Source organism: Geospiza fortis, unplaced genomic scaffold (genome assembly GCF_000277835.1).
Source record: "Geospiza fortis unplaced genomic scaffold, GeoFor_1.0 scaffold106, whole genome shotgun sequence".
NCBI lineage: Eukaryota > Metazoa > Chordata > Aves > Passeriformes > Thraupidae > Geospiza > Geospiza fortis.
In genome coordinates, this window is record NW_005054377.1 from 2,990,121 (window position 1) to 3,062,209 (window position 72,089).

The following is a 72,089-nucleotide window of genomic DNA, read 5'->3' on the forward strand; positions in this document are numbered from 1 at the left end:
GGGAAATACCAGGCTGGCCCATGGCTGTATTTGAGTGCAGCTCAGATTGGGGGTGATCCAATTGAAGCCTTCCTGTACCTGAGAGGAGTCCACAGGAAAGATGGAGGGGGAATTTTTACAAATGCATGGAGTGACAGGGCAAGGAAGAATGGCTTCAAACTGCCAGAGGGCAGCGAGACATGGGATAATGGGAAGGAATTCTTCCCTCTGAGGGTGGTGAGGCCCTGGCAAAGTGTGCCCGGAGAAGCTGTGGCTGCCCCTGAATCCCTGGAAGTGTCCAAGGCCAGACTGGATGGGGCTTGGATCAACCTGGGATAGTGGAAGGTGTCCCTGCCCATGGCAGGGGGTTGGAAAGAGATGTGTTTTAAGATCCCTTCCAACCCAAACCATTCCATGATTCTGAGGCTCTACAAGATGAGAAATGAGTGCTGGAAGGCACAAGGAGCTGGCAAGGATGGAGCCCTTTAAAGGCCGGGGGCGTGGAGGTTGCATCATTAATCAAGTCCCTAATGCTCTTAGTGCTAATCCATTAATGCCTCAGCATATAAAGCAGTTACTTCTCTCTTAGACCAATTTTGGGCCCAAGGGGATTAGGACAGAAGGTCTTTCATCTCCTGTGTTTGTGTTGTGCAGCGCACCCTTGCATCTGCTGCACCTTGGAGGGTGAAAAAATGCAGCCCTGAAACTGCATTGCCCACTGCAGGTGCAACTGTGGCAAGGCCAGAGATTTATCTTCAGATGGCTCCCAAGAGCAAGGTGAGACCCTGATCTCAGAGCCCACCACACTGAGAGCATGGTCAGGGCAGGGATGTCACCCTGTGCATCTGCTGTTCGTGTCCCAGCACCCAGAGATGGAGCCCTGAGGAGATGGCAGATGCTGCTCTCCAGGTGAGAGGAGTGCAGCCAAGGCTGGCAAAGCCCCAGATCTCCTTCAGGCTCACCCAGAAGAGCTGTTGCTGATGGAGGGTTCTGCTCAGACCACCATGGGGAGTCTAGGGTTGGTTTTAAAGAGGGGCCCAGGCAGGAGGTGACGTCTGGAAGATGCTCAAGCGTCCCACAGTTGTCTCTTACATCTGTGATGGACCAGAGCAAGGTAATGTCACTGTCCTGCCAGTCAAACCTCCACACAATCAGTGTTTTGAGACCAGTGTTTTTGGTCTCTTACTCCTGACCCATCCCAGCAACCCCACCCTGTGCCCCAGAGCATTGTCCAAACCCTCCTGGAGCTCTGGCGGCCTTGGGGCCATGGCCATTCCCTGGGGAGCCTGGCCAGTGCCCAGCCACCTTTTTTTCATAGCTTAATGCATTCATACAGCTGCATTTCAGGACAAAACACAGTTTTCAGGCTTGTTTGGTTTTCAGGTGTTTCTATTTTTGTAAAATTCCAGAGCAAATGAAGAGCTTTCTCAAGTGACCCTGCAAGGCTTAAGCAGGATCTGTGTTCGGTGAGGAAAGAAGAGAGATTTGGCAAAGAAATAACTTCAGTCTCAATGGCAAAGAGGAGTCTGCCTGCAGCTGCATTTCTCAAGTTTCTTGACTCTCCTCATGCAGTCATACAGAATAGAACCATGGGATGGTTTGGGTTGGAAGGGACCTTTAAAGTTCATCAAGTACAACCCCCTGCAACAAACAGGCACATTTTCAGCTAGATCAGGACACTCTTGGTAACACCCAGGCTTTTAGACCTCCTAGAAGTTGGTCATGCACCATTGGGATCATCTGAGCAAAGCAGTCCTTAAGTGCAGTCTGCCTAAAATTGTACAATTCTGATGCGTCACCATGCACACAGTGAGAATTTAATTTTCTCTGGCAATTATTTTGGTAGAGAGCAGAAACTGATAACTGGCAGAGAGAGGTCTAGGCTCATTCTCTTTTCCTGGGCAGCACAGTCACCTCTTGATGAACACCTCTGGGAGGCTGAGGTCCTTTCACTGCATGGAAAATAACTCCATAGGGAGAAAGTGAGGCCCTTTCAGAACAGGAAAACACTGGAGGAGGTTAAATATTGCCTGGAAATTAGGTGCTGGCTCATATTCCTATGGGAACAGGGACTAAATGATTTCCCCAAAATAATCCCAGTTGCACCACACTCTGTTTTTCTGAGTGGGACCCAACAGCCTCGGTAATTTCACTGTTAAGTGTAAAACCTTTCAATAGTGGATTAGAAACAGGTGCTAATCGTATCCAAACATAAGGAGGGGTTTATGGGAGTCAAAGGGATTAGGTTCTCCCTGTATGTCAGTCAGCAAATTTCTCCTGTCTTCTGCTAAATTGTTCCTCGAGGGGCAGGAGGTGTTTAGTAGGGGAGGAGGGGATTAGAAAAGGGGACCACGGGGTTTGTTGCTGCTGTGTCATGTTCATTGGGTGATTGAGCTCAAAATCTTACAGAACTCTTTATCTGCGGAGGAAATAGGGTCAGAACAGCCACTGTGGTGAGGAGCTGGGACCTACAGCTTTAATTTATTAAAAAGGCTGGAATCTGGGTTAGCAGTTATCCACTCTGGTGCTTTCTCTCCCCTGTAGACTTTCCCGGGGTTCAGCCTTGAATTTGAGCAGTGGTCCCAGCAGGAGTTTTTTCAAGCCTAACATATTTTCCAAAATGCCTTTTCCCCCCTGCATTCTCCCTTAACACTTAATAAAAGCTCCGCAGCCACCTTCGTGGGTGAGTCTATTCTCATTAATGCCTTGAAGTTACACCAAGATTTACAGGTAAAACAGTCCAGGGAGGCTGCCAAAACGTAATTAATTATAATAAACAATTAATTATTGAGACAGTCTCTGGGGAGAAAAGTGCTGGAAATCCCACTCTGAGCAACTCTGTGTAATCTCCTTTTGGAAAAAACCCCAGTCAACCACAGCAGTGTGAGGTCAAGCTGATCATGTGCAGCTTTAGGTGATGAAGACATTGCACGGGGTAAAGCTGGAGAGATTCCCCCTCTTCTGATGATAAACAGCCACCAATCCCTGGGCAGATTTAACATGACAGCCGCCTGCAGTTACAGCCTGCAATGTGTAGAACCCTCACACATGGCTGAAATCAGCTCCATTTTTTTGAGTCTCAGAAGGGATGGGGTGAGGAAGGAGGTGGGAGTGCAACGCACCAAGGGAGAATCTTTTTACACCACAGTTCTTGTGGCCTTGTCTTCTGGGGTGTTATTTTGGGCCAATCATGCAGAATTTTAGATTTTTCTGTGATTGAATTTAGATTTTTACAACCATTGAATAATTGTAAGCAGCCTCTTGTCTGTCATTAGTGGGGCAAGAGTCACTTGCAGGGGTAATTCAGAGCTGGCTGAGCTTGCCCTGTTTCCCCCTAGTAGATACAGGAGCCTCTGAATGTAGGTAAGAACTTCTGGGACTTTTCATTTACAGCCACACCTCATTTAGGATTATAGGATTCATTGAATAAACTCATACATTGAACTGTTTATGCTTCTACTGCATGTTTTTTGCATACAATGATATTCCTCCTGGAGGAGATGTGGTCAACAGGGCCTGGAAAATGGTTCAGCTCCTTCTAAAGCAGGGATTCCATGGGTGTCTGTCTTGCCCTGGAAGGAGTAGTACCACTTATTCCATGGCTTGGAGCAACCTGGGATAGTGGAAGGTTTCCCTGACCATAGCAGGAGGCGGAATGAGATAAATTTTAAGGTCTTTCCCCATCCAAACTGTTCTAGGATTCTGTGATAGTTGATCTGTGCAACAGTCAGTTTTCATTCTAGGATGCAGAAAGATTTTGGAAAGTGCTTATCCTCCTAAATGACTGGGCACGATGAGAGGATGCACCCATCCCATGTAATTCCAGCTGTCCATTCCAGAGGTCAGTATCTGAGCTAAAATCTCAAATTTCACTTATTCCCTGAAGTGATGAAGTCATTCTTGATGGCAAATCATGGAATCACAGAATATCCCGAGTTGGACAGGACCCACAAGGATCATAGATCCAACCCCTGGCCCTGCACAGACACTCCAACCATCCCACCCTGTGCATCCCTGAGAGTGTTGTCCAAACACTCCTGGAGCTCTGGCAGCCTTGGGAATGTCACCATTCCCTGGGGAGCCTGGTCAGTGCCCAAGTGGGAATGAAGCCTAAGAAAACACAAGAATTTTGGCATAGAGGCATCATCTGGGGTGAGGGTGTTGAGCTTGGCATTAGGATGTTGGGGTCTGCACTTGGCTTTACTGTGGGGAAAAATACCAGAATGTGAAGATTCGTTTTCTCCACTGAAAGGATGAAACCAACGAAGGAAGAAAAACACTCACCTTCGCTTCTCTGGGGTTGTTTTTGTCATTCCTTATAGCTTATAATACAATTTAAGAGTCCCTTATTAAACATTTGAAACTTTGTCCTGGATACTGATTTTTTTCTTTTTGCCACCCATGAGAGTTTTTCAGGTCGGGAGAGGCTTTTGCATTCACTTAATCTGATTTAATTATTGCATATCAGAGGCTGGAGACTTAAAACATGGGCTTGGTGATCAGAGAAGGCAAGAAAGCCTTTGCCACCCACCAGGAGCCAGCTTTTCCCTGTGCTCCAGCTCCTGGCTGGAATACACATGGACAGAGGAGGAGGAGGCACTGGGTCAGGCTGCTGCTGACAGTGATGCAAAATTCTCCGTCACCAAACCTGCATGGGGAACAAGAGGGAAAAAAACCCCACAACTTTAAAACCTCATTAGCTAATCATCATCACCACAGATGGTGCCCAGCTCTAAGCTCCTTTCTGCTCATCCTAATCCCATTCCAAGCAGCTCCCCTTGGCAGAGGAGCCTGCTGGCTTTGCTGTCTGCAGAAGTGGCCGAGCATGGGAGCACCTGGCAGTGGGGAGAGCTGCAGGAAGGGGAGAGATGTAAAGATTTAGGAAGGGAGGTGGGGGCCCATCTCCCTGTGCAGGCAGGGACTGAGCAGAAGCATCCCACCCTTCACTTGCAGAGGAGCAGGAGCCAGAGGAATTCTCTGCTTGGCTTTTGATCTCCAGTGCTCGAGGAAGGCCAGGCCTGGGATGGATTATTGACCTGAGCAAAGCTATGTACCTGGATTACCTTCACTGTGGTGAGTGGAACCTGCCTCTCTCTGTGCCTCTGCGAGCTTTTAAACCAACACTGGGGAAAGGAGTGACAAGGGAGGTACTGGAGGAGTGATGTTAGTACTGATTGTCTTTTTTTCAGCAGCTCTGTCATCCTTCTTGATTTGTTTCTTGCTAGGAAATTGAGGTGTTGTTGGTTACGTGGGAGACATAGGTGCCTGTGATCAACAGGAATTCTGCTTACAGGGAAAGGTTCTGATGGGAACAAGCCATAGCTGGTGGCTGTACTTTGCTCTGTTGAGCAATGCAGATGTTATCCCTGGAAGGCCTCCAAGGGCTGTGTTTGTGTTTTCCTGGGAGGCTTTGCAGGACTCGGGGTCCATCCTTTTTGAGGCATTTCCCAGGCAAACAGGTCTCCTTTCTGACCAGAGCTGGATTCTGGTTTTCCTGATGGAACTTGCTGTGGCCACTTAAAGCCTCTGCTGCTATTTAGGGACAGCAGGAGATTGAGTGGATCAATCCCATAAGAAGATCCATGCTCCTGTGCACAAAGAGGGAACTCCTGTCCATTTTAAGCAGTGCTGCCGAGGCAGGGAGCCAGGTTTGCCCCAGGCCCTGATGGGAGAGATGTCACTGTTACCACAACCCCAGCTGGAGTCTAAACCAGAATTTTTGCTCTGATTTTCTCTGTAAGAACTGAATAACCACAAGGCCTTTTTTCCCCTCTTCTCTTTTTCTTTTCTTGGCAGCCCCTCAGTCTCTCTAAGCACAAACTAAAAGGGGGGGCTTGTGTTTTTCTGGCTAATGTGAGTCTCAGGTCATTAACCCTTGACAGTTCTTTAATGAATTACTACTAAAAAATTAATTGATTTCTTGGGCTGAAGAGAGATTCATACTGTTGGTGACATAAGTGTAATTTAGATCATCAAATGTGACTATTTGTATAGAAAATGGCATTGAATTTCATCCTGTAGCTCCTGTGCTTTCTGATCTTTTTACACTGTGTTGAGAAACTCATGGCAGGACCACATAAACTGAATTAATACAGAAGGGGAGGTGAGAACTGATATAAATTCACCAGGAGGCCACAGGTCAGCATCCCACTGAGCCTTTGAAGAGAAGAACCTGGCAATCCAAGGTTGCCTCTGCTGAAAACCCAGCTGGTTCCACCTGCCTGTTATGGGAGGATGTTTTCTCTGGTGGCCATACCCCTCATCTGGGAATTTCTGCACCTCTGTGGCTCTTCTAGGGTTTGGATCAAGATTTGCTTTTGAAAATCTGAAAACTTGAGTAGGTTCTTGGCCTGGCAGCAAACACTATGAACTATTGGTTGTACTGGTGATTGATTTCTCTTTATCTTCCACATTATCTACTCCCCCAGATTGCTCCTTACAGCAACTGAGGGCACAAGATAGCATTTCCATCTCTTGCTGCTCGTTTGATTTTGGGTTTTTTCGCCCCTGCTTCATTGGATCTCCCTTGGCTCTCCTTTGGAACTTCAATCGGTCTTTTTCTCCTCTCTTTTAATTTATTTCTCTGTAATGATGGCTTTCTTCTTATTTTGCTTTGAAGAAACACAAACCTTTGGCCAAGAGGTGAGTTTTTATTGCTATCAGTTGTTATTGTAACTCTAATTTGTGCCAATTAATTTAGAAGAGGGACAAACTGCACATTTAAGTATAAAATGACATTTATAAGTCTTAGGTGGTTTAAATATATTTAAAATAATTTTAAAAGATAAACAAGGCGTCTTTTAATCTCTTCCCTTCACAGTGTGATTCTTTCCCCCCTGCCAGAAAACAAAACAATCTCTTTTTTCCCCACTCAGTCTAGTTTTAAATAACCTGTGGGAAGGGGCTTCCGCTCCTTCATTTGAAGATTATTCCAATCTGAATGACCTCATTTGCCCTTTTCTCAGTTTTATCTCATCACATCTATTTTTACCCTCTTGCTCTACATTAAGCTGTTCATCTGCACGCCTGGGAAGAGGAAGAATTAGGGCCTTAACATTTTTGACCACTTAGAGAATAAAAAAAATACAGGAGAAAATCAAGACCCAGGTGCCTGGCTGCTGCCAGAAATGTTCCAGAAAAGACTTGATTTCATCTCTCTGTGCAGTGCCTCCATTCCTCAGCTTCCCCTCAGCCTAACTTATCTCCTGGCTCCCAGTCATTCCTCATTGTTCACTTCCAGGGGCTGTGAGCTCTCAACAATGGAGATCCTACTTCTTCCTTGGCTCTTGGCTCCCTCCTGCCTGCCAGCTCTAGAATTTTCCCTTGGGCATTAGCTGGCCAGGCAGTGTATATTTAGTTCTTTCAACATTTTGTTTTCTCCCTCCTACATCTCACCAACTCCTCAATCGCTCTGCTGGTTTTCTCCAAAACCTCCCAAAATTGGCAGCATCCTGCAGGCTTGTGGTTGTCCAGTGCTGCCCTCAGTCTTCCTCCTCCTGCAGGGCATAGAAATTGAGGTTTTTGCCTGGCTTTTTTCAGTGTTTCCACTGATGTTGGTGCCCTGGATGGTGTGAGAAGGATCCTGTGTGTGCTCAGAGGGGCAGGTGGGCTATGGAGAAGGAAGAGTAAATCTTCCCTTGCACAGACTCCCACGGCTGTTTCCAAGCAGCTCACCTGGAGACAGTGGAATTGTGTCAGATATTGTGTTTGTGTCTCTCTCTTGGCTTTAATGCAGAAATGTAAATCAGAATATCGGGGCCAAGGGGACAAAGGTCATGCCCCTATTGCTGTCCCAATGGCCAAGCAAGTGGTACCAGACACCTTACTTGATTCACCAGAACCTCAATTTTCCCTTCAACCTGTCTGTGTCTTCTGCCTCATGCTCTGAGAAATTGTGGATACCCAATCCTGGAAGTGTCCAAGGCCTGGTTTGACAGGCTTGGCTCAAAATGGGATAGTGGAGGGAGTGGGACTGGATGATCTTTAAGGTCCCTTCCCATCCAAACCATTCCAGGATTTTATGACTATTTCTTTGGTTTCTGTCTCCACAGCTCTGAGATGGGGAGACCCTAAACCCTTCAGGCTCCCCAAGTTTTCTGTAGTATGTGCAGGATTTCAGCTGGGTCTCAGCATCCACCATGTGCTTGGAGGGATCCATGCATGGATACTGGGAGAATGGGAACTTGGAGAAGAGAGAGCTCCAGGGAGATCTTAGAGCCTCTTCCAGTACCTAAAGGGGCTCCAGGAGAGCTGGAGAGGGCCTTGGGACAAGGGCCTGGAAGGACAGCTGAAGGAAATTAGATTTAGACTAGATGTTAGGAGGAAAATTTTGGCTGTGCTGATCAAGAACTGGCTCAGGTTTCTCAGAGAAGCTGTGGCTGCCCCTGGATCCCTGGAAGTGTCCAAGGCCAGGCTGGATGGGGCTTGGAACAACCTGGGACAGTGGGAGGTGTCCCTGCCCATGGCAGGTGTGGAACTGGATGAGCTTTAAGGTCCCTTCCAACCCAAACCATTCTGATTCTACAATCTGAAGAGGAGGTTCAGAGGGCCCCTCATTACTTCCTCCAACTCCCTGACAGGAGGTTGCAGTGAGGTGGGGTCAGTTTCTCCTACCATGACTGCACTGAGAGGACCATAGGAAATGGCCTAAAGCTGAGACAGGGGAGATTCAGATTAGATATCAGAGAAAACAATATTTTCACTGTTTGTCTGGTCAGGTGTTGAAAGGGGCTGTCCAGAGTCACCATCACTGGAGGTGTTTAAGAGGCATCTGAACCTGGCACTGATGGGGTTTGGTGGTTTTGGTGTTACAGTGGCAGTGCTGGGCTCATAGTTGGACTCGACCTTGAAGGTCATGTCCAACCTGGCCTGGAACATGTCCAGGGATCCAGGGGCAGCCACAGCTTCTCTGAGAAACCTGAGCCAGTTCTTGATCAGCACAGCCAAAAGTTTCTTCCTAACACCTAGTCTAAATCTACTTTCCTTCAGCTGTCCTTCCAGGCCCTTGTCCCAAGTCCTTCCCCAGCTCTCCTGGAGCCCCTTTAGGTACTGGAAGGGGCTCTAAGATCTCCCTGGAGATCTTCTCTTCTCCAAGTTCTCCATTCTCCCTGTCTCCATGCATGGATCCCTCCAAGCATGACCTGGATGTTAGCCAGCAGAGGGAGGCTGGCTCACGTCATGGCACCTGGGGAGCAGAGGTGACTCTCTGTGTGCTCAGGCCTGATCGCAGCAAGTCTGCTCCTGCCAGCAGGCCTGGGCCTGTGCTGCCTGGCTGTGTCCATGTCCCAGTGTGTGCATTCCCCATCCAGCCTTGGAGCACTGCTGCAACCCAACCGACCAATAAATCTGTAGAAATTCTACCTGCTTGCTCAACAGACATGATGCTCATCCCAGAGCCACGTTGTGCCAGTTTTTCTCTTTAAACAAACATGGGGTTTTTTGATTTTTTTTTTTTACCCAGGTGCAGCCAGTAAAGCTGTCAGAATTAGAAAAGGACTCTTTGCTGCCTGATGGAATCGTGTGTACAGATGCCAGTTAACCTCCAGTTTCTGTGCTGGGTTGAACTGGGTGGTTGAATTTGCAGGTCACTCTGACATGGAAAGAGATGAGAATTTTGACTTCATGTTTCAGAAGGCTGATTTATTATTTTATTATATATATTATATTAAAAGATAATTATATACTAAAATGATGTTAAAGAATAGAAGAAAGGACTTCATTAGAAAGCTAGAAAGGAATAGAATGTAATGATAATAAAATCTTGTGACTGACCAGAGAGTCTGAGACAGCTAGACTGTGATTGGTTATTAATTAAAAACAACTACATGAGACCAATCAAAGATGCACTTGTTGCATTCCACAGCAGCAGATAATTATTGTTTGCATTTTGTTCCTGGGGTCTCTCAGCTTCTCAGGAGAAAAGATCTTAGCAAAAGGATTTTTCATAAAATATGTCCGTGACACTGGGTGATTCTGGGAGTGACAGCAGAGGAGACCCTGCCTCAGAGCCCAGAGAGCAGTGGGGCTCTGGCAGGTAACAAAAATAACCTGCAAAGTTGTAAACTGGGGAAGGGGCTGCAGCCCCAGGAGTGGCTGAGGGAGCTGGGAAAGGCTAAATCTGGAGAAAAGGAGGTTTAAGGGGGACCCTGTGGCTCTCCACAACTCCCTGAAAACAGATTGTAGCCAGGTGGAAGTCAGGCTCTGTTCCTGGATGAGAGGGATCGGCCTCAAGCTGTGCCAGGAGATCAGAGAATAGGAGCAATTAGATCAGGGAATAGGAAGCAGTTCTTCTCCCCACAGTGTTGTCCAGCCCTGGCACAGCTGCCCAGGGCAGTGCTGGAGTCCCCATCCCTGCAGGGACTTAAAGCTGTGTGGTTGTGGCACTTGGGGACATGGGTCAATGGTGGCCTTGGCAGTGCTGGAGGAAAGGTTGGACTGGATGGTATTTGAGGGCTTTTTCCAACCTAAACGATTCTGTGACCTAAATGTAGAATATTTGATCAAGAGTTACTTGGAAGAAACACATTTGCAGCAACTTTTGGTGCTAAAACTGCACCTAAGAATAATGAGGCCACCACAGCTGCTTCAATAAGTTACAACAGTCTGGTGGAACTTTTTGTCCTACTTCTGGGAACATTCCCAGCTGCATCAAAATTTGTTTAAAGTTGTCCCATACCAACTGCTCCCAGGTTTCTCTTGCATTTCACATTCTTTCTGCATTAGAGGACCAGACTTATTCACCAGGTGTCATCCTGGATTCTTGACTGCACAAGCCAATCTCGTGTCACTGAGATGTGGCCACGAGGCCTGGCAGGGAGGGAGTTCTGACTTGCCCTCCATGAACACCTCAGCGAGCCCACGAGCACATTTGGCAGGTGCCCTTGCCATTTAAAGTTCAGGCAAAGTGAACACTGAAGTCAGAAAAACGTGGCCCTTGGCCAAGCCATGGAAAAAAAAATCAGCACAGATAATCCCAGGTATTTTTTTGCTGTACTTTTCCAGATCTGTTCCCATACTGCTCACAATCCACTCACTCATTTCAACACACTATCACTTTCAAGCTTCCTCAAAGGCGTGAAAAGCCTCTTAATAAAGAGTCTTGCTCTTCCTTATCACATCTGCTTTTGAGTGAGAGGCAGGACAAACGGAACAGCATTCCCATCTGAATCCAGGTCAGGATCAGATATAAGCTGGGAAATGGTGGAGTTGAGGAGCTGAGTGATCACTGCAGTGTTATATAAGCTTTGCTGTAACTCCAACATGTTTTAGAAGATTGTGGTTTTGGGATGAGTTTGGGACCAGGGAAAGGAGGTGAATGGCAGCAAGGACTGTATGTGTCCCTAAACCTTCACTTGCTGCCCGTTCCCATAGTATGAAAACAATTCCTGCTCCGTGGATTGAGAGGTTTGAGCTGGATTAGCCAAACCTTGCAGTCGTCAGGACAGGCAGGAGGAAGAAAAATCTTCAGATCAGCTGCGTGTGGCAAGGGCAAAGGTGAAAACATGGAAAAAAGCAGGAAGTTAAGCACTGGAAGGGGCTGCCCAGGGGGGTGGTGAAGTCCCCAACCCTGATAATGTTCAATGAACCACTGGATGTGACGCTCAGTGCTGTGGTCTCCTTGATGAGATGGTGTTTGGTGACAGGTTGGACTTAATGATCTTGGAGAGGTCTTTTCCAACCTAAATGACTCTGGGATTCTGTGACTGCAGAAGTGAAGAATTTTATAGGCAGGATTTTGAATGGATCTTCTATAACATTGTGAAAACTGATAAGAAGTTTATGTAGGCTGAGATAACATCAGTCAGAAGCAGGTGTTTTACAAGAAGAGATGGCAGGAGGTTTGGGAGCAATTTCAGCCAGGAATCTGTAAGATTTGGCAACATTCCAGATGGAAGTGTTTGGTGTGAAGGAGGTGAAGGTGTTGAGCATGACACGGAGGTCGTGAGCTTGGGTGTTGTGTGAGTGAGGGTTATTCCAGCAGGGAGAGAGGGGCTGTGCTGGGAGATAAGGAGGAGTTCTTTTAGCTGTGATAAAAGGATGCCCAGGGATTTCATGGAGTCTCCCTCTCTGGAGGCATTCCAAACCCACCTGGATGTGTTCCTGTGTCACCTGCTCCAGGTGACCCTGCACTGGTGGTGTGGTTGGACTGGAGCATCTCCAGAGGTCCCTTCCAACCCAGACTATTCCATGATTCTGTGAGAAGTGTTGACAGAGCCACCTCTGGGGAAGCTCAGGAAGGAAAGGAGAGACCCAGCAGTGGAGAGTTGCTCCTCACACCATGAATATCAAGGCTGTGGTCACCAGATGACATCACAGGGATCACAGTGTCAGCAGAGAGGGAATGAGGATGAGGAAGAAGCACCAGGACATTCAGATCCTACCCTGGGCTGAAGGCAGCAAAGCAGAACTGTGGTGGTGTTCACGGGGGTCCCAGGATGAGGGAAGAGATGAGAATGTTGACTCCATGCATCTGAAGGCTGATTTATTATTTTATGATATATAATATATTAAAACTACAATAAAAGAATAGAATAAACTATTTCATCGGAAGTCTAGCAAGGAAAGGAATGGAAAAGAATGGAATGAAATGATAATAAAATCTTGTGACTGACCAGCAGTTCAAGACAGCTGGACTGTGATTGGCCATTAATTAGAAACAACCACATGAGACCAATCACAGATGCACCTGCTGCAATCCACAGCAGCAGATAATCATTGTTTACATTTTGTTCCTGAGGCCTCTCAGCTTCTCAGGAGAAAAAACCTGGCAAAGGGAATTTTCAGAAAATATCATGGCTACACAGAACAAGTGTCAAAAACATGGTGTCCATTGCTATGGAGGAGAACCTGATCTCAGCTGCATGGAGGAGGAGCAGGTGACTTTTTTAGCTGTTGTGTTTTTAAATCACAAGCTCAAATGTGGAATCTTTTAAAGACCCCAAACCATGTCTCAATATGACATTTCTATTCTTTTTCAAACGTTCTTTCAAGTGCCTTGAAAGAGCAATTAAAGTGAAGCAAAACTTCTATTTTGATGCAATGTAATTTTTTTTTACTTTCTCATCTCTCAAGAATATCAAAGGAATGCTATTTGAAGGGTCAGCTCAGGAGGAAATGCAGTGCTTTTGGGGGGCTTTTCACCCCTTCCTTCTCAGTACTTCAGGTGTTCATTCTCAGTAGTCCTTTTCAATTCAATTAAAAAAATATTTTAACCATGGCCTTTGAAGGGTTAGCAGGCAGCCATTCAAGCACTCATTTCTCATAATTTAGATCCAGGACACAAGGAACGAGACAAAAAGGATGAAACAACCTTATTGTAACTTTCTGTGTTCATCACCTTGAGCTTCTTCTCCAGACAGTGGAGAGAAACAACAGTCCCAAGATAGAGTTAATTTGAAACTTCCAGTGAAGGATTAAGGATGTGGAGCTGCTGGAATGAGTCCAGAGGAGCCCATGGAGATGCTCCAGGTGGTGGAGCCAGGCTGGGAGAGCTGGGAGTGCTCACCTGGAGAAGAGAAGGATCCAGGGAGAGCTCAGAGCCCCTTCCAGTGCCTAAAGGGGCTCCAGGAGAGCTGGAGAGGGACTGGGGACAAGGGATGGAGGGACAGGACACAGGGAATGGCTTCCCACTGCCAGAGGGCAGGGATGGATGAGATATTGGGAAGGAATTCCTGGCTGTGAGGGTGGTGAGGCCCTGGCACAGGGTGCCCAGAGAAGCTGTGGCTGCCCCTGGATCCCTGGAAGTGTTCCAGGCCAGGTTGGACAGGGCTTGGAGCAGCCTGGGATAGTGGAAAGTATCCCTTCCCACGGCAGGGGGTGGAACTGGATGGGCTTCAAGATCCCTTCCAAACCATTCCATGGGTTGAACACAGCCTGAAGGACATCCTATCTTTCTGGTGGCTCTGAAGGAGAGCTGGAGTGACATTCTCAGTCACATCCACATCCAGCCTCGAGTACCCTGCCCAGCAGGATTTATTTGCCTCACATTATCCATGCACAGGCTGATCTTTGTCCCGGTTCCCTGGCTGCATAGGATCTCCCTGACCCTGTTTAGGGTTTGCGCAGTTGTGGGGCTGTGACGGTGTTCACAGGGGTTTTTAGATGAGGGAAGAGATGAGGATCTGGCTCCATGTTTGAGAAGGCTTGATTTATTATTTTATGATATATATTATATTAAAACTATACTAAAAGAATAGAATACACTATTTCATCAGAAGGCTGGCTAAGAATACCAAAAGAAAGAATGCTAAGAAAGGTCTGGGGCTTGGCCAGAGAGTCCGAGCCAGCTGGCTGTGAATGGCCCTTAAATAGAAACAGCCACATCAGACCAATCACAGATCCGCCTGTTGCATTCCACAGCAGCAGGTAACCATTGTTTACATTTTGTTCCTGAGGCCTCTCAGCTTCTCAGGAGAAAAAATCCTAAGGAAAGGATTTTTCATAAAAGATGTCTGTGACATGGGACCACCTGACTGTACGACCCCACCAGGACACTTTGTTCTCCCAGAAGAGGACAATCCCACCAGGACACTTTGTTCTCTCCTAAAACATCTGGGAAGGAGTGTTTGTGTCAGAAATACCCCCCATTGTCCCACAGCTGGCAGGGGAGGGGAAGCACTGTCCCTTCTGCTCCCGCACAGTGCCCGAGCAGAGCAGGTGTTCAATCCCAAGGGATCCCGTGAGCTCTTGCTGGCTCATCTGATCAGAGTCTGGCACTGGGATGCAATGGATGGGGGAAATTAAGAACAGTTTAATTGTGCTGAAAGTGTAGGCAAGCAAAAATCGCAGAAAACACCAAATTTAGACTTTGGCCAGGGTGACAGTATTAGCAATGTTACTCTGCATGAGAGGTCAGAGTTTTGCTGACATGAACTAAAATGGAGAATAAGTAAGAACTGGAAGGATATAAATCTTGGGGGTAGAGGAAAAGTAGCAGAAAAAGCAGGACTAATAATAAGTTAATAAGGAGGACAATAATTCAAAACTGGCTCAGTTATTGAACACCTTAAAAAAAATCTCCTGAAGAAGAAGACTATAAGAGAGTGATTTGGACAGGATTTGAAGTGAGGAAGGAAGTCACTATAAAAAAATGCAATTGGTAATGAACAAATGGAGGAATCCTTGAAAAAAAATTGAGAGAACACAGATCAGCTTTGCTGATCTTGACAAGTTGGATGTGAGAGAATGAACTGAGAAACCAACTCTCACTTCCCAAAGGCAGTTGATGTGAACCGGGATGAATAAAGGAGAAAAAACTGGGATAATATCCCTGATAATTTCTTTCTTCCTATTGCTCAAAACCAAAAGGAGTCACTCCAGGTGAGAAATTGTGTCTTCTAATACAATGGAGCAAATGTTGAGGCCCAAATAAGAATACAGCTGTATGGCAGAAGAATTCCAGGCAAAAGGCCAGATAAACACATTATTCTAGAGAAATTTGACTCTTTCTACTGTTTATCAGATTTTACACAGTGCTGGATTTGGCTTGGAAAATTATTTAAAAGCATTTTTAGAAAGAGATATTGTTGGATGAATAAATGCTGTCCATGGATTCAATAATACACATTGAAAAAGTGAGAGAGAAAGGATATATATGTTGGATTGTGGAGGGAGATGATATGATTTAATATATTTTAAAATAACTTTTTTTTAAGAATGTAAAAGACACATTAATAAAAATCAAAATTGATAATCATTTGGAAGGACCTGAGGGTATAAGAAAGGAAAGAGAAATCATATAAAGGGGACTGGAAATGTTAACAATGGTCAGAAAAATTAGATCTGTACTGAGGAAAAAAAAGCCAATGTTTCATTCAAAGGTTTAATAATCTCAGGTAAACGTCTTATTGGAAATTGAAAATAGGGAAATGATGGTGGTGTAGAGGAAATTGACTTGTGCCTTATGGAGATGGAAACTCTGGGATGCAAATGGTTGTTGTACGTATGGAGAACCACATGCTGAACTCCAGAGGTCTGGGCAATAAAATTCCTGTGTATTTCAAAAATTGCCTGCTGTCCTGAGGAAGGACTGGAGTGGTTTTTTGTGGAAACTGGGGGAAAAAACCTTCCAACCCCTGCAGTTTCTGGAACCTGTGGTGAGATCCTTCTCCTGATGTACAGCCTTGAGCTGCCAGGCCAGATCCAGCTGCAGATTGGAACCTTCGAAAGCTCATGGGGACTCTCTCAGAAATCAGCTTCTGGGTGGCAGTTTTTAGGCAGGGCTTGCCTCAGATCCTGGGTTTTGTGCATATTCCTGGTTCTTTAGCTTCTCACTCCAATCACCTGGTTTGCTTCCCTGGATGCTGAACTTTCTCAGCCTCTTCCAGAATTCCCTATTACAGAGAGGAATTCCCTGTTACAGAGGAGCTCACCAGCTTAGGAGATCTCAGCTCTATAAACTCCTTGTGTGCCTGAGCTTCCTCGTCTGAGCTGGAAACAGCCCTGGGATGAGAGCTGGGAGGTACAGGAGCCACCTTATGTGGCTGTAATTAAGGGATATCCCTACCAGACAGTCTCCATGGAGAGGAAAAAGATCTGCTAACATCTGCTCAGCCCATTCCTGATCTTTGTGATCCATATGTGGTTTTGGGATCATGTTTCTTTCATGTAATTAATTGTACAATTTCAGGTTTGAGTTGGGCAAACTGCTCCAGTTTTGCCATGCTCTCTCCTCTGTCTGATGTGATGAATAGAATCATGGAGTCAGAGAATCTCCTGAGATGGAAGGGACCCACAAAAGTCATTGATCCAACTCCTGGCCCTGCCCAGGACACCTCAACAATGCCATCCTGTGCCTGAGTGTTGTCCAAATGCTCCTGGAGCTCTGGCAGCCTTGGGGCTGTTCCAGTGCCCAACACTCTCTTGGGGAAGAATCTTTTCCTGATATCCAACCTAAACCTCCTCCTGACACAGCTCCAACCTTTCCCCCAGGTCTTATCCCTCGTTATTAGAGAGGAGAGAAATAGCACCTCTGTTTATCAATTTCCTGCTACAAACACGCAGAGCAAGTTGGACATCAAACTTCACCTCAGAAGGAAATGCAAAGTTATTTTCCCCAATATTGCCAGAAATGTGAATAAAGGGCAGTGCTGATCACCTATAACAAATTTACTCGGAAATGCCTGGATCAGCACTAGAAACACCCTCTGAAACAAAAGCTTTGTTCCCAATCCTAGAGGTATTTCTGCCCTGTTGCTGGAGCTAAATAATGAAGACTCTGAACCATCCAGATGTGGCTGTTGCTGTCAGATCCTGTCACTGGGGCTGTGACCAGCCAAATGGGCTGCCCAGGGAGGTGTTGGAGTCCCAGTTCCTGGACGTGTCCAAGGAATGACTGGATGTGGCACTCAGTGCTCTGGGCTGGGTGACAAGGTGGGGATCAGTCACAGGTTGGACTTGATGGTCTTGGAGGTGTTTTCCAGTTCAACCATTCTATGATTGAGGGTTGTTGTTTCAATAGACCACAGGTGGGTGTTGAACAGCAAGTAGCAGAACTGGCCTCTCTGCCTCTAGTTTATTGAACTCTCATTTTCATTTTAGGAAAGACAAACCCTACATTTCTTCAGGAAAAGAAAACAGTCGTCTTTGAGTTAGGTCTCGTTTGGTGGGAAGGTGTTTTAATCTCACAGTGGACTGTGCCTATCAGCATCCTGGGGGAGATGTCACAGCATGATTGAATAGAGGGACTCTGAGATGGGGACAACAGGACATGTAGGAAAGGGGTGACAAACAGGAATCACAGTGTCCTTGCTGCTGCTCACCAAAAATCACAGAGTTTATGAGGTTGGAAAAGCCCTATAAAGACCACTGAGTCCAACCCTTAACCCAGCAGTGTCACTAACCCATGGCCCCACACATCTTTGTGTCTCCTGAACATTTTGAGGGATGGTTACTCCATTATTCCCACAGGCAACCTAAGCAGAAAGCAAAACTCACCGCTGAGGAGTTTGAACCAAGTCTTGGTTTAGAGCCAGTCTAGGTAAGGTCTGTCCTGTCTGAGGTCCTGATCCCGGAACCAGACCTTTAGGGCTCGGTCCCTACTCTCTGAACTGATACCAGGAGTTTGGTCCTCAGCGTCCTGAATACACCTTTTATTTGCAATAGTGAAGGCTCCTCTTGCCAAAGGAATAACCACAGAATGCTTGGGGTTGGAAGGGAAACACCAGCTAGTTCCAAAACCCAACCCCCAAAGTTTCTTCACTCTTTTATTGCATGTTGAAGGCACTCAGTTTCATGATTTAAACCCATGGACAATTATGTATCAACTGTAGAGACTTTGTAACAGAATAAATGCTTTAAAAATAAGGAACATTGGGAAAAAATACCCTGATTTTTCAGCAATTTCAGTAGATTTTCTTTCTTTGCACCTGTGGCTGATGGCTGGAAAATGAACTAGATAATACACCTAGAACAGCAGGGAGATTTTCTGTAGATGAATCTGATCCCTGAGACTAATTCTTATCCTCCAGAAGCCTGGGCTTCTTTATTACCTGGGTTAAGTGCACTGTAATCCTTTGCATTGGAGGTTGCACTTGGAAATGCAACTTGGATTGCTGTATTTTGAGATTTGACTTGTTTCAAAATGATATGGACTCAAGTGAAGAAAAATAAGTACATTCTTTTAAAAAAAACCCAAACTAATAAAAGCCCCTACCTACCCTGTTAAAAAATTCTGCCAATTCACCCCCCGCCCCCCACCAAAACTCAGAACAACAAAAAAGTCACATGGGTAAATGAATATTTGAATTTCTAGAAGGAAATCCAGTGATCACAAAAGGGAAGAGCAAATAAGAGCTAAAGAAATTTGAGGTGGGATATTCCGTCAGATCACAGAGCAGTTCAGGTGGCAGTAGAGGATGGATCACACTAAACTGGCATTTCAACGGACCCCAGCTGCCACAGGAACCTGACCCAGTGCAGGCAACCTTTGTAGAACTGCCTTGCCTTTGCTAAATCACAGAATAAATTAGGCTGGAAGATATTTCGGAAGTTCTACACTCCCAGTCTCAGTAGATCAGATGAGCTTTGAGTGTCCTCAGACTTGGCTCTACCTCTGAGGCCCCAGTCTCTGATCATCATCACAAATTATTTCTTTCTCCTACCAAAATCACCTTTTTCCTGCTGCCACTTGTGTCTGCCGTGTCTTAATGCTTTGCTCTTCTGGGAAGAGTCTATCCCAAACTTACACCATGCCCTAAGCAGTTATAGATAAGGATGTGGATGTTTCCAAGTCCTTCTCCAGGTTCAACAATTTCAGTGTCCTCATCATTTCTATCCACATCATGCACTCCTAGAATCATGGATGGGACCTTAAAGACCACTTAATTCCACCCCTCTGCCATGGGCAGGGAACCTTCCACGAGACCAGGTTGCTCAGGCCTGGAGCTCCATCCAACCTGTCCATGAATGTTTCCAGAGATGGAGCCTTTACCCATCCACCCTGCAAATTCCTAACAAAATCCCAGAAGAGAAGGAAAAGAAATTCATGATTTTAGATGCAGTGAATCCAAACCCTCCTAGGAAATAGTTGATGAAAATGTTCTAAGCTGTAGGCGCTGTGAAATCAAGAAGATTATTTGGCACAGAAGGCAGAGTTTGCATCTCCAGCTTCCTTTCTGATCCAGCAGTGAGGAATGGTGTCAATCCCTGGAATCTCCAACACTGTTCCTAACTGGAGGTGATTTTCCATGAGTTTAAGACCAGCTTTGACAAGGACCTGGGTGAGGAAAAGTGAGGAATGGTTTAGGCTCATCCATCCATGGAATAGAATGACACATTTGATATCAGAAATCTCCTTCCCAAACAATTAAAAACTTAAGGCCCTTTTGATAACTCTTTCCAAGTAATTTAAGTAACAAATTGTTTGAAGAGAAAACATACATTCTATCCATTTTGGTCTTCTTTTTTTTCAGATAATTATTAAATATTCATAGGGAAATGGGTAATCTGCTTTCCAATTCAACACTTTTATCTTTTTATGAATCAAATTTCTCAAAGTTTGTAATTTTCCTTACATTATTTTGTCTTGGTCAGACCATAAATATTCCTTGTTAATTAAGATCACTTTGATATATAAAAAATATTTTTCTTCATCAAAAAGAGTATGGAGCAAATTGAAATGAGCTTTTTTTAGAAAAAACATGGTTAAATCTTCAAACTGATTCATCTTCCTAGCTAGAAACACTCACCTACTCTGGGAAAAATTCCACATGAAATAATTATGTTTATTATTTCCCTGGAAGACAAACCTGGAGTTTTCAACAACTTCATTCCAAATGTTTTGGTGGTCTGTAAATTTTTCTTCTGTCTGAAAGAAATGACTTTGCAGAAGTAGAAGCTGCAATTACTTGTATGGGAAGAGAAATTTCCAGCAAAATTCTGCACCCTGATAAATCGAAAAAAGTCATAAAAAATTGACACTGGGACTGTTCAGGTGAGAGGAAAGACACAGATTTTAGTATTAAGTGAGATTAATGAGCTGTCAGTGCTGGATGGAGTGGATTCTTGATTATTTAAAGTAATTAAGTCAAGTCTGGAAGCTCCTCATAAAGTGATGCTCAATTCCCTGGATGGAGTCACATTCCCTGACAGCTCTCCTGCCTTGGCTCAGGCACCTTCTGGGTGACTCCTGGATTCCTCTACTTTTTCTACATCCCCAGCAGAGAGAAGGAGGAAAAAAACTTTCCAAAATAAAAGCAGTGCAAGGGACAGAAGGTGAAGGCTGATGTGAGCAGATGTTAATGCTGCAAGTGAAGGGGCTCTCCAGGAGAGTGGAGAGGGACTTTGGACAAGGAACAGGAGGGACAGGACACGGGGAATGGCTTCCCACTGCCAGGGCAGGATTAGATGGGATACTGGACAGGAATTTTTGACTGTGAGGGTGGGGAGTCCCTGGCACAGGGTGCCCAGAGAAGCTGTGGCCGCCCCTGGATCCCTGGAAATGTCCAAGGCCAGGCTGGAGCAACCTGGGATAGTGGAAGGTGTCTCTGTCCATTGCAGAGGGTGGAATGAGAAGATCTTTAATGCCCCTTCCAACCCAAACCATTCCATTAGGTTTTAGCTAAGAGGTCACACAGCTTCCTCTGCATGAATTCCAACAACAGAGGTTTGAAAGGTTGAGAAGTCCAGGACTTCCCTGTCTGTAATACTTTAATCTTCTCAAGATTTCATTTCAAACTGTGATGTTAAATTGAGAAACAGGGACCAGCCTCCCTGGCACAGCCCTGAGTGTGTAGAAAGGCCTCCATGAGGGGTTCAGTCCTTCCCATGGATGGACTCCTATAAATATTCCTGTAGAGCTGTGACCTGTTATACCCAATGTAAGCCTAAAAGGAGATGACCTTCGTCCTCTGGCTGAAGGATCCCACAGGAATGGCCTCTGGACCCTCACAGATGTGTCCACAGCTGGGAAAGCAGAGCTGTACAAAGAGGACTGCAGCAGCTCCTACACTGACATTGCATTTAGAAGATTCCTGTTAAGGATCTGAGATGTAAACCTTGCTGGATTTATTCTTGCAGGATCCCCAAATCCCTGCCCTTGTAATAGAAGCCCTTTATGACCCTGATCTCTCTGCATGGAATTTGTTCCTACAAAAGAATGTGCTCAGTGCTGGGAGTGAGAGAGGTGCACAGGCTGTGTAAGTAGTGGAATCACAGAATCACAGTCACAAAGGTTGGAAAAGACCTCCAAGATCATCAGGTCCAATCTTCAAGAATTCCAATCCATGCAGGAGTGAGATTTTTCACTGATTTTGCACATAAGTCCGACTGATTTTTTGTTGTTGTTTTCATATGTGTCTTTTTTTTGCAAGTAGGAACTGAGAGACAAAACAGGAAGGTTCTTACAGGTGAATTATTACAAGAGAAGTAATTTCCAATTATTTGTCATTCACGTGCTTGTCTGACTGTATTTCATGCTCAAATCTCAGTGATCCAGCTGCTGAGCATCATTCTGAAACTGTGACTTTACATCTGCCATGAACTTGAAAATTTTGGGTTTGGGGCTCTCCAGACTTTCTTGTTAATATTCCCCTGAAAAAGTTTTTATGGATCTCACCCATCTCTGTCCTGAGTAAGGGGCTATGAGCCAGGTGAGAAGTGACAGATCCACGCAAATCCTTCAGAACCATCATCCTTACTCCAGTCCCACTGATTTCCCTGGAGTCCAAAAGAGAAATAAGATTCCAAAGCATTTTAATGAGTGGGTAGGATCAGGAAAGTTTTCCAGGTCTCTGCAGGCCTTTATTTAAGAGAGGAATTGCATTTCCAGTTGTACTGGTGTGATTTCACAACAGAGGCAGATTTATGCTGGAGTTACACAGCCACAAGGAAAAGAGGGATTGGACAAATTGTGGCTAAAGCCCCAGTGGATTTGAGAGCCTTCTCCAGCAGCTTAGGTAGCTTTTCTTTCTATCCTTAGCAACACAGCCCTGCTTAACCCTCCAAGCTGTGGTCAGTCATTTTGAGGCCAGTTTGATTGACAGCAGGTAACCTGTTAACATTTTTCCCTGCCTTTTCCAGTGTGTTTGATCCTGCAGGTGGCTGGTTGGATGTGTTGTTTTTCTAAATTATTATTCGGTTGGTTTTATTTTTAATCCCTTGGATATTCCGTAAGAAAAAGTCATCTTGAGCCAGAGGGATGAAGTATTTCAATGTAAGTACAAGAATATGGATTGAGAGTTTTATTTTTTCTCCAAAAAGATGTATTTGGGTGAGATGAGCATTTTCCTTTGCAGATTAACAGTAGCATTCCCTTCCAACTCTGACCCTTCAAATGGATAATATTAAACTCCTCTGAATGGGAACTGTTCATATTTTCTTTTTTTTTGGTGGATATATGGATTTGTAAGAGCAGATCTGACAGACCCTCTAGGCTGGGGTGGGTAAACAGTTCTATCACCCAAAACTCAAGGAATAATATTCCTTTAAATTAGTCATCCCATAACAATCCTATGAAATTATTCCCTAAGAAAAATAGTATTAGGAAAGCATGTTATGGTTTGTCCTGTATTTCATTTTTTTCTGTACTCCCTACAATATGATTTAAAAACTTGAAAAATGTACGATAAATCCTTGGGAAGCAGTTTAGATTTCTGGGAATGCAGTCAGCATATTGTGGATCACCATTTGTCCAGTCACTACAATTTGGGTAATGGCTTTGTTTGGAAATGATGCTGTCACTGTTTGAAAGCTCCAGTGTGGGGCTTGTGGAGAAAATTTGAACCACCTTTCTGGAAGCTGTTGGAAAATAGAGAACTGAGATATTTTTTCCCCTGGAAATGATGAGTTGGAGTAATGGATTGACCTTTAACTGGGAAATAAATAAGTGAATAATTGCTTGGTGAAATGTGTACATGGAAAGAATAAATAATACTGAAATCTTTGGGGTGTGCCTGGATGTAAAAAAAAAGCAGGGATTTGTCACTATAATGGTTTTTCAAATGATGTCTAATGTCTTTTCTCACCTTGCTGAGCTCAAACTTCCATTTATTTCATCATTTACCATAGTACAACGTGCACAAATATTTTACTTGAGGGCATTGTGGTAAGAATAAAATGGTTTTGTTCTGAAATGTAGAGAAATTCAGCATTTACAGCTTTTTGAGCGCTTCAACAGTGACAAAATTCCCATTAATGGCAGTGGGCACCAAAATGATTCTCCAAAGGATAAATTGTGATTATCACAATTATTCAAACTAGACCTTCATTCAGCTGCTGCAAGAGAGGTATCCAGGAGCAAACTGAATGAACCATTCAATTATAAATACATTTACTGTTTTCTAATTAATTTGTGAGCACTAAAAATATTTCCTTTCCTATTTTTTGAAAGTTACTATAGAAAACTGACACCAACTAAGAACAGAATTTGGAAAATAAATTTAATGTAGGTGTTTGTGACCAGAATCCCCTTTTGCAAGTTTCAATTCTACTGATTCCTTACTAACAGTTCAAATTATTTCCTATCTGTGAGCAGATAAATGACCTGAAGATGACACATCTAAGTGCCATTTTTAGAGTCTCCATTGAAGTCTGAGTAATTAACTCAGAATAAACTGGAGAATCACTGCTTGTATTCATGAAATAAATGTATTGTGCTCTTTGCAGCCAATATTTTAGCAGTTGTAAAAATAGTGTTAATTCTTTTATTTTTTTTCATGTCAAAATCAAGTTGTCTTCTTTTTTGGACATAATAATTTCCACCCATGTGAGGTATGAATTTTTTAGCAACTGGCTTCCATGGCAATGGATTTGATAAGGGCAAGTAGTAAGGAGTCTTGTCTTCATCAGGACAGTGACATTAAAACCACTTGTGTTCAAAATGTGGTATGCAACTACCAGACTGAAACACCAAAATCAGTTTAACTTTTAAAAACTGGGCAGATGATCCCAACCAATCTCCAATTTTCCCACCCTTTAGCAGAACCAAGTTTTGTAGTTCTATTTGATGCCTTGTGCTATTTGTTATTTGTTTGCATAGACTGCCAGAAATTTTTCATCCAGAACTCAGCACATTATGGCATGGCCTGTTCTAAAACCTGACTGCTCTGCCCCTCAGTGAGCTCAGGACTGATTGTGTGCTACAAAATATAATCACAACATGAAGAAATTCAGCTTTGTTTTGGTTTTTGTTATGCTCCAATCCACAGGGTTAAAGGGTTACATGAGAATCTCAGTGCTGTGCTTATAAAAATAAATTCTGAGTAATCACTGGCTCTGATAATTTCAGAGAAAACCTCAAAAATATAAGCAAGGAAGACACAAAACTCCAAAGGACAACAATGCACTTTTTGTGGGTTTTGCTTGGGGTCTGACTCATGCTTTTTGTGCCTCAGGGGTGTCTGGATTCCCACTGGAATCTGCAGGACCAGGAGGGTTGGACTGTGAGGAGCAGGGTTATGGATGCTCTTCCTGCTATGCTTCCCTGTACCTGCCTGATCCATGAATTCCTAAGAGCCCTTGGTACAATCTGCTCATGATGGAGCTGTTGTGAGGAGCCCAAACTTTGCTCCCACAGCAGTCAGGCCCTGATCCTTCCTAACTCAAACAAACCCCACTCTGTTTTTTCCTTCTCTTTGTAGTTACCTTTAAGCAAGAGGGATGACTCAGGTGCCTGCTGACTACCTGTCAACCACCAGCTCCTACAACTATGAGCCACCCCTCCCCTCCGTGGCTCGGGCCAGCACCCTCACCAAGGTCCCTGCAGCCAAAAAAATAACCTTCTTCAAGAGTGGAGACCCTCAGTTTGCAGGAGTCAAGATGGCCATCAACCAGCGGAGCTTCAAGAGCTTTAACGCGCTCATGGACGACCTCTCCCATCGGGTCCCGCTGCCCTTCGGGGTCCGGACCATCACCACCCCACGAGGAATACACTGCATCAGTGAGCTGGACCAGCTGGAGGATGGAGGGTGCTACCTGTGCTCCGACAAGAAATATGTGAAGCCCATCAGCATCACCTCCGGGGGACACAGGCCGGCCCCGCCACGGAACAGTCGCCCCTCCAGCACTATGAGGAAGGCAGCTCAGGAGGGCAAGCTGGAAGATTATTCCGCACCTTTCACTCATCATGGTCCCAGAATACCCAAGAAAATCACTCTGGTTAAGAATGGGGAAAGTGGATTTCGACGCTCCATCATCCTGAACCGCAGAAATGCCCGGAGTTTCAAAACACTCCTGGATGAGATCACGGAGATCCTGCAGTTCCCGGTGAAGAAGCTCTACACTATTGATGGGAAGAAGGTAAATATCTCTGGTGCTGGTCAATTGCTCAAACAGGAGCCGTCACGTTCCTTGTGATGTAAATCCTTTAGCTCATGGGTCCAAAAGTTTATCCACCTTACCTTAATCCATCATGCTTTGTCACATTCATCACTTGCCCATTAATTACACAATACTTTGATGTAGAAGAATCTTGTTCAGCCACTCAAGAACTTCATGACAAATATTGTTTGGGGTAAATAGGAGGTTTAATGTTTTGCAGTCAGACATAAAACCCCTTCTAGTTATACTGTTTCTCACCTTTTTTTGTGAGGCATATCCCAGCCCAGGTTCAACTTTTCCACGCCTGACCACTGGGAATTCAACAGAATAAGGTGGCCCTTAGGTAGCACCCTGCGGTTGCACAGCTCCCCACAGAACAGGATCCTGCTCATGACATGGGATCCTCAACAGAGACAGGATAAGATAACCAATGATGATAAGATAAAGTAAGATAAGATGATGCAGCGGTTTCAGTTCAAAACCGGGCAGAACATAACCATGACAGATGATAAGATAACCAAATAATGCATAAAAAGTTAAGTTTTATGGTTTGAGTGGGATCAAGAGACACTTTCCTATTGATGAATTGGTGAATCTGCTGTGGGGGCAATTCCTATAATAAATTCAAGGTGTGGCAATCCCTTCATTCTTCTGTTCCCAAAGGAATTTCTGGACAAATCTGAGATTCTCTTGACTTCTTCTCCATCTCTTTTTAGCTAACTAACCTTTATCTCCATTTTTTTGAAGGGATCTCACAAGTTATCCTGACTTGTCCTTGTCCCTGCAGTGAATGGAGATTCCCAGCTCCTTTGCCACTTTTCCCAACTTTACAGGGCTGAGTGCCAGCTCCTCAGTGATAAAAACACAACCACCTGTGGTGTCACTTTCTGAGCCAGGTGACTGTAATGACCTGGGTTCAAATTGCCCATTATCTAAGAGGGGGAAAATGCAGGCATATTTTGCAATAAACTAATTTTTACCTGGCACAGGGAGAGGAATGTGCAGTAGGAAGGAGAGAGGGAGGGATAATTTAAGTCATGCTTCCTGGTGGAAGCCCTGTGTATTATCACAGAGCTTTCTGTTATTCTCACCAGTCTGGAAAGAGCGTCCAACCAAACCAAATCCTCCTGCCCAGATATTTTATAATCTATGGAAAACTAACTTATTTTGCCACTGATTTCTCCAGTTTTCAAGACTTGGACTCCAGCTCAGTCCAGATGAACATAATAATATTTTGAATGGATAGCAACATCCACTTCTTCACTTTTTGAAAATTTTCACTGATTTCCCTAAAGAAATGTTTTGCTTTCTATTTCTTAGTACAGTCTTAATGTTCCCCTTGTAATTCCTAAATTAATTCCCCCACAATTTTCCTTCTAGTCATTATAAACACCACTATTTTTGGTGGGATATGTGTTAAATATGCATTCTCTAAACACAATATCTTCAACTCAATAATCTTGGAGGTCTGTTCCATCCTTCCCATGTTTTTCATCATCAGAAATGTGGGTGTGGGTCAAACACAATCACTTAATCTCTCCACAGTCCCTTCAGATTGTATTTTTTTAATATGAAAATTTTCATTACTGTTTTGTCAATAAGAAGTTGATTTTTATACCTTAATAATTCTATTTTCACACCTTTAATTCCTGTGCAGAATATCAAAGTGATAGGTGACAAGGGGTCCAACCTCAGCAACATCATCATCTTCCACATAATTAGGAGATAAGTGATTATTAATACCTTTCCTGGGAATCTTTTCCAGTGAGTTTTTTGGCCATTATTAATTTTAGTAATTTACCTCCAGCTTTCAAACTGTTCACTACCGTTCATTTAACAACCATTTCTGTTAGGGCTTCCTGTTACTCTGGGCTTGGGTGCAAAGAATTTAAATCACAAAATATTCACTCTGTCTTGGATTTGCCGATCTTTTTACTTTCACATGGATTCTCTGTTCTTCTTCTAAGTTTTTTTTGTCATAGCTCAGCTTCAGGACCTCTGTTTCTGATACACAGTTGGTTATGTCTGAGTTTTCACCATATATAACTGTTTCATTGAGGAGTGAAAATTGGGAATTCAACTCACAATTTTGAGCTTTCCTGAAATAACCTCCTTCCACTGGTGCCGGAGTTTAATTTTTTCTTTATGCTTAAATTTGCATTTTCTGTTAAAGACAATGGAAAGAAGCTTCCATTCTTCCATGATCATTCAAAGGTATCTGGATGTTTCATATTTCTTGGCTATTTCGTTTTTTCTTGCATTTTTCTCTTTGAAGAATAAATCAAATTCTCTTTAAATAATTTTGTAAATTTCCTTCATCCCAATTATCTAGGTAATTTTCCCCCCATGACTTAGCACAGAGATCTTTCTGGGAAGAGGACTGGGATTGAATGGAACAGCAATTTTTGATATTTATTCCCATATTTTGACAGATTAGCAGAATAAGCCCTAAGCAATGCATCTGGACTACTGATGGATTGACTTCGTATTTGACTGGCTCAGAATAACAAAAGAGACACCATTTAATAGCAGGTTCACAATGTCTCTTTTCCAGCCAGTTTTTCCTTGAATTCTTGAAAACAAAACACACAAATAAAAGGAAACATCTCCTGTCCTACATGTTAATCAATCTTCCATCAGTGGAAGAGATGTTCATAGACCTCAGAGTGTTTGCTCTTCAATCTCCTTTTATTTCTTCTACTACTGTAATTCGAGATCTGAACTTACATCCTAAAATGATTTAAATCACCTCTGTCCCAGTGGCTCTGTTTTGATCTGCTCCATTTTAATATTCTTACCATTTTGTAGAGTAAATTCAGCTTTGAAATTACAAATATTTATGTGGGTATAAACTTAGACACTCATGGAACAGGCTTGTTTTGTGTTCCTTTCATGGAGTATTGATTTGAGAAAGCAGAGAAAAGAGATTTCTTCCTTTTGTAGTCCACAAATTTTTCCAGTACACCTCTAAGTTTCATTCAATCATAACTCAAAGTTAAATCATAGAATCTGAGAATTTCAAAGCCCTGATTCCCATGGAAGTAAATCCAGTTTGGTTCTATTGGTATTTGCACATTTGTATTTTCATTCTAACTCCTGAAGGCTTGAGTGAGGGGAAACCAGTATTTTGAATTCCTGAACATCAAGCAGATTTCCTATTAGGAAATCTCAGTCCCACTGAAGAAAGTAGGTGTGAAGTGTTTGAACACTCAATATATCAGGGCAAATAGCTCATTTTCCCAAATTAACCAAGATGTTTCTTGCCTAGAAATTTGATGACTATGGGATTGGAGAAAAAATTAATTCAGTTTTAGGTAATAAAAATCAGTTAAATTTTCAGCAAGAAAAGAAGTGTAAATAATAAAGTTTTTTTTCAGGTCAAGCCACTCTTTGGTATTTTTCAGGTGATTAACTGGAAATAATTGGATTAACTGCCCAAATACAGAAATTTGTTATTTAGGTTAACATTGACACGCAATCAACTGTCCAGTGAAACTCTGTGCACATTTTCCCACTAAAATATAGACAATCCTGGATGTAATTCATTAATTCATCTAAATCTGATTGTCTTATGAGGCATTTGGGATGGGGGGGACATTTTGCCTTTTGGACCCTCTGTATTAATTATAGAACAGAAAAAGCCTGACTGAGACTAGTAAATTAAGCTTGTCCTAAGTTTTCATGCACTAGCTGCAAAGTACTACAGATATTTAGATATTGGCAAACACAAGTATGGGACTTTACATCCATTACTTGATGAGATGGTTGGAAATCACATATTTTATACTAGTTTATACTGAGAACATCAATTCTACACTAAAAAAACAACCAGGTGTGCAGATATCTCACTAAAAATAATAATTGTAGGTTATCTTCTCCATCAAATGACCTTTTGACTCCATTCTGGGAAGTTTTTGTACCGCATAGTGGGTTTTCTTCCTCGTGGTCTAAACCACAGGAATGCACCTCTCTTCAGATCCCCACCACCCTCCTCTGGAGAGGGAAGGATGTCTCTGGGGGCAAAGAGACAGAGATCACAGAAAGGGCAGAAATCCTCCCAGGCTGTAAGAAATGACGTGTAGGATAATGAGGCAGCGACAGAGGATTTCCCTTACAAATGGCAATTATCCAGGGCCCACCAGCTGAACAGTCATTAGGACTTTGTTAAGTCACGGGAACCCAGCACCATGACTGTGTCCAGGCACAGATGTCCTGATTCCTGAATCACTAGGCCTTCCTTTTACTGGCTGTCCTGAATTAAAACAAAAACCAAGCCAAACTCTTCGATAAAAGCCAACGTTCCTCCTCACATGGCGTTTGAAACCACACTGTGAGATGGCAAATACTCTACATAGTTCATGGCTGCTGGTGGCAATTACCAAGAGCAGCTCAAATGGGATTTATCAGCCCTCAGAAGAGTTTTCCAGGGGATGTGGCCAGTTTTATGTTTGTTGGAGTGAAGCCAAGGCTGAGATGTTTTTTTTGCTTGGGCGCACTCAAGGCTGACCGTAAGTTGTTACATTAAATGAGTGAATCTGATCCTGTTTTCTTGTGTGGAAATGTTGAGTTGAAGACCAGAAAGACTCAATTTTGCCTCAGATTCTGCAAGTGAGAACATTGCAGAAGGAGCACTGTGTGCCACTGAATTTCCTTGAGGGATCAGAGAATTGCCGTGCGGGTTAATCAGGGGGCAATCACGAGTTAAGGAATATTTCCTCAGGCACCACAACCTGGGACTGTAAAGAATTAGTTATTAGAAACTCCTTGGGGTAAGAACCCTCAGTTTTCTCTTGTGTTTTTGTGAAATTTGGCATGGGCTGCACTCAGGCAAGACCAACCATTCTGGGGCAAATCAAGACATCTTTAACCACATCCCAGTCTTGGAGAAAGACAGAATGGCCCAAATGAAGTGACTCCTTCCCTGGTGCATCTTTCCAGTCTCCAGTAACCTCTAGGATAAGATCTTCAGCCCAAAGCAGCAAGATGAGCCCTCACAGCTATTCCAGTAGCCAGGAGAATACCCGAGCACAGACTCTGGCACCAAATGGCACCACCTGTGGATAATCACACTTTGTAGCACACAAAATAGGGTCTAATTCCCACAGGGGTGGCCACATTCAAGCCACTTCTTAGAAAAGCTCCCTGGCGTATGTTAACTCCCAGATCTGCCCAGGAATTGCTTGGGAGAGTGCCAGTTGATCCAGGCTTAAAATGCTCTAGAAACCACTCCAAAAAGAGTGGCAGAGGCAACTCTGTTCCAGTGCCCGGGATCCAGAACTGATTTAATTTAGCAGTAAAGACAGAACTTTTATTTTTAGATGTTACTAGCCAAGCTGGTGGCCTAACTATTATTGCTGAGTAGTTCTTGATAATGACTGTATTTACAGCGACCTAGGGGTGCAAGGCCAGGAAACAGGCTTGTCTGACATATTTCCTGACTCAGATTTACACATCCATAGAGCCATTCCTGGGACATCTGTAGGCTGCCCGCAGGCATCCTCTCGGCCACTCATGTGGCTTTCTACCAAGGTCATCTGTCTTAATGACAGGTGTCATCAAGATGCTGATGGAAGTGCAGGAGGAAAACGGGATACACGGAGGCAGATAAGCTGGTTTAAAATGTGGTGTGTATATAAACAGTGGGAGAAGAGAGGTGATAATTTGCCCCCGTGGGATCGTTAATTTTCTGGTTGCATGTTGACATATTCGCTGCGACACTCGGTTTCTGTGCTCAGGTATGAAGGATTGCAATGAATTCCAGCCCCTGATCTGGAGCAAACTGTTGTTATCGAGTGAGCTGTGCCGCTTTTCCACCCACCACGTGTGTGACTCATGGTCTAAAAACAAACCACAGGTTTCAGGTTCGATATTCTCTGATTCCATGCCAAAACCACAATGACTCCAACGAGATTTACACAAGCGATCTGTAAACCTCAGCAAAACTTTCCATGAACCTCATCCACAAGAAGATTCATATCCAGGTGTGTTCTGTGAACCTTTGAGATGCCCTGAGATCATCTGGCCAGGTGCCTTACAAGGTGGAGTTAAAGGGACCCCATGTTTAGCGACTTTCTTATCTAACATGCAGCAAATCTGATCCTTTCTTATCTACCATACACCAAATGCAGATGATTCCTTTAGCCTGAGGAGGTTTTGTTCTTTCAGTAATAATGGAGTAAAGTGTAATTGCTTTCTAATCCTTTTGAATTTAATCCAGGGCAAATACATTTCAAATAATGTTATTGAGTATATGCAATACTCATGGAATCATGGAACATCCTGAGCTGGAAGGGACTCCCAAGGATCATGCAGTCCAACTCCTGGCCCTGCACAGGACATCCCAAAAATCCCACAGTGAGCCTAAGAGTGTTGTCCAAACCCTTCTGGAGCCCTGGCATCCTTGGTAGTATGACCACTAATATTTCCTAGTTTTTCCTAATAGCAATATAGGAAATTCTACCACTCATTTAACTTCTCATTGTGGACTTCAATTATACAGCCAAAAGTTTCTGCCATGCTACGGGTACCTCCTACAACTATTTTTGGCATTTCTGGGTTTTCCCCAGAACAAATGATTTTGTTTTTAAATGCAAGTGGTTTTGGAAAAAAAAAAAGGAATTGAATTTTTTGTAGGTACAATTTTTTCACATTTAGGTTTTTTCCATCTTAAACAAATTTTATAAAGTACTTAGAGGAAAATTACTTCTATGCTTACCAACATATAGAAGCTTAGAACTCTGGAAAGATTACAGACATTTAATGAAGAAACATAGCAACCCAGACTTAAAAAATGCAGATTTGTCAATGCAACAAAGGGCACAAAAGTGCATAACAGTAATTTAAACTTGATATAAAATCCTGTATAGGGGTTTTATTTATGAAAAAAATTTATTGAACCAATAAAAACAGGTCTATGTCAGTAACAGGTAAATTGCTGGAAAAAATCAGGGTTCATTAGAAAAAGTTGTGTTACAAAATATTTTATGAGAAATGTGAAGCTTTTCCTGTTGATGGCTCTCTTTATAGTCCAGAAAAGGAGCACTAAATAAAAGTGGACTTCAAGGAAGTTAAGATTTGTCAGCATGATCTCTCTATTTGTTCATTTGCTGAGAGTACAAAAAATAGCAGAATTCCACCCTCTCCTGGAAAAACTGTGAATTTTCTGTAAGTACTTGCAGTAGAAATCACTGTTTCTTTAAAGAATTTTCACAGGAAAGACTGTGGGTTTTTTTCTTAGGGAAATTACATTTTACAAATTCAGACTTGGGAGCCTTTAGCCAGTAAAAGGAGAGGAAAAGATAGGATTTTTACATTTGCATCGATTTTCTTCTTTCTTTTGGGCCTTGAACATGGAATTCAAAGGATTCTGCTGCAACTCTTTGCAAAGTCTGGAAGTAGAAGTAAAAACCTTCCCACTTTTCCCATTTGTACCATGGACTTAGCCAAATGAGAGTGAAACCTGGACTCAATAACAAAAAAAATACTCACAAAACCCAAAATTTTCAGCTGAATGTGTCTCTCTTTGTGCCCAGAGCTTCTGGAGCCCACAGATTTTACCCACAGTGTTTTTGCTAAGAGACATCCAAGATGGCAAGAACATGGATCAATTTCCTATGGATCTGTGAGGCTGATCCAGGAGGGTTTATATCCTCAATCTCAACTCCTAGAGACAATTGGAGCACAACTGTGTTGTCCTTCCCTCCTTGTCCCACAATTTCCAACTGGAATACCTGCTCATCCACAATGTAAATATTCGCCATATGCAAGGAGTGAGTTTTGACGACTTCTGGTCATGGGGAAAAGCTTGAACTCCCAAACTGGAACCTTCCCACTGACTCAGCCACCACAAGGCTGAGCACAAGAACCAAATGTTTCACATTTTTCAAGGCACGTCAATTTTTCAGCTAATCCTGCCCCAGTAGAGGATCAGGGCCAGCTTTTGGGGTGGAGTGGATGTTACTCTGACTCATAATTTTCAAAGGCTTGTGTTGGATGGACCAGATTTAATGAACCCAATGCCAAAGGGGCAGGTGGGGGACTCTGATTTCAGTCAGAAGGTGAAAAACGTCAGCAGTGATACTTTTCTAGAGAGGCTGTCCTCTCTTCTCAGTTGAAATTTGCTCCTTTAACAGCAGTTTGCTCTTTCTCTGGCTGCTTCACTGCTTGAACAGTCAGACCTAATTTTGAGCTGGCAGGGTGGGTGGGGACGAAAAAGGCCATCAAAACTTGCATATAAGGCCAATGCAACGTGGACAGGGGCAGGACTGCTGGCACCCCTCACACAATCAAAACTTCCAAACTGAACCAGGCTAGAAATCACTTTTCTTCCCATTTATATCCTCTTCACCTGTTTCTTAAAAATCATGCTTTCTCCATGCCTTTAATTTCCCCATCAATCCCCTTCCCTTCCCCTTTTCCCTTTTCCCATGAGGCGTTTCTCTTCTGCTGCTACCCAAGTGATTTCCAACGGCCACTGATTTTCTGATTGCAGTATTTCTTTTGGAATGATGAAAGAGTTGCTCATCCAAAGTATCTTCAAGGAAAAACCCAGAATGCTTATTTTATATGTGTGCAAAGTGTCACACACAGGGAAAAAGCATCCATGAGTACTCCAGGAAAAGCTGTCAGCAGAGCAATAACTACACATGATCTTTGCCTGTGCTTGACTGGGAAAGCAGAGCAGGGAATTATTGCATTTTTCCTCTCTCTTTCATGTATTTTACTTGGCTCATTGAGTGCTTCATAGTCTTCCAAAACTCTCATTTTTTCATGTGCTTTTACACTGTGGGCAAACCTGAAAGCTGAACAGGTCATGTCTGCAAAAATCTAGAAGATGCTGATGCTTGGAGAAATGTTGGAATGGCAAATTATCTTACATTGATGCATTTCAGCACATGGAGCACTGGACTTACCCATATTCTCATTAAATAAGCATCAAATAAAGGTGGCAGCTTGTAATTTCAAGAGCCTTGGACACTGGAATCTGTCCTGATTTATGCATCTTTCTTTGGTAAAAGGTTTTGGGATGAGCCTTCCAGTACCTGAAGGGAGCCTGTTATGCATTTTTCTTTGGCAAAAGAAGGTTTCGGAATGAGCCTTCCAGTACCTGAAAGGAGCATGCAAGAAAGATGGAGAGAGACTTTGGACAAGGACATGGAGAGACAGGACAAGGAGGAACGGCTTCAGACAGACAGAGGGCAGGGTTAGATGGGATATTGGGAAGGAATTGTTCCCTGTGACGGTGGGGAGGCCCTGGCACAGGTTACCCAGAGAAGCTGTGGCTGCCCCAGGATCCTTGGAAGATGTCCAAGGCCGGGTTAGAATGGGTCTTGGAGAAACCTGGGATGGTGGAAGGTGTCCCTGCCACGGGTAGAACTGGATGATCTGTGAAGCCCCTTCCCACCCAAACCATTCCATGATTCTGTGGGGATCTGAGGACTTGATATTTAATTAAGTTTAAGAAACCATGTGAGTTTTGATCTGGGAGATGCAAGGGATGCAGTGCGCTCTCTTCTTGACCATCAATTTGGGTGCTACCATTTCCAGAGGATTAGATCCATTTCCATGCAGTATTTCCTCACTCCAAGTTCAGTATTGCCTCTTGCTCTGTGTTCCTGTTGATGACAGGGAAGAGTCTTCTGACCCCTGCTAAAGTAAGAGAAAGAGACAATAAGTCATGCACTTCCTGATCTCTTCCTCCTCCTTTTCTTCCACTACTTTACTAATTTATATGTGGGCATGGAGTGGCAACACCCCATGATTCACCTTCTGACCACAGATTACCCAGCCACTCCCCAGAAGAACCACTCTCTAATTCCTCTGGTGCAAAGTTTGGGGAAGGGAAGGGCAAATGGGTTCTTTGCATGAATAAAGTGCAAAATTCATTATTGTTAAACCACAATACATCAGTTCAGAGCCTGGATGCCTCCGGATTGGATGTGGCACATCCACAAAACAAGTGGGCTGTTCACACTCCAAGGAGGTGTAAATGGGAACGGAAGACAAAATGGAGCAGTGGAAGAGCTCTAGGAAAGGAGGCAGTGAGAGAGCACAGGGCATGGACTCAGCCCATTAGCCTGCTCCTCTGTTTCCAGCTTTTCCTGTTTCTCCCATGCATCTCTGCACTCCTTTGGAAGGTGGATTCGTTTATAGATTTGTCCTCTGAACCATGTCTTGCATTATTTCCACATTCTGATTAAGTCTCAGATGTCTTTGGCTGGCTGGCAGCCAGCAGAGCCAGAGCAGGGATGTCTCCTTCACTCTGCCTTCATCAGAAGCTGCTATCTGTGCTCAGCTTCTGAGGTGAGCAAGGCTGAGTGGTTCTTCTTTCTCTGGGAAGAGCCAGAGGGTGGCAGGTTCTCCACAACAACCAGCTGCTTCTGTATTTTAGAGGTGTTATGTTTGTCTTGCTTCTGTATAGATATTGATGGCATTTTATTATTAATTGTGTTGCAGTAGCACCTAGAGGTCCTTGCTGAGATCACAGCAGTTGGTGGGTCCTGTATAGCAAAATTCATGGAGACAATCCATCCTTAATGGATAGCAGCCAGACTGCAAAAAAAAGGGGTATTTCAAAAGAGAGGATGTGTTTTCATTTACACCTCACTTGTGGTAACCTTCCTAGTAGACCTTAATGACTGTAAATAATTTTTCTTGGAAAGAATGTCGAGCTTTTTTGAACCAATCCATAAATGCCACGTCCCATGGGGCAGGGAGTTCCTCTGGTGGGGGATAATGAATCATAAACCATAGGATGGTTTGAGTTGGAAGTGATCTTAAAGATCATCTTGTTCCAACCCCCTGCCATGGGCAGGGACACCTTCCACTAGACCAGGCTGCTCTAAGACTCATCCAGCCTGGGCTCTTTTCCAGACCTTCACTCACAGCATCCATAATCCTCTTGGATCCTGATCCAGAGTCTGTGGAGGTCACCAAGTTTCTCTCCATCTATTACAGTGGGACTTGGATCTGATTTTACAGTCAGATTGAGAAACTTGATTTAATTTTCAGGTATTACACAATAAAACTTTTATGGGAGTTTATTCCAACCCACCAAGTTTCAATTTATAGAGGCTGATCCCATGAATTGTGGATTTTTGTCTCTGATAATCCACAGCTGTAACTGTGACTGAGTTACATCAAGGGAACTCCAGGAAGGCTTGAATGGATCCTGAGTGATCCAAAGGAACTCTTTGCTAACCCACCAAACACCTTTATCATAAGCCATTATTTCTCTTCCATTTTATTCCTAATTGTTCACTTATAATTAAAATATTCTTCAGATTCCCATGTTTTGGGACTCAGCTTGCAAATGAAGATACCTCATTTTCCAACTTATGAATGTGGTTGATGTATCCTGCTGACCTTTCTGGTGTCATATTTATCTTTTATCCTGTCAGCCATCCTCAGGCACATATTGGATACTCTAGAATATCACAAATTGTTCTGCGAATCTACATTCAGACAACTGAGATGATTGACTATGTCGTCAGTGAGAATCAGGTGTATCCAAGGGGGGATGTTGACCTGCATCAGGTGAAATTACCCATCTCCCAAAAATATTGGCTGCTTTCCACCAGGAAGCCTTGATTGTAGATGATGAGTTACAATCCTGTGTGATGAATTAATTGAGAAATATTAGAGCAGGGCATTCTCCATCACATCTTCTTCAGGCAATCACCAGATTTTAAGGATTTACAATCCATTGCCTCTGGGTGTATTTTAGATAAATTGTGGTGGGATTTAATACTGTTTTCTCTGAATATTCTAGCATGGCCGCTCAGGAATCTTGCTGTGGCAGCCTGATGGAAGTGAGGAATCTGTTTACCAGAAAAAAAATATGAGGTTTTACTATTGCTTTAAAATCACAGAATTGCATGGGCCTCACCCAGGACACACCGAGTGAGCTGCAAGTTGTTAAACACACAAGAGGGGATGTGCTGTTCAGTGATAATTCAGCATTAGTAAAAGATTTCAGATTGAAATATGAGAACAGATGTTCTCTGGAAATCCCAGGCAGTGTGTTGAGAGGATGGAATTCCTGGAGCAGCGGGGGAAGGCTCTGTATGGAGCAGATGGAATGAGCTGCTATCCCAACCCTGCACTGCCCTGAAACAGTGGATGCTGCATTAAATCAATGTGAGAAATGGCATTTATTTAACCCTCGGAAAACATTCAGTTGTATTTCAAACTACCAAAACGCTTTTAGCAATGAATCATGGCAAAGATGAATCTCTGGAATTATTAATTTAAAGAGATTAATCTTGCGAGACATTAGGAAGAAAATTTACATTATAGACACAAACACAGCTAAAGTGCTGCTGATGTCAGAAACATTCCATACTACAAATACAGACTATTTGAAGTGACATATCACAAGTGTATTCCATATAAAAGAATGTATAAATTCCCTAACTCAGCCGGCAGAGCTCCACGGATCCCTGACTCTCTGTCATTGGCACCATCTATTTCCTGCACACACAGCACAGCAGTGATGAGTGTGATTGAAATATCTACACCCAGACACAGAGCCACGTGAGAAAATGTGGGCAAAAAATAGCTTTCACTGAAAAAAAATGTCCTTTACAAATAGAACAGTTCCTAAACTTAGTGGGGCTTGAAAGACAGATTCTTTTACTTTAGGGACAGAACATGTTTCCTGTCTATTTTTCTTTTTTTTTTCTCTTCCTATTTTTCCTTTTCTCTTTCTTCTTTTTTATCCTCACTTATTTTTCCTACTTGTATAAGATCAGGGGGAAAGAGAACAGAAAAGTAAAGAAGGAAATTAACAGAATTTCCTTTAAATTAATAAAGAAATTAACAGAATTTCCATTAACAGATGGCAAAATACTACTCCAAATATTTGATTTATTAAATTCTAGGCTTTCAATAAACTTTTAAAGTGAGCTAGAAAGCTATTTTCATTAGGACTGTATCAAGATTTTTTTTAGTAATAGATGGACCAGAAGTGGAGTGAACAGAGGCAAACTGAGATTTGTGGGATATTTTTCTGTGTCATGGTACCCATCACATGAATTTGGCAGTTTCTTTGCTTTGCAGAATTTAATGAAAGTTTTAATGAGTGAGAAAAGCTCTTATTTTAGGTTTTATAGCAAACTGGATGGGCCTAAAACACAAGCATTGTTATAACACAAGCAGAAAATAAAAATTAATGGTAAGACAAAGGGTTTTTTATTGTATTTCCACTAAAAAGTTGGTGCCATAAGTTTTATTGTAAGAAATTATTTCAGAAGTGATTAATTGGATCTAGAATGTTCTTCCATTTATCTCTGTTTTGCTTTTCCGCCCTCCACACATTTATCCTCTTATTTGCACCAGATCCAACACCAATCCCTTAGTGCCTCCCACAGTCCTGGTGGGACATCTTGGAAAACCCCAGGAGCATCTCACAAACTGAGGGCTTGGGCTCCAAAGGGGCCCTGGTTCTTCATTCCTTGGCTGTAACAATATTTAGAGGTTGAGGTCTTTACTTGCTGTTATTTCAGGCACATGTGATGACTACAGAGCCATCATTGCTGCCCCTCTGAGATTCCTTATCTTGGTTCTCATTAAGGGGATGATGATTAAGTGATGGGGTGAGGTCAGGGTGCATCTTGATAAGCCCAACACCAGTGCTGGCTTGGTAACCCATGGTGTGGTCGCCTCTTGTTGGAGTCGTCCCTATGCTCTAGAGATGTTCTCCTGATGTAGCAGGCTGAGGAGGAAGGGATATCCCACGTTGTGGAGATGCACAAAGCTGCCAGAAATTGGCCACTCTAAAGTCCTCTCATGTAGTGGTGTTGTCAGGGGTCCCAGGACGAGAGAAGAGACAAGGATCTGACTCCATGTTTCAGAAGGCTTGATTTATTATTTTATGATATATACTATATTAAAACTATGCTAAAAGAATAGAAGAAAGGGTTTCATCAGAAGGCTTGCAAAGGAAAGGGAAAAGAATGGAATGATAACAAAAGCTTGTGACTCTCAGACAGTCCAAGACAGCTGGACTGTAACTGGCCATTAATTAGAAACAACCAACATGGACCAATCACAGATCCATCTGTTGCATTCCACAGCAGCAGATAATTCTTGTTTACATATTGTTTCTGAGGCCTCGTGGCTTCTCAGGAGAAAAAACTCTAAGGAAAGGATTTTTCATAAAATGTGTCTGTGACACTCTCAGACAGCAAGGGAGACTTCTCCTTCTTTTGAAAGACACCAAGCATTTTACCTGAGAGTTCAACTTTTGTCTTTCAAATGAGAGGTTGCAGAAACAAAATGGAAGATGGCTCCAGGATCTGTCTGCCCAGTGCTTCCCACAGGACTGATTCCTGCTCTTTGAAAGAGACAAATGTATTTGGGTAAAAGCTGGAGGGGGATCTGAGAAACTTGATTCAGCTGAAGACGTCCCTGCTCATTGTAGGGGCTTGGGCTGGATAGCATTTTAAAAAGTCCCTTCCAACTCAAACTATTCTAGGATTACACAGTTCCATGAGAAGTGACTTGTGAAGGTCTTGGTGTGTGATCCAGGAACAGATCATGTGGTGAGGACCAAGGGTGCAAACCTGAGTTCTCATAGAGGAACAAAGATTCCTTCACAGGCACTTCCCTGGCTGGGGACAACGTCCCTCATTGTCCAGCTCCGAGGCAATACTTGGGGTTATACCTGAAGCAGTATTTGAGGGAATATCAAGGGAAGTCCCAATTCTTGTCCCTCTTCCTGAAAAGGATCAACTAAGGGACAAAATGAAATGCAGCATTTTTCAGGTAATAAAAGCTGCGCCATACAAGAATTAGAAGATTTTAAAAGTTATAATTCTCTGTAAAACAAACTGAAACACCTCCAGTTTCACTCTCTTCCTGACTACCACATGAAATATGCCCAAAGTTTTTCCAGAATATATGAAATCTTGTATAATACATCATAAATGAGATATATTCTCCCTTTTGCAATCTCTCCAAGACCTCCCCTATCTTAGGAAACCTAATCAAAAACATAGCAGAGCTTCTCTTTCAATGGAAGAATTCTCCAACAGGCTCTGGTAGACCACAAAGTTCTCCAGAACCATGTTTATTTTCATTGAATCACAGAATATCCTAAGCTGGAAAATACCTACAAGGGCCATCAAGTCCAACACCTGGCCCTGCACAGGAAAGCCCCAAAAACAACATTGAGTGCTTGAGACCATTATCCACATACTCTTTTATTTAGGTAACAACACAATGTCAGTTGATTGCAGGCCTGGAAGAACCAAATTCTTGGCTCATGGTGCTCCCCTTGCTGCTCCCTTTGCAGATCGACAGCATGCAGGCCCTGCTCCACTGCCCCAACGTGCTGGTGTGCGTCGGCCGGGAGCCCTTCAAACCTGTATCCATGGAGAATTTGAGGAAACACTCTGTGGAGAAGCTGCCCAACCTGCCTCCCCGCTCCAACAATGGCAACAATGTCAACGAGAACAATGAAAGTAAGAAAAACCTCGGGGCCGTGTCGCGTGGTCCTACCCAGGGCCGTGTCCCACAGCCTGGGGATTGCAGGTCCCCATTGTGCTGCCCCAACGTACGGATTTCATGTGGAAAATGCACTTCCCTCTCCCTGCCTCCCAGGCCTTTCCATCCTCCCCTTCTTTTTCTCTGGTTTCCTTCTAGGATTTCCTCCCTACACCCCCTAGTCTTTCTTTTACATGCTCCCCATGTCTGGCTGACTTCCCTTCCTCTTTCATATCTCTGGGTCTCCTTTTCCTTCCAGAACTCCCTCCTTTCCTGTGTCTGTCCACCCAGACTCTGGAGATTTCCCACGAATCCTCTATCCCCTTGTTGTCTGTCTTGTCATGCCTTCCCTCCTGCATTTTCCTGCACCAGGACCAGAGGATGCCTGGGTTCTGCCATCAGGAGACTCAGTTTCTCCTGCAGGTTACAGCTGGCCTTTTGCAAACAAAGTGTGTTTTTATGGAAGGATTATATTCAGGAAGGAGTATGTTATGGATTATTCAGGATTATATTTTTTGGCACCCCATCATGAGTTATCTAAGGTAATTAAACAGGTAATTAAACCAGCCACCCTCAGTAGCCTGGGAAAAGAAACTTCCGAATTCCAAAAGGGAGATTAATCTCACCGGTATTAAGGATTTATTGTAGGATGAAATTAAGTGTGCCCCAGAGGTGTGTTTGTTTCTCTCCATTATCAATACCAGGAGCTGGGAAAGATTCATTTGTGTGTTGCCAACAAGTTGTAGAAACTCAAAGACAGAGACATACTATGCTCACTATCCAAGACATAAAAAATTGGAGGGAAACATGGGAATAATCTGGAGCTTTGCCCATCAAGAGACTGAGCAAATCCATCAGTTCAATCATTAAGATGATCAGGGAAAAGCTATTTAATGTGATTTGGATGTGCTCCTGTTCAGTATTTCCTTCCTAAAATGCCCTCCAATCAGCTGCATATCCATATGCCCATGGAGGCACAGGATTGTCTGGATAAATGTACAAGGAAATTCTGGACAAACATATGCTCAAAATAAGACAGATTAATGTCTTGCAAGACAGACTGATAGCAACATATTCTGCTTGAAATGAAGGGACCTAAACAAATCTATGCAGATCATTGCACAGGCCATAAAGATGTTCTTCCAATTCCAATTCCAATTCCAATTCCTAAATTTCCTTATTCTCATTGATTTCTTCTACAACTCCCACCATTTCTCTTTGTAATTATCACCAGCTTACAATTCCTTTTCTAATTGGTCTTTATGTTTTAATAAGAATTATAATTATTCTTAGTGGCACATCCTTGCAGGGACTGAGTGTTGCTCTGGTGTACATGGCCACACATTTCCTGGAATATGAGTGGAGAAATAGATGTTACACAATAAATGTGTGACCAGCTAAGGAAGAGGGTCGTTTCTCCATGTATTTTTCCTTGGTTAAATAAGAAAAATGAAAACTTTCACAGTTAAATAAAGGAATATCTGCAACACAAAAAAATGCACTAACTCAGAGACTAAATTGCTCCATATGAATATATATTTTTTATTTTTCTTAATTTTACTTCCTGACATGCACTAAATAAAACAAAGTGTTTGTGTTTCAATTTATTTTTTAAAATAAAGTTGTAGAAGATTTTATTACAGATTATTAATTCAAAACTTAAAATTTAACAAGGAAGTTGGACTAGATTATCTCCAGAGGTCCCCTGCAACCTTAACTATTCTATGATTATTGGACATGACTTAGTCAAGGACAAATTTCCAAACTGTGTAAATTGCCATAGGCTTGGCTTTAATGGAATAAAGATCCACTAGTTTGAGGGCTTGACTTGCATATTTTCTCTCATTTTTATGTGAATTAACATATTTTTCCATCTTTCCTTTCTTCACTCCAGTGAACTTCGGACTGAAAGCCAAAAAAAGCGTTATCCATCCACGGTCAGCATCCAGCAACAGGTCGATGAGATTTTCCTTGTCATCAGAAAAGTCATACCCCAATGGCCTCGCAGCCTCTCCAGACAACGGGGGGCCCTTCTCCAATGGCTGCTCTCACCCAAAAGCTGGGGACCTTGTCCAGTCCCTGGTCAATGATGACATCGAGAAGCGGGTCCACGTGAACAAGGATGGGAGCTTGTCCGTGGAGATGAAGGTTCGCTTCCGCTTGCTCAACGATGAGACTTTGCAGTGGTCCACCCAGATCAAAAAGTCTAACCTGATGAACCAGCTGCCTTGTGAGGAGTCAGGAGTGGAGGAGGACAGCGGAGCAGATCCCCTACAGAAAATGAACCCAGAAGCCAGCTCAGAGGCAGATGATTCCTTATATCCCTGTGATATCGATTCCTACATGTCCAGACTTGAGGAATCAGAATATGACGAGGCCCACTGCCACAGCTGTGGAAAGAAACACCAGGACTATGACATTTGGAAGAACCCCATGCACATGTCCCAGAGGGAAGAGCCCGGTGTGCGAAGCACCTGGCACACACGGTCATCATGCTCCAGCACATCTTCGCACAGGAGAGTAGTCCACAAAAAAATGACATCTGTGGATAGCATCCACACCACATCCAGTGAGGAATTCTCTGAGCACATTGTGAGAGAGTCCTCATCCTACTCAGAGACTATAAAGAACAGAGTGGCGTATCGATCTGTTAAAAAGTGTGTGTGCCGAAGTGATTTATCCACTGGCGCTTCCAATGGGGAAGAACAGCAGGAATACACCAGGACAAGCACAGGAAACAGCCAGAGGCCTTCATCCTTGGGCTTGATGTCACATTCAAGCTGTGAAAACAACCTGGACACTCAAGACAGCCCTGAAGACCAGGAGATCACCAAAATAATTTCACAAAATGAGGATGCAAATTGTTTTGAAGCTTCCTCTGTGAAGTGCTTGAAGGATGACCCAGAAGAGGTTGAAAGCAGCAGAGTTGGGAGTGTCATGTCCAGGTCATCCCTGCAGTCCAGGAAGAGCAAGAAGAACGTGTGTGAGGAAGTGAGCAGCATGGGCAGGAGCATGTCCTCCTCAAGCCTTCAGAAGGCAAACCAGGGAGAGAACAGCCAGTGCTCCACCCCTGCCGACAGCGTGCACAGCAAGTCCAGTAACTGCACCACACCAAAAGAAAAGGCTGAGCAGGGTGAGACCTCTGATGACAACCCAGTGGTGTCCTCTTTCTCCAGTGAGTCCTGCCCCAAGAAAAAGGCTGAAGAGGTGGAAGCAGAGCAGGAAGAAAGTGAAGTCAATGAAGTCAGCTCAGTGTCAGCAAAAACAAAGCCAAGCCAATCAATCAGGGGTGAGAGCAGTGAGGGGGAACGATGCTCTACTCAGGGAACCCACCGTTCCAAGGCTAGTGACAGGAGCAGCAAGAAAAGTGGCAGTGAAGAGAACGTTCCATGCAGTGTCTCTTGCTCTTCCAGAGGGTCCAAAAAGAGCAAACGCAGCCACATTCATTTGGACGCACAGTCTGAAATATCTGCGTCTTCACTTGAATCCACTCCGAACAAAAAGAATTCCCTATGTGCAGATGATGCAAGATCAGGCAGCGGGGCATCAATTTACTCCAAAAGCTCATGTGGAATCAAGAAAAAATCTGCTGGAGACACCACGTCTCACAAGTCAGGATCTCATCACTCAAACATTTCATCTACCAGTGAACCAGAGGCAACTGCAGGTCCTGCTGAGGAGGAGAGCTCAAAAAGTACTGCCAATGGCTACAGTGAATGTTCAAAAAGCTCAAAGAAGAGGAGCTATAAAGAAGAAAACAGCAAGCCATCATCCCTCTGCTCAAGTGTTTCAAGTCCTAATGGAAAATCTGGAAAGGGTCATAGCAAGATTAGTTCTGAACCCTCTTCTTCAAAACAGGGAAGCGTGAGTGGGAGTGTACGTTCAAAAGTTGACCACCCAAGTGAGGATGGGGTTAGGAATGGAAAACCCACAAGTAGCTCCTCAAGAGTCTCTTCAAAGTCAGAAATAAGAGATAAATGCGTGTTGACCCAGATATCCCAGGAAACTGATGATAGGTGTTCACAATCAAACATGTCTCTGTCTTCAAAATCAAGACAGACAAACAGGAAAAATCTTCGTGTGAAGGTGGCAAACTCCAGCCGGGCATCAGTGTCAGAGACTATATCAGTGTGCAGTCTGCAATGCCCTGCACCACCGAAAGGGAAGCCAAAGAGAAAAAATATGCGTGCGACCATGTTGAAAAATTCCTCCATCAGCAGCATCGGCACCGAGTCCGTGCTGACCGCAGGGAGAGAGCAGAAAGAAATTGTGGATTCCTCCAAAGCAACTTCCTATGGCTCTAAATCCACTGCAACCGAAGGAAATGGTCAGAATAATAAAGAAATTGATGATTCTTGCAACAAAAAAACAGAGGAAGAGGTAGAAGACACAGGTGTTCAGGAGGAAGGAGGTGATTTAATGCCATCAGCTCTACCAAATACATCTCCAGAAGAGGTTGTACAAGAGTGGCTCAGGAAAATCCCTTCGGAAACATTGCTTATGAAATATGAAATGGAAGATGATGGAGAAGAAGAACATGCGGAGTCGACCACTGAGGTATCACACTGTACAAATGCTGAGGAAGCGCCAGAGGAGGAAAAAGCTGAAGAAAAGAATGAGGAGGAGGAGGAGGAGGCTGAAAAGGATGAAGCAAAGGATGAAGCAAAGGATGAAACAATGGATGAAGAAAAGGATGAAGCAATGGATGAAGTGGAAGAGGAGAAAGTAGAAGACACAGCTGTTGTTGAAGAGGCTGAAGAATGTGTGAACCAGGAAGAAATCTCTGAGGTTCCACCTGAAGCTGCTGAAGCTGAGCAGGCAGAATGCAACAAGTCAGTTACATCCAGCCAAAATAACAAGAGAGACCTTCCAACCTCTGTCCAAACGTCTGTCCAGATCATGAAGGCCTTGCTCAGTTCAAAACATGAGACCAAATTTGACCGATCAAACAGTTTGCCTGAAGTGTCCCCCACAATGGGGAGGAAACTGAGTAACTCTGCCAACATTTTGATTACTTGTCTTGCCAGCCTCCAACTCCTTGATGAGGAGTCAGAGGATCCATCAGAAAACTCAAAACATTTGAATAAGTCAAGGTACACAGAGCTGCTAAATATTTTTCAAGCCCTGTGGTTTGGGTGCACTGCTGAAAGGAGCGGCCCAAGCTCAGACCAAGAGGCAAGCAAGGTGGCAAAGCCAGTGTCTGGGTCTAAAGCCCCAAAATCCATGGATCACGCCTTCACTCCCATGTCCTCCTCTGGGGTTGATGTTTGCAGTTGCTCTGGTGGCTCAGGAGAAGAGTGCACAGCTGGTGCCACGTTGGTGGCACAGAAAACCATGGAATGCAAATCAGACGAGCAAATGGAAATTGCAGAGACTGGCACAGAAGTGACTGAGGTTGAGGAGCAAAGTAAAGAGGAAGAGCAGCCATCCCGCCCTTCCACAGCCTGCTCAGAGGCAAAAGGTGAGGAAAAGGCAGAGTCTGCTAGAGAGGAGTCTGTAATCCAGGAGGAAGAAGAGAATAAGGAGGATCAGGGCAGTAATTGTGAGCATGGTCAGGAGGAAGGGGGAGAAAATGAAGATGAAGAAGAAAACAAATTAGCTGAAACTGGAGAACAAGAGGAAACTGAAGCTGTGAATGATGAAGTCCCACAAGAAAACCCTGAAGAAGAAGCTGACCAGCCAGAGACCACTGGTGATGCCAATGTTGGTGATGCTGATGTCGGGATGGAGCCAAAAGAGGAGTTGCAGGAACAGCCCCAAGAAGAGTCCCCAAATGACCCCAAGCCCAAAGCTGATACATCCACCAGTGTGGGCACATCCCTTTTCCAGCAAAACTCCATGGATCCAGACCCAACCTGGGTCCTGAGACTGCTCAAAAAAATCGAGAAGGAGTTCATGGCTCACTATGTCAATGCCATGAACGAGTTTAAAGTCAGGTGGAACCTGCAGGACAACCAGCAGATGGATGCAATGATACTGGAGCTGAAGGAGGAAGTGAGTAAAAGGATACAAAAGAGCATAGAGAAGGAGTTGAGGAAGATCAAAAGCAGGGCTGGAAGGAGGATGCCAAGACCTCCAGAGGGGCCACCCACACGCGAGTCCAAACTCCAAACCGAGCAGAGGAGATGGCGACTGCAAACTATGCATAAAAAGTCCCTCTTTGGGGACAAGAATGGTGCCCAGATGAGGCTGGAGGAGACATCAGACTTATCATTCGATGCAGATAATGACTTTAACCTTAGTGCGGCTTTGGAGGACAGCATGAGCAAACAATCCAGTGAGGAGGAATACTGTCCATGTGACTCCTGTGTGAGGAAAAAGCTGGCTTCCAGGCCTGCCAGAGCCCCTGTGGTGGCCACCAATGCCCCAGTCATGAAGGCCTTTGATTTGCAGAAAATCCTGAGGCTGAAGAAAGATGGAAATGAGGAAGCCATTGTCGCAGAATCAGCCCAGGACACCAAAGCACTTCCCAATGGTTCTGTGGAGGAAGGGGCAGAAAACGAGGAGAAGGACGAGGAGCAACCTCAGGCAGGTGAAACAGAAGCGGAGGAAGAAGAAGGAAAAGAGCCAGAATTAAATGAAGATGATGGTGCAACCTTGAATGGAGATGGAGAGGAACCTGAAGTAGCAGAGAGTCAAAACACTGAGATGGAGGATGAGGCCAAAACTGAAGAAACCAAAGAAGAAGAAGAAGCAGAAGAAGGAGGGGAGGAAACAAATGAAGGAGAAGAAGAAGAGGAAGCAAAAGAGGAGGAAGAAGAGAAAGAGGAAGAAGAAGTGGCTAAGGCTGAAGAGGAGGAGGAGGAAATAAAAGAAGAGGAGGGTGACACTAAAGAAGAAGATGAGGAAGTAAAAGAGGAAGAAGCAGAGGAAAGTAAGGAGGAAGAGGAACTAAATGAGGAGGAAGAGAAGGAAGCAGAAGAAGAGGGAGTGAAGGAGGAGGAAGAAACAAAGGAGGAGGAAGGGAAGGAGGAAGATGAAGAAGGAAAGGAAGAAGAAGAAGGGAAAGAAGAAGAGGAAGGGAAGGAAGAGGCGGAAGAAACCAAAAAGGAGGAAGAAGAAACCAAAGAGGAGGAGGAAGAAGCCAAAGAGGAGGAGGAGGAAGAAGCTGAAGAGGAAAATGAGGAAGCCAAAGAGGAGGAGGAAGAGGCCAAAGAGGAGGAGGAGGAAGCAAAAGAAGAAGAGGAGGAAGCCAAAGAGGAGGAGGAGGAAGAAGGGAAGGAGGAAGAGGAGGAAGCAAAAGACGAGGAAGAAGAAGCAAAAGAGGAGGAAGAGGAGGAGGAGGAAGGAAAGGAGGAAAAGGAAGAAGCAGAAGAGGAGGAGGAGGAAGCAAAAGAAGAAGAGGAGGAAGCCAAAGAGGAGGAGGAGGAAGAAGGGAAGGAGGAAGAGGAGGAAGCAAAAGAAGAGGAAGAGGAAGAGGATGGGAAGGAGGAAGAAGAAGAAGCAAAAGAAAAGGCAGAAGGGGAGGAGGAAGAAGAAGTAGAGGAGGGAGATGAAGAAGCAGAAGAGGAAGAAGCCAAAGAGGGAGAGGAAGAAGCTAAAGAGGAGGAGGAAGAGGAGGAGGAGGAAGAGGAGGAAGAGGAAGAAGCAAAGGAGGAAGAGGAAGAAGCCAAAGAAGAGGAGGAAGAAGCAAAAGAGGAGGAAGAAGAAGCAAAAGAGGAGGAGGAAGAAGAAGAAGGGAAGGAGGAGGAGGAAGAAGCAAAAGAAGAGGAGGAAGAAGAAAAGGAGGAGGAGGAAGAAGCCAAAGAGGAGGAGGAAGAAGTAATGGAGGGAGAGGAAGAAGAAAAAGAAGAGGAGGAGGAAGGAAAGGAGGAAGAAGTGAAAGAGGAGGAAGCAGAAGAGGAAGAAGAGCAAAAAGAGGAAGAAGAAACAAAAGAGGAGGAAGGGAAGGAGGAAGAGGAAGAAGGAACAAAGGAAGATGAGGAAGAAAAGGAAGATGAGGGTCAAACAAAAGAGGAGCAGGAAGTGGAAGAGGAGGAAGAGCAAAAAGAGGAGGAGGAAGAAGAAGCAAAAGAGGAAGAAGAGGGAGAAAAAGAGGAGGAAGAAACAAAGGAGGAGGAGGAAGAAAAAGAGGAAGAGGAAGAACAAGAAGAAGAAGAAGAAGCTCAAAATGAAGAGCAAGAAGCTGAAGAAAAGTCCAAAGGTGAAGATGAAGGTGAAAATGAAGCTGAAGAAACAGAGGAGCCAGGGGATGAGGAAGTTGTGGCTGATGATGAGGCAGAGACGTCAGAATGCAGAGGAGATGCTGAGGGCTCTGGAACTGACAACAATCCTGAAGGAGATGCTGTGGAAGGAAACGAAGAAGCTGAGCAAGCTGAAGCTGAGGCAGAAGAAGATGCAAAACCAGAGTCAGAAGATGAGGCTGAGGAGAAAAGCAATGAAAAAGGTGAGAATCCTGATGAGAATGGTGAGGAACCCACCAGGGATGACCCTGAGAATGCACGTGAAAAACACGAAGACCAAGGCAACAACAAAGTTTCTGAGAAAGCCTCAAAGACCAAAGGCAAGAGAACCAACAAAAAGTTAGAGACTCTGAAAAAATCCACAGCCTTTTCTTGTTATTCTTCTGTCGGAAACTTCTCACAGCAATCCCAGAAGGGGTCTGATGATGAAGAGGAAAGAGAGGATGAAGAGGAAGGAGTAGTTGAAGAGGAAGGAATAGCTGAAGAGGAAGCAGTTGAAGAGGAATGCAAAGGTGATGATAACCCCACTAGCGACCACCCAAATGGAGAGGTTCGAAGTGATGAGAGCTCCAAACCCTCTCAGATGTATCCTGACAGTGAGGAAGAAGAAGAGGACAAAGAATCTTCAGGTTCTGATCCTGTGGGAGATGAGGAGCAGCCAGATGCTGAAGGTGCAGATCCAAAGGAGGCTGAAAACACCGAGGAAGTTCAGGCTGTTAAAAAGAAAGAAAACTCTGATGAGATTGACCAGGATGACCTGGACTTCTAGAACTGCTGACTAAAAACTGACTTTTTCTTTCTTTCTTCCTTCCTTTCTTTCTTTTTTAAAAGTATATTTTCATTACATATTTCAGTATCTCCAGTGAGTTGAGCCCTGGTAATCGGCTTTTCTTCTGAGCTAAATGTGGTAAACTCAATCTTGAATCCTGTGAGTAATGTTGCAATTACCTGCCCTCATTTCTAGAGGGCTAGTAGCTCAATAATATCCTGTGGTCTCAATAGATAAGTGGTTTGGGGAAAGGGCAGGCTGTTTAGTTTGGGATACCTTCTAGCTCCCACCCTGTAAGCCATGCTGTTTGCTGCTGGAGTGATCTGTGGCTCTGCTGGGCATCGTCTCTGGGTGACTTTGGGATGCCTTTCACCTGCTGCACACCATTTTCCTGGAGAGATTGCCAATCCACAGAAACATGGCAAAATCAGGATTCATTGCCAAAGTCTGGTCAGAGCACACAGAGATGTACATTGATGTACATCCACCTTCCTCCCTACCCCACCTTCCCTATACCCTGTATATTTATCTTGCCCTCACCTACCCTCACCTGTCCTCTGTACCCAGAAAAAAAGAGTCTGAGATATCAAAGATTTACCCCATTTTCTCTTTTTTTTTTCTTTCCCTTTAGTTGATGTTTTACTCATTGCTCATTTCACTGGAAGCCTCAACATGGAGAAAAGTCTTTCCAGTAGATCCTCTTCCAGACCCCTTCTCTTTGTACTGTGCTCATCACTGTAGTGGTAGATAAAAAAGATGAGTTAATTCACCCTGTCAGGTGTCTGAGAAGTGGCTGAACTCAGTATTGACCAAATTAGGGATAGATCCAATCCCTTGTGATGTCCTTTTCTATGCCAATGATGGTATTGAAGCACTTTACAACCAGCTGGGATCCCTCAGACAATTTTGCACGAGGTCCTGTTCTGGAGCTGACGGGATTTGCAATGGCTCAATGCCCCATCCTTGCACACAAAATTTAAACTAATTTTCCCTTTAACATGGAAAAGCTTTGGGCATTTGTGCTGCAGCAAACAGCTGGAAGAGGCTGAAGCGTTTATTGGAGAGCTTGGACTTTACAAACCACAATAGAACTGCAAACTTCATTTAGCAAATGTTTTTTACCAGATTGTAACTTTTTTTTTTCTTTTTCCCTTTGTCCGGGGAAATATAAACATTTCTGAATGAATGCCCAACTAATGCCAGGAGAAGGCTGACCATACCTCAGCTGCATACTTGTGTAAAGCTCTTAGGGACACAGTTCATTTTATCGAAAATTTGCAGGGAGAAGAAAAGAGAGGGGTTGAAAACAAAATGCCTTAAATTGTATGGAGAAAAAGTATGTGTGTAGTGTTGTGTTGGGTTTGTGAAGATGTATGCAAACATGCTTAAATAATCAGTATTCCAAATTAAATAATTCCTGTGGTTTTCATTTCTAGAATCCATTTCTTAAACTTAGATGGAGATAAGATTCATTTCACTCAAATGAAGAACTGGGTTCAGCTCCGGGGGCAAACACCTAATTTTGGGTCTCTGAGGAGTAGGGGAGTTTGGGAGAAGCCAGTGGAGAGCTGGATCTCAGCTGAGCTGCTCCCACAAAGGCTGACAGTGCCTCCAGGGAGATCATCCAGGGACAACAGCACCATCCTCTAGATGGTGAAGTTAAAACAACCTTCCTCAAAAGAAGGACAGCCCTATCTGTGAGCCTTATGGAATTACAGAATGGTTTGGGTTGGAAGGACCTTGAACATTACCCAGTTCCAGCCCCCTGCCATGGACAGGGACAACTTCCATTATCTCAGATTGGTCCAAGCCCTGTCCAGCCCTGGACACTTCCAGGGATCCAGAGGCAACCACAGCTTCTCTGGGCAACCTGTGCCAGGGCCTCCCCACCCTCACAGAGAAGGATTGCTTCCCAATATCTAACTTAAATCTCCCCTCTTTCAATTTTTACACATACAGAACATCAAGTCCAACTCTTAACCCAGCACTGATAAACCCATCACTAAACCACGTCACCAGGTTCTACATCATGTATAGGACCCTTTTGGTTTCATAATCAGCTTTGTGATGCATCAGTCCATGCAGGATTCCAAAAAGAACTGAGCCTGGTAGTCACAGCTCTGATCCTGACATGAGGAACAGACTGGAAGAGGTACATGTTGAGTGAACTCTAAACGTTCCTGGTGATACGTCTCCCCCTCAGACATCCAGACTCCCATCATAGCCAGCAGGGAGAGAGGGGCAAACACTGTGATTCATCTGCAGCTCCCTTAGGAGGAGGGGGACTACACTGCCAGCAGGCACATTTCTACCTGCAGAGTGCAGAGAGCCTAGACAACTTCCTCAGATGAAAATCACACAATCACAGAATTATTAGGTTCTAAAAGACCTCCAAGACCATCAAGTCCAACCTGTGACTGACCTTCACCTTGCCACCCAGACCAGAGCACTAAATGCCTCATCCAGTCACTCCTTGGACACCTCCAGGAGTGGGGACCCCACCACCTTCCTGGGCAGCCCCTGCCAAAATGACCCATATGGGAGGAGCTGATGTCACTGTAGCTACTCTAAAGCATTTTATGTTCATGACTTTCAGGCTGTCAGGCAACAGCTCAAGCTAGTCATCCCATGGAAGTTTTAAAAGGGTTTTTTTTGGCTCCAGGATCACAAAGGGAATGGCTTCAAAATGAAAAAATTTAGGTTGGATATTAGAAAAAAATGCTTCCTGTGAGGGTGGTGAGGCCCTGGCACAGGCTGCCCAGAGAAGCTGTGGCTGCCCCTGGATCCCTGGAAGTGTCCAGGGCCAGGCTGGACAGGGCTTGGAGCAAGCTGGGATAGTGGAAGGTGTCCCTGCCCATGGCAGGGGGTGGAACTGGGTGATCTTTAACGTCCCTTCCAACCCAAACCATTCTGGGATTCTATGATTGCCTTTCTGTGCTATTGCTAAAAGCCACTGTTGGAACTTTACAGGTTAGGGAAAGGGCAAACATTTCCCAGGATTTCTCCTGCAGCTGCTGACTTTGATCACTTTAAAGCTGCTTACACAGTCAATGCCACGCCCTGCTCATGTTGAATCAGTCAGTTCCTCACCTGAAGCACGGGCAAGGAGAAAGAAACTAAAAGGAACACAAAAATGCAGCTGTCAAACCATGAAAACTGAAATCACCAAAGGTCCTGCCCAGGAGACCTGTCCCACTCATATCTCTGTGTTTGTCACCATGTCTGGGCAGTGACTCACACATATGCCATTCACAGTCAGGGCAGAGTGAGTTCTGCTCACCAAAATCCCCACTCAGAAGGGCTGGGGAGCACCCAGTGGGGATGCAGAGACAGATGTTGCTGAAGGAGGTGTCTCCTTCCTCCCCTAGCCTCACCCAGGATGGCCCAGAGAAGGAAGCAAGCAGCTGGGAAGGATCCCTCACAGCCACATCCCTGGTGCTTGCTCGGCTCCCAACGTTTGCATTTCCCCTTGGCTGCCGTGACTCAGGCGCCTGTTGGGTCTTGCAGCTTCCCCTCTCCCTCTGACAGCACAGGAACACGTGTTCCCAGCCAGCTCCAGGGCTGTCACGTTCAGAGGGGCTGGAAAGATCACTCCTGTCACCACCTGGGAGGGATTACAGCTGCTGTCTTTCAGCAGGGCTGAGGAGGAGGCGGGAGCAGAGGAGGCGACGTGAGACTTGCACAGCCGTACTTCGTGTTTTCCTGTGATCCTCTGCCTGGCTTTGGGGTGGTTGTTTTTGTTTCTTTACCAGCCAGACAAATTGCTTCTTTATCTGCCTCGGTTTTGTTTGCCTGCTTGGTTTTGAAATGGGAAATATCCAGTGAAAGATGAGAAGGAGCGTGGTGAAAATTCAAGTGCAAACCACGGAAGTGAAGGAAATGTGCTTCTCAAAGCTGAGGTCTTTGCAGATGTGTGTGAGCAGACTCCTCTCACAAATGGAGAGCAATAATCCCCCTTTCCTGGTGGCTCCTTGTTGACATAGTGCCATATTTAGCTCCAGCCACTTGAAATCCCAGCTGCCTGACAGGAAAGGGTGGTTTGTGGTTATTTCTGGACCTCAGGCTCCTCCAGTAGGTTTTGCTCTGGAGGGCAGGGAGAGTTTCCAAGCTGGTTGTGGATGTGCCCTGCAAGCTCCCTCTTTTTTTAATTGGAAGGTGGAGAACTTTGCACTGCAGGCCTTGATGGCTCCTTGGCAAAGGGCAGGAATCAGTGCTCCTCCTGGATTGGATGGGATGGGAGCACTCAAATCCATGCGCACATCAAGCTCCAGGCATTTGGGAGGTGCAGTGTTTTGCTCCAAAAGTGTGACACTCCTTTTCTGGGGGTAAATCCATCAGCCCCACTGCTCCTCCAGAGACACACTTCCTCAAGGATGCAGGAGGAGTGATTAGGACACGGGATAAAAAATACACAAAACTGGCTTAAACTCTGACCATGCATTACATCCTTGGCCACACTCAGTCCCTGCAGTTTGCCCTGCTCCAGCTTGGACTCCTTGAGCCAAACAGTTGGGAAAGGGTGTCTAAAAAAGGCTTGAAACAAACACAGACTGCCTGGAGCTGTGGGATCTCTCGCCACCTCTCCTGTTGGAGCTGCCCAGCTTTTGGTGAAAAATCTTCCCAGAGCTGCAGGATAAACTCAGCAGAGAGAGGGGCTCATTCTGCACTTCTGAATGGTGAATGACCCAGTCTTTATATCCCAAAAAAATGCCAAGACATCTCCTGAGCTATGTCCATCCAACACAGCCTTTCTAGGGAGGTGACTCAACCAGGGATTCCCTAATTATTCCAGTCCTTACCTTTTTGGTGTGGTCAGCTAGGTGTGTACACATCCTGTACGTGCCAGGGGAAGAGAGGGATTATTTAGGGATGAATTCCTGATATTCCAAACCTCCTACTAAAGGCAGAAGAACAGGTATTTTCTGTGATCCTCTAGAAAATATGAAGCCTGGAGATGTTTATTTTCTCATGCCCCGCAGCCACAGCCCCCATGACCTTGTCAGGCTCAAGGAGCAACCTCTGTAACCCCATGGCCACATCTAATTTTAACTCCCTGCCCTCTGATCCGAGCACCAGGGTCTGTGCAGCTCCAACAGGAAACATCCCTGCTGACCTTTCTAATTCCAGGAGCTCGATGCTTGCTTATCCCTGCAATCCACAGGAAAACCCCTACCTAAGAGCCACCTGCACCGTTCACAAGGAATCACATTTTGCTGCAGCTGAGAGGATCCATCCCTGCTTGGAAAAGGATGTGTTTATTCTCAGCCCTGTGGTGTGAAAGTGGGGCTGGAGTGTGAGGGTGGAAAGGTCAGGCTGTGACAGGTTGGTGTTTTTTGGTTTTTTTTCCCCTCAGTGTAAAGGGCTCTGCCTATTGCAGAGTGCTGGCCGACAGAAGTGGCATGTATTAACCTTTCAGCTCTTGCATAAAGGATGGTGCTGGAGCTCATTTTCCAGTTCTAAAAGAGCTGAGCCAGGCTCTTTCAGGCCTGTGACAGAGAGGGAGTGGGCGTAGCAGCAGCAAGGTCAGGACAGTGCCTCCTAAGCGGATGGAAACGCTTCCCTGTGGTGCCTAATTAGTTTATTCCAGCACAGAAATCCTCCCCCTGCACCAGGCCTGACCTGGGGGTTCTCCCTCATCCCAAGGGCAGTCCAGCCTTGGGACAGGGTTTACTTTGGCTCCTGTTCTGGTACTCCTGATCCCCTTGCAGAGAAGGCTGTAGGACTCGGACTCATCCCACTGCTATCCCAAAGCATCCTCTCCATCACAGCAACCTCAGCCACTCAAGGCTAATTCCATGTTAAGTTTCATGAGCGGCAAGGGTAAGTCTCTGCAAAAAACTCTGTTGTGCATTAAAACATTTGAAGAATGATTTGTGGGTTGCTAATTATTCAAATTTCTGCATTTCTTTTTCAAGTATCAGTTTCTTCCCACGTTATCCAGAGCAGGAACTCTACTGAAGTACAAGGAAACAACTCCTGTTCTTGAGCAGCAGGACTCGCCCCCCTTAAGGAGTCAGGAGCAGGCAAGGAATGCAGCCAGGTTTGGCTCTCCCTCTGCCTGTCCTGGGCTGCAGTCCCTCCCTGGCTGTCCCTCCTTGCATCAGACACCTGATTCATCAAACCTCAGGGAGGGCAGGCACAGCCCAGTGCTGCAATCCCTGCAGGAATTCACCGAGTCACAGAATGCTTTGTGTTGGGAGGAACCTTAAAGCTCATCCAGTGCCACCCCCTGCCATGGGCAGGGACACTTTCCTCTATCCCAGGTTGCTCCAACTCCCATTCAACCTGACCTTGGGCACTTCCAGGGGATGGGGCAGCATAATGCTCTGCTCTGGGTAGGATAATGCATCAAGTTGTCCTTGAGGAAGGACAAAACCCTTCTGCTCTCTCACCTTGTGGGCTGCACATGTGCCTTGCTGACCCCATGCACCAGCTAAGGTGTATTTGGGGAGTTTTAATCTTGCCTTGATCTTTATGGTGACATCAGACATGTTGGTTGGTTTGGGCTGCAAAACCCAGTCACATGATGGAACAGAAGGGGAGCAGGGATTTCACATTAAAATCTGCAATGATTTGAAGAATGGAAGGTTTGCTGTTAATAAAAATATCCCTGTTTTTCTGATAATCCAATTCGTATTTTATGGCAGAAGCCTTGATCTCTCTCCAGTCTCCCACCTTGTCCCAAACCTAACCTTGAAGGCAAACACCCATCAGTCCTAACATGCTTTATTTCACTTGGCTTCCCAAGGAACCTGAAGGGTAAAAATAGATCCATAGGATCATAGAATGGTTGGAAGGGACCTTAAAGGTCATCCAGTGCTGCCCCCTGCCATGGGCAGGGAACAGAAGGACACTAAGGAGTAACCTGGGGACAGAGTTTGTCCCAGAGGTAAGAAGTGTTTAATTAGACCTGGCACCATATTGAAAATTCCATCCCAAGAACACAAATTCACATCAAGAGTAAAATTTTGGAAGTTACTTGTGTAGTAATTTAGCTTTCTGAGCAGTAATGTAATAACTTTAGTTTTCAGCCCTGAGGATGCACTTCATAAATAGGAAAACTTAAGGAATGAGACCAAGCTAGTGAGGGCTCTGGCAATATCAGCCCACCAAGCAATGTGTGCTGGGAGAGAAGGAGAAGTGAGGAGCAAATTGCGCCTCTCACATGTGAGAGATGTTTCTTATTTAACCCCTGCCCACACTGCAAGGATTTGGTTACATCAGATGTCTTTTGGAGCTGTCAGCCTGTCCCAGCAAGGGACCACATCTAATCTCATCAGGTTTCACCTTCCTGTGACATCTCTGAGCAAGGAAAGAGGATTGTGCATCTCTGGCCACACCCTGGATTCACACCACGTGTGGGAGGGCTCTGCTGGAGAGGAAGGACAGAAAATGGGGAGAAAAATGAGCCCCCTGTCCCCCTCCCTTCTCTCACCTTCCTGTCACTCCTCCCTATCTCTTCCTGTCTGGTGATCCTGGCAGACACTGACCTTTTCCCAGCAATGTGACAGGAATCCAATGTCCCTCTTGGGCTCGGGGCTGTTCCCTGCCAGGGAGGCAGGGAAGGCGCTAAGGGGAGCTGGGAGAACCCACAACCCACAGCCATGGAAGAAAAGGAGAGGAGCAGAGCATCCATCCTCAAAGAGGGTTCTGGAAACATGAGCAAGCACAGGAGTCTGTCTCTTTTCCAAATCAGGAGTGGTTTGAACAATCCTGCTCTTGGTTTTTGCCACAGTTTTTGGAGCAGACGAGCTTGTGGAGAATGAAAGGGTGGATTTGTATTAGTTTCATTAACAATCATGAATTGGAATTCAGATCTATGCTAATTACATCTGCAGTTGTTGCTAAGATGGGAAGACTTTTACCATTTCCTGACCCTCAGGATCTCAAGAGACAACTCCATGAGCCGGGTATCCTAAAAGAGTCTTATTGATTTGTGGGCATGATCCACAGGGAGAGGAAGATCCATTTTGCTCTGGCATGGATATACAAACCAAGAATTTGGAATTTGAAACAACACCACTGCCTAAATGTTATCAGGAACACCTACTGGTATTTCTCCAGTTAACATATCCATAGGCCTTGAGCATCATAGAATCGTGGAATGGCTTGGGTGTGAAGGAACCTTAAAGCTCATCTTGTTCCATTAGAAGGGACACCTTCCACTATCCTAGGTTTCTACAAGCCTGGAGAAATGTCCAGCCTGGCCCTGGACCTTTCCAGGGATGGATCAGCCACAGCTTCTCTGGGCACCCCAAGCTTCTCACCACCCTCAGAGGGAAATTTTTTTTTTCCCAATATCCCCTCTAAAGATCTGGTCAGTGTTTTCAGAGCAGGCTATGCCATGCACAGCCAGCAAAAACAGACACAGAAATGTATTCTCAAGTCCCACCAGTGTCTTTCAGTCAGGGGTATGAGCAGGGAGCTGAACTCTTGAGTGGTCTCAAGATGTCCCATCTGGAAGGTGTTTTTCTTGCCATAACTCATCCATGGGGAGAACATGATCTTCCATGGCAATGCCCTAACTTCTGGAATATCCAATCCTTGCCATGCACCATTGGATAATTTGATGGCAGAGAACCAGTGCAGAGCACCTATGGATTAATGCCCTTTGCTGTAACACAGAAAATACAGGTTCAAGCTCCACATGGAGCTATTTTAACAAGGGCATCCTGGCAGTGAGGAGAGAGGGTCTAACTGCTCAAAAGGCAAGAGGTTCCTTCCTCCTGCTGCACAAATTTGTGCAAGGAACAAGCTGACACCTTCTGTGTGCACCCTCTGGATCAACCCCCAAAGCCAAGCAAGTAGGGACACGCTCAGCTGGTGAATCCCAGCAGGGTTTAGGGGTGAGTAAGCTCCTCACTGATCATCACTGCTGAGAATCAGGCAGCTCCAAACACGTCCCGAAATGGAGAAATTTGTATGTGGTGAGGACTGGACTGATGGGAATAAAGAGCCACCAATGCATCTAGGGGTAGGTGGTGGCAAACAATTCCTTTTGGGAATGAACTACTCTAAAGGTTTGCAGCACTGAAATCCCAGGAGAGATGAATGGCACAGGGCCTTTGTTAAGCTCAGGGAACCCAGAACACCAATTTTTTGAGGAGTCAGACTCACTAATTTTCTTCATCCCGGATGAAGCAGAAGCAGAACTGGACCTTGTCCTCTGCTCTTTGGTGACCAAGGACAGGACACAGGGAATGGCTGGAGCTGTGCCAGGGAGGGTTAAGTTGGATATCAGGGAAAGATCCTTCCCCCAGAAGGTGTCAGGCACTGGAACAGGCTCCTGAGGAAATGGTGACATTCCCAAAGCTGCCAGAACTCCAGGAGCATTTGGACAATGCTCTCAGGGATGCACAAGGTGGGATTGTTGGGGTTGGGAAGCCAGGAGTTGGACTGGATGATCCTTGTGGATCCCTTCCAGCTCAGGATATTCTGTGATTCTACAACTTTCCTGTGGCAATGAAGTGAAGGAGAGAAAGGCCACTACAAAGACAACGGAAGTCTCATCTAAAGACTAAGGAATTGCCTCCCAGTTTGGGGAATGCTGGGTGAATATTGATGGGTGAAGAACTGAAGTTTCACCATGCCTTCCTGGAGACCCTGTCACCCTGCTGGAGTCACCCAATCACAGGTGGACACAGCAGGGAAGGAGCAAAGCAATCCTCATCCTCACCAGATGTAAGGGCATGTGTAACCTCAGGTCTGTACAAATCCCTGCAGCCCTTGGACATCCATGCCAACATTCCATCACTTCCTTGCATCCACAAATACATGCAGCCCTCCCACCTCCCTTCCATTCTGGACTCCCCTCAGCAGCAAAAGCTGCAATTCAATTTAGCAGGGATGAATGAATTTGGGTTAAATTGGTGCCACGTGTACAAGTGGCAGCTGTTTTGTCACGCACAGCAAACTCTCCTGAATATTTGCCCAAACTCCACTGACAGGAGGGGTTTGCCCTCCGCATGTGGCACCTCAGGAACCAGGGAGCACCTCAAGTGGCACTTGCTACCTGTGTAGGAACAGGTGAGTCACCCCTGCTCCCTGTAACTGGTGTTTAATAAGAGGTTCACCTGGGGACACCTGCAGGTGCCCTGGCTGCTCATGCCCATAAACTGGAGCTCTCTGTAGAGTGAGGTGAAGCCTGCCCTGAGCATCAAGGAGAAAAAGGATAAAGTAATAAAATCCTTTAATGGTTTGGGTGGGAAGGGACATTAAAGATTATCCATTTCCACCTGCTGCCATGGGCAGGGACACCTTCCACTATCCCAGGTTTCTCCAAGTTCCATCCTAACTTGGACTCGTCCAGGGATGGGGCAGTCACAGTTTCTCTGGGCAGGTACTCACAATGTGAATCAGAGACTCAGTGAGGGGGAAATTTCACCTTTACTGAGTAGTGCATCCCAGTAGTGCATCCCAGTAGTTCATCTCAACTGGCAGAGAGCTGTATTTTTTTCAGGAATGCTATTTACAGCTGCAGTAACTCCCAAACCTGGGGGAAAAAAATATAATCCAAGCATAAAATATGAATTTTGGCCACTGGAGTGAGTTCCCTGCTGCTTTTACTTTTTCCAGAAAAAGGTGTTGCATCATTTGGATCTGCATCTTCCAGGTGGGGGAACCTAGGAAAATACCTTCCTGTCTCCATGTTTCCAGTCCCTTCCTCCTCTGTGAGATCTCTGTGGAGCCTTCCCTGAAGCCTAAAGAGAGGAAAGATAAAACCCCACATCATGGGACAGAGGAGAAATCAGGCAACCACTGGAACAATCCCCGTGATTATATATAATGGTCACATGGAGATATATTAATGATGGCAATCCCAAGAAGCCCAGCAATTTAAGAAGGTTGGAGTGGGACTTTTTACAAGATCATGCAGTGACAGGACAAGGGAGAATGGCTTTAAGCTGACAGAGGGCAGGGTTAGATGGGAAATTGGGAAGAAATTCTTCCCTGTGAGGGCAGGGAGGCCCTGGCACAGGCTGCCCAGAGAAACTGTGGCTGCCCCTGGAACCCTGGAAGTGTCCAAGGCTGGGTTGGACAGGGCTTGGAGCAACCTGGGATAGTGGAAGGTGTCCCTGCCCATGGCAGGGGGTGGGAACTGGATGGTCTTGAAGGTTCTTTCAAACCAAACCAAACCAAACCAAACCAAACCAAACCAAACCAAACCAAACCAAACCAAACCAAACCAATCCATGATTCTCTGATTTTGGAAGAACAGAGCGTGAACAAGAAATGACAAATTGTATCCCAACCCTTCAGAAATGGAATCACAGAGAGACAGAGACAAGGAAATGGGTTAAGTTAAAGAAAAATAGAGAAATGGGTTATAGAAAAATGTAAAAATATCAAAAAAGTGAGGGTGACATGACAGCAAAATTGACATGGAGGGAAGTGCTCCACCACTACAGACAGCAGTGTAAATAGATCAGGTGGGCCAGAAGTAAGTGAAACTACCACATCATCATCCAGTTCCTCTCTCTGCCCCGAAAAAGAGTTTCTGCCTGTCTCTTCTTGTCCAGGCAAGTTTCAAAACCTCCTGAGGTTGGGTTTAAAGAGTGTGATGTGTGTTTTCTTGCCTTCTCCATACCTGCAGTTCTTCAGTGAACTGCAGAAATGAACACAGGTGGACAAAGCACAGGAACACTGCAGCAGGAAGGATGGGAATGAGCAGGGCAAAGGGAGGGAGCAGCAATGCAGAAAGGCAGCAGGGAATAGCTGGGGATCAGCTGTAAGAGGAAGGCTTCAGTTTGATATATGGTGCCAGAGACATTATTAATGATTTGCTGGTTTTTACCTTTAAAACTCGGGGGGGATTATTTATTATGTCACCACAGAGCTCATATGATCTATGAAAGGGGCCATAATATGTACCTGTTCCTGGCCTCTCAGATTCACTGTGTTTTTACAGCCTTTAATTAGGATTTAATTCTGCACTCCTGACACAAAGGAAGAGTTTGTGGTGTACTTAAAGAAAAGAAAAACACTTTCCACCCCTTGCTTAGAATATCTCATTTGATCATGAATGAACAGCTCTGCTGAGAGTCATCACAGCATTTTCACAGGCCAAAGGATTTATTTTCCTCTGAAAATAATGAATAAACCAGGGAAACCCAACTGGACTAGAAATATTGCTAAAGCCCTTCCTTCAGTGAAGTTAGCCAGGAAAGCAGTGGGCATTAGCTGCATTCTGAGTGGGAATCTCTGCATTTGGGAGAAAATGCCTGTGATTTGGGTCCAGAATCATCATTTGAGGCTGGGGAAAGGCAGGAGTGGCAGATCCAACTTAGCCAACATCCTCACTTGCCATGCACAGGCAGAACTGCAGATAACCCACATTTATCTGTGTCCTCAGCACCATCTTGGTGTTTTTGCCTGGAAATCCTTCTTCTCTTCTCTTCTCTTCTCTTCTCTTCTCTTCTCTTCTCTTCTCTTCTCTTCTCTTCTCTTCTCTTCTCTTCTCTTCTCTTCTCTTCTCTTCTCTTCTCTTCTCTTCTCTTCTCTTCTCTTCTCTTCTCTTCTCTTCTCTTCTCTTCTCTTCTCTTCTCTTCTCTTCTCTTCTCTTCTCTTCTCCTCTCTCCTCTCTCCTCTCTCCTCTCTCCTCTCCTGCAGGCCTGAGCTGGTCCCAGATGGGTGACAATGGCCTTTCACAAGCCTAAATCCCTCTTGGCCCCTGTCTCCTGTCCTCAAAGCTCACACTGCAGACTCTCTGAAGATCCAAAGGGATTGTTCTGGGCATGGCATAACCTGGCAGTGAGTCAGCCCAAAATTACAAGGGCAGAGAGGAAAGGTGATGGGTGGCAAGGAATGGGGTGAGTGAACTGTCAGAGAAGAGCAGCTCAGTGCAGGCACACCCAAGGGTGAAGGTCAGTGCAGAGGAGGTGGATGTCAAGTGCTCCTCCCAAAGCTCCAGGATGGAGAGCGCCTGGATCACTCCAGCTCTGCCTGGCACTGAGATCTGGAGTGAATTCTGGGGTGAATTTTGAAGCTGTGTGATTGAGAAAAACAGATTTTTTCTGACCCCCTTGGTTCTCTGCACACACTGAGAAATCCCATAACACTACACCAGGCTGAACTTGCCCTTTGGGCAGGAGAAGGCTCCAAATTTGCAGGTAGGTGTAGCCATGGCATTGAGGAGAAGGAGACATCAAAAGCTGTTGTATTACATTCCTGTTCTCCTCCATGAGCAGAGCACCTATTCCTGGTGGTTTGGGGAAGAAAAATAATAAAACAATCAAAATAACTATTCTGAATTGTGGGAAAGTGCACTTTTATCCTGCTCCTGGCCTGATTCTTCCCTTCCTCAATGCCTCACTGAGTGCTTTTGTTGGTTGATAATTTCAACATTGGTGTTCATTCAATAAATACCAAGGGCACCTGCAACAGGCATTTTCTTGCCCAGGGGCACCCAGGCTCCTTAATTCCACCTGCCTGGGATTCGGGTGGGTGGGAATTGGATGTTGGGGAGATCAGGAGGTGATTTATCTGTGGTTGGTGGTGATGGCAAGCTTCTAATAGAGGTAGAATAAAAAAATCCTGGAATGGTTTGGGTTGGAAAGGACCTTAAAGTTCATCTCATTCCATCCCCCATGGTCAGGGACACCTTCCACTATCCCAGGCTGCTCCAGCCTGGCCTTGGACACTTTCAGGCATGGAAGATTACTGTTTCTTGTGTGATTTTATAGATTTAGTCCTCAGGACATGGTTTGTTCTCATCACTCCTGCACCAGTGGGATGTGACCTGCAAATCCTCACATGGGACTGTCCCAGGATGAGGCTATGAGAAAGAGGAAAAGGGATGGCCCAGGTGTCCCAGACTCATCCACAGTGATCTTTTAGCAGAAAAGTGAGGTACATACAACAAAATGTGAGGAATAAAGCTCAGAACAGAGCTGGCATGGGATGAGCAGAACCACCAATAATTCAAAATGTTCATTATTATTTTCATTAAACTGCAAGGAGGCATTGAGGGATCATGGTTGTGATGTGACTTTCCTGAAACCACCCCAGGCACAAACCAGTTCTTGTCCTCCAAGCTGCATTCCCACCATTTCCCATCCTAGCTGCAAGCAGAGCCTCATATCACTCATATCAGCCCAAAAACCCAGCTGCTGCCAGTCAGGATGGAAAAAGAATTAAGAAAGAACCATCTGAAAAATCCAGTGGTCCCTGAGCAAAGCAAGAGGTCTCCACATACCCTGGTGGTTAGACTTTAACCTAAACTGATATTAAAACAGAAATAAGACATGGTCCCTGCTTAATTTAAAGCAAACATTTGCCATTAAAACACGCTTCAGTTATTAAAATTAATTACATAAGCGAAATTTATGTAATTAAAATAATATTTTTTAAAAATAAATTTAAAATTATGTAAATTACTACATAAATGAGTAGCAGCCTGAATTAACTTTCAGTTGAACCATTTACCCAAGCTGAGAGACTCTGAGGCTCATTTTTCAGTTTCAGTCTTGCTGGGGATGATCTAAAGCTCCCCATAACCTCTGTGGCCTGGAAGAAGCCCCGCTCAGTCAATACCCCCTCAGAATGACAGGTCCCAAATCCCACTGCAAGCCGTGATGGATTGTCCTGGGGTGAGATTTCATACATCTCCTGCTTTCAGAGGGGAGCTGACACGAATAATTGGTGTCACTTTTGCTGGGACCATGCCAAATGCTGACAAAACAGTTCCTAATCAGAAGTTCTGGGATTTGTGACAACAGGGAGGTGTCATTGTGGCAGTGAGCCCGAGGGGTCTCAGCTGGCTGGGACAGAGTGGCCTCTTGGCTACCCCAAAAGCTCGGTGTCGTGACAAAGGTTGGTGGCACCAGCTTGGCAAGAGCTCTGCAAACATGGAAACCCAGCTGAAGTCTCACCCTGACTCCTGGAGAGCTCAGGAGTTCAGGAGAAAAGGCATCAGCCACTTTTTCTGCAAGCCAGCCATAATCGTCTCTTAAAGACCCACAGGATGCTGCATGCAGGATGGGGAAATATTCATTGCTGCTGTCGTGACAAAGGTTGGTGGCACCAGCTTGGCAAGAGCTCTGCAAACATGGAAACCCAGCTGAAGTCTCACCCTGACTCCTGGAGAGCTCAGGAGTTCAGGAGAAAAGGCATCAGCCACTTTTTCTGCAAGCCAGCCATAATCGTCTCTTAAAGACCCACAGGATGCTGCATGCAGGATGGGGAAATATTCATTGCTGCCATAAGGTGCTGCATTGCTGGGTTTGGTTTCAACCCTAAAAATCTGATTATTTCTACAGTCGTTCGGGAGTGACAAGAATTAGTGACTTTTTCAACATCCCAGAGGGAGTCTGGATCCAGGGCCCGCCCCTGTTTTCCCACAAAACTCCTCCTGCACCACAGTCCCCACCACTTTGTTGCCACCGTGGTTCCCCTCCTGATTTTCACCAAGAACAGGCTGTGCCCCCAGCCTGGCTCAGCCCCCAGCACCAGCAAAACATAGCAGGGATAGGGAGCTGTTCCCTGGGAAATTGATCCATCCTCAGGCTCCTGGGATAAATCAAAGTTATCCCCACTAAGCCAGGGGGGTGACTGATACCACAGCACAAGGCTCACTGAGGAGTTCCAGGCTGTAAGAGGGATTCATCCACTAAAACAACGCCCATTTCCATCCTTAAGAACTTGGATTTGGAGACACATGAATAGGGGGAGGGTTTTTTTCCATGTCCCCAGGGCTTCCAAACCCTGCTGAATTGTCCTGCTCCTCTCCCACTTTTCCTTTGCCGCATTGTTAGCGTTATCAACAATTCCCATGCTCCAGCACCACGCAGGAAAATAATTCCACACCTGGCACTGGGCTCGCATCCTGTCTGCGGGGGCCACAGGGCGAACAATCGGCTCTGCAGCTCCCGCATGGCACCGAGCACGGAGCGGGGAAGGAAACCCGGGGCAGCGGCACAATTGGCGGGGAAGCGTCGGCCGCGCTCCGAGAAATTTTGGCCGCCGTCGGATTCGCTGTTGGAGCTCGGGATTTAGGGACACGCGTGCGTTGGACGCCCTCTGCTGCTGATAAATGTGAGGTTGTCGTGTTTCTCTTCTCAGGGATGGAGTTCCAGGCCAGACGCAAGATCATGGAATCGCAAAATCAGAGAGTCATAGAAAAATGGGGTCATAGAGTCACAGAAACTTGGGATCATGGAGTCAGAGAACAGCAGAAGCATAGAAAAAAACATGGAATCATAGAGCCAGGACATCAGAGAATTATGGAACCATGATATCATGGAATCATGGACCCATACAGCCATGACATCACGGAATCATAGAACCATAATATAATGGAACTGGGGAATCATAGAGACAGAGCATCATAGAATCATAGAACCACAATATCACAGAATCATGGAATCATAAAACCATGGAGCCATATGGCCGTGACATCACAGAATCACAGAGCCATGACATCATAGAATCATGGAACCATGATGTCATGGACTCATGGAATCATAAAATCAGGGAATCATAAAAATAATAAAATCATAAAATCACAGAGCCATGACATCACAGAATCATAGAGCCATAATATAATGGAATTGTGGAATCATAGAGCCAGAACATCATAGAATCGTAGAACCATGATATCATGGAATCATGGAATCATAAAACCATGGAGCCATATGGCCGTGACATCACAGAATCACAGAGCCATGACATCACAGAATTGTAAAACCATGATGTAATGGAATAATGGAATCACAAAATCATGGAATCATAAAATTACGAAATCACAGAGCTATGACATCACAGAGTCATAGAAACATAATGTCATAGAATCATGGAATCATAAAATAATGGAATCATAAAAAATAATAAAAATCATGAAATCAGAGAGTCATGATGTCACAGAACAATAATATAATCAAATAATGGAATCATACAGCCAGAACATCACAGGATCATAGAACCATGATATCATGGAATCATGGAACCATACAGCCATGACATCATAGAATCACAGAGCCATGACATCAAGGAATCATAGAACCATGATGTCATAGAATCACAGAATCATAAAATCATGGAATCATGGAATAAAATCATAGAGCCATGTCATCACAGAATCATGGAATCATAGAATCAGAGCCATGATGTCACAGAATCCTAGAGCCATGACACCATAGAATCATAGAGCAATGACATCATAGGATCATGGAATCATAGAACCAGGGAATCACAGAGCCATGACATGATAGAATCATGGAACCATGGTATAATGGAATCATGGAATCATAAAATCGTGGAGTCATGGAATCATAATATCATAGAGCCATGACATCACAGAATCATGTAATCTTAGAACCATGGATTCACAGGGTCATGGAATCACAGAATCAGAGCCATGACGTCCTAGAATCATAGAGCCATGACATCATAGACTCATAGAACCATGACACCATGAAATCATGGGGGGAGGGTAATCTTCAACCCTTTCTCTGCCCCAGCATAAAGCACCAGAGCTCACTGACCAAGGCTGCAGGCACTGCCTGCTTTCAATCATAGAACCATGATATAATAGAATCATAGAACCATAGATTCACAGAGTCACAGAGTCACAGACTCATGTAATAACAGAATGACTCCTGTCATTCTGATTTGGGTTCAAAGAGACCTTAAAAATCATCTCATTTCAAGCCCCTTCCATGGATGGCTCTGTTTTTACAAGAGCATAACATAATAACAATAGGGAATGGAAGGGCCCAGTAGGCCATGCCTACCCCAAAACAAAATCATTTTTGCTTGAGTTCTGATTGTTGCAGCTTTTCCCATCTTTTTCTTAAACCTTCTTTTGAATTATATTTTTCCCCTGCTCCATTCTGCTCCTCCAGCAGTTTTACAGCATGGCCAGTTGACCTCCAGTGCTGCATCCCAGTAGTACAAAGGCAGCCATTGGCTCTGAACTCCTCAGCAGCTCATCCAAAATTTCTCTTTGCCCGGGAAAGCTGTGGCTGTCCCACCCCAGGAAGTGTCCAAGGCCAGGTTAGATGGGAGTTGGAGTGACGTGGGATAGTGGAAGGTGTCCCTGCTCATTGCAGGGGAGTGGAATGGGATGAGTCTTAAGGTCCCTTCTAATCCAAACCTTTCTAGGATTCTATGATTGAGGTCCCCACAACCATCACCCCAATATCTCACAGAGTTGCTGAAATTCTGGAAAGTGTGGCTCAGCTTTGTCTCCCAGGATCTTGACTTTCTCCATCCCTGGATGGCACAGCCGAAGTTGTGGACACAGACCTGACCGTTCAGGTTGAATCTTCTTCCAAAACCTCTCAATTTTTATTGATTTGCCCACCTTTTCTGACAAGATCTCCACACTGGGCTGGCAGCCTCCTGAGGTTACCTGATCACTGGAGAGGGAGAAGATGCTCTTTAAAAGGTGTATTTTGCTTTGAGCAAAGGCTTGGAATTACCTGACTTAATAATTGTGGCTGTGCCACAGGGATTTTATCCAGGCTGAAATATGTTTGGTGACCTATGCAGAGAGAAAACACCCTTCATTTTCTATTGGTATTGGGATTTTTTAATTGAAACTTTTAAGAAATCCTTTTGTCAATTCAATCCCTCTTTCTCTCCAGCTGTGCTGTGATCCTGCAGCCCAGGGAGCAACATGATGGAGCACATGTCTGAGAGAAAGAGCCTTGTGGGGTCTCAGGGGAGCACACACCTTGTGGACTGATTTCTGGAGTCCTGGAGTCAGAAACAACATCCAGACTGTGCTCTGGCTGATTTTTGAAGGTACACTGACCCTGTTTCAGCACCTTGGTGTCCAAGAAAAATCCTTAGGGAATCAAAGACCCAGTTTCCAAAGTTTGGGTACCCACTCTGAATCATTTTTCTGTTGTAGAAAAACTTCACCCTCACCTGTCTGTGGATAAAACCAGTCAGAAAGATTAGGGAAGGTTTAGGTTCAAGTTCCTCATCCTAGGGGTGCTTCAGACCAACACCTGTTAATTGCATCAAGGTGTAATGGATCTTAGGATGAGCCAGGCTGTGATCAGGGGTCCTTTACTCCACAAATGACGTTTGCCCACCTTTTGGGCCTTTAAGAACCACTGTCATTTGGCTGTGTAGGAACTTTGTTAGTGGCTTGATCCAACAGTTTATATACCCATAAAGAGTAGGATTTCATTCAGAATCCTCAGCTACTTAGGATCTCTTCCCACCCAAAATCTGTTTGGGACATATTCTCACTCAAATTTCAATACCTTGTGCCCACCCTGCCCAGCTGTGTCCCCCCTGCCAAGGCTGTCCTCTGTTTTACACACCCAGCCAGCTCACACGGGTGACTTACACCTCCCAGACCCCACCCTTGGGGGTTTGATTTTCAGGAAAGCCAGGGTAGTTTGGATCACTGTTTTTATTTTTTCCCAGTGAGAGGAGGCAGACAGAGTTTTCCAGTAAGGAATCTGAATGAGCCCCCCACTCCCAGGGGTAGCTGGATGCCTCCTTCACCTCCCAGGGATGGGGGCACTTCCAAGCTGTGTCCCGCAATGTTCCATGGTGGTGCCAAACCCACTCCTGTCCCTCTCCCCCACCTGCACCCAGATGTGGCAGCACTCCAGGCTCCCAAGCCCTGATGAAAGCGTGGAGATTTACTTCTGGCGTTGGGAAATATTTCATCTTGACAAAACAACAGCCATATTTCCTGTATCTGTACACAAAAGAAATAACAGGCAAATGTGTATCGAGTGGATTTATCTACACAGGATTTTACCTTACAAGGAACAATGGAAACTCAAATCCGTGTGGTTGCCCAACCACAGCAGAGTGTTTGGATTTTTTTTTTTCTTTTTTTTTTTTTTTTTTTGGAAAATATTGTGCATAGGGGAGTTCCTTAACACAGCAAGACAGCAGGCAGCTTCCTGTTATGAAAACAGTCAACAACCTGACATTCAGCAATCTGACATTCCCTGCACCCAGCCTGATAAACAGGGCTGATAAAGATCTGCCACAATAGGTACAATAGCACCCCCATAAAGGAATAGGACGTGGACAGAGCCTCAACACACAAATATCCCAAGCCATCTCTTCCAGCTTCTTTTATATTGTAGATAATCTCATCCTGCTTTCCATATTTTCCCAACATTGATTCATTTCCCCTCAGGCAGGGGTCAAAGTGGGAGCTGGGTGTTTGACACCACTTTCTCGCAGGTCTTTGTAGTTCAGAGGCAATGGGCTGGGATCTGAAACCTGTTTACTGGGTTTCCCTTCCTCCTGCAATTCATGATCCCTGCATTTCAATGCCACAGCTGCTGGAGTCCTCTGGCTTGTCCCCAGAGTCACCTCCTCGATCTGAATTAAATCCCACAAAAAGAAGCAAAACAAAAAATAGTGGGAACCTCTTCCCCCTTCAGTGACCCTGGAAATGGATCCTGGAGCTGCCGGGTTTTTTCCTCCCTGATTCCCTATGGCCTCCACCACAGTGATGCTCTGAGTTTGTCTGCTAAGGCTGCAGAAGAAATATCAGATGATATTAATTTCCCACCCAGTATGTGTTGGATGAACTTTTCCTCCATCTGAAAGTGACTGCAAAATAAAAGAAGAGGATCTCCTTTACAGCTACGCAGCTCCTAGGCTGTCCAGAGAAGCTGTGGCTGCTCGTGGATCCCTTGAAGTGTCCAAGGCCAGGTTGGACAGGGCTTGGAGCAACCTGGGATAGTGGGAGGTGTCCCTGACCTCGGCAGGGGGGGGGGACTGAACGAGCGTTCAGATCCTTTCCAACCCAAAACATTCTGGAATTCTATGATTCCTATATTTATTTTTAAAGGGCTTTGGCCATTTTCCAGCCCCTCCACAAGCTCCAGTGAGGTTTAGTGGAGCATCTCCCAACTCTCCCCCACAGACTGCAATTCCTTTTCTACATCCTATAGGAAAATAGTAAAGACCCAGCTGCTGTGTACTAAGAGCCTTTGGGTCCCTCCCAGGCAGCAGAAACAGGAGGGACACAGCCTAATCCTCATATTGTCCTCAGAAAGGACAATCTCTCCCAGGCTGGCAGGAGCCTTTGTGGAGGGGAGGATATGATCTGTAACACGGAAAATTTTGAAGCACTCCTTGGAGGCACAAATCAGTCCCATTGGCCCCTGATTCCGCTGCGTTCTCACAAAGAATCTTCCTTTGAAGCTTCCTTTGAAGGCAGCATTCCCATCCATCAGGAGATGGGAATGAGGCTGGGCATCACCCCATGCAAACTGGGCACAGGAAGATTGTGTCCCACGTGGAATAGCTGGTCAGAGGTGTGGTGGTGTTCACAGGGGCCCAAGGATGAGGGAAGAGACAAGAATGTTGACTTCATGTTTCAGAAAGCTATTATTTTATGCTATATATTATATTAAAGTTATACTAAAAGAATAGTAGAAAGGATTTCATCAGAAGGCTGGCTAAGAATAGAAAAAGAATGATAACAAAGGCTTGTGACTGACTGAGACAGTCCAGACAGCTGGACTGTGATTGGCCATTAATTAGAAACAACCACATGAGACCAATCACAGATCCACCTGTTGCATTCCACAGCAGCAGATAACCATTGTTTACATTTTGTTCCTGAGGCCTCTCAGCTTCTCAGGAGAAAAAATCCTAAGGAAAGGACTTTTCATAAAACATGTCTGTGACACAGAGGCAGCATTTATGATTTAGTACAGAATTTATTGCTTTTAAAGGTATTTGAGTTCTTTCTGCCGTGCTTTGTTACAACAAGCTATCTCAGGCTGGTCTTGCTGGTGATTTGGGGACAAGGCCAAGAGCTTTTCCTGCTGCTCCTAGACATCTGAGGAATCCATCTGAGATGGGGGTGCACAAACTTCACCTCCCTTGAGCTCTGGAGTCTGTGCCTGCCTCCCAAGGGAAGCAAGGACCCTTTGAAAAGTGTCTCTCTTTGAAAGCGCAGCTGGAGGAGGCACTTGTTCAGC

General features: G+C 44.8%; 1 protein-coding gene across 1 annotated transcript; it reads left to right on the top strand.

Annotated features, from left to right (window-relative positions):
* Window positions 1-25,074: 25,074 nt before the first annotated feature.
* Window positions 25,075-50,172, top strand: RP1L1 (RP1 like 1). The gene is made up of 6 exons (XM_014308624.2): window positions 25,075-25,713; window positions 41,030-41,228; window positions 43,115-44,509; window positions 45,383-45,777; window positions 45,844-47,913; window positions 48,691-50,172. The coding sequence occupies exons 1-6, from the start codon at window positions 25,075-25,077 to the stop codon at window positions 50,170-50,172; spliced, it is 6,180 nt and encodes a 2,059-aa protein (XP_014164099.2).
* The last annotated feature ends 21,917 nt before the right edge of the window (window positions 50,173-72,089 follow it).

Coding starts and splice junctions, on each gene's coding strand:
- RP1L1 (XM_014308624.2), top strand. CDS start 25,075: ATGACTCAGGTGCCTGCTGACTACCTGTCAACCACCAGCTCCTACAAC. Junction 25,714..41,029: donor ACACTATTGATGGGAAGAAG/GTAAATATCTCT, acceptor CTCCCTTTGCAG/ATCGACAGCATGCAGGCCCT. Junction 45,778..45,843: donor ATGCGGAGTCGACCACTGAG/GTATCACACTGT, acceptor AAGAATGAGGAG/GAGGAGGAGGAGGCTGAAAA.